Here is a 72,089-nt window from a genome sequence, read left to right as displayed (position 1 = left end):
CACTTGTATAGAGACGTGGTGTACTACCCTGTGTTCCGAGCACATTAAAAAATATATCGTCATCTTGACTACTATTGAGAAATAACACAACAAAAATAAAATAGGGAAATGTAATTTAATTTGAAGTTTTTTTCTTATTCTAAGCAAAAAAAAAAAAAAAAGTCTTAATGATAGCTGACAATGAGAAGAAAAAAGAGTGGAAAGGGAAGGGTGGGGTGGGGTGTACGCGCGCCACCATGTGCGGTTTTTTATATTTTTATTTTTATTTTTATATATTATTTTGTCTTTATCATTAAATAGAGTTAGTAGATAATTTTTTATTAAAATGTAAAGATTTAAAATTATTTTCATTAATTTTCTTTTATAAAATCCACTGCATCATATTTGAGAGAAAATAATCTTGACGAAAAGTTGAGGCGATGTTTCTTTGCAGTTTTCTGGTCTCAATCGCCTTTCCTGAAGTGTATTGACCTCTCAGTTTGCCTTTCAAAATCCATGCCTTTATTCAATAATAGGGTGGGAAATCATTCTCAGTTTCTCAACAGGAGTCTTTAATTAAAGTACACTACTATATAAAATCAATTAAGGGAGTAAAATACCTCTTATATTTCCTATTTTTTAAGACCTGATGGAGTGAGGACCGTACATATGTTACCTAAAAGGGTCCCAATTCGCCCTGTTAGCAGGACACCCCAAATGGGCAGATGGTGTGTGTTGCTTCCATCTCATTTCTTTTGGCGGTCTTGAAAGAGAAAGACTTTTCATTGACCATAAAAGCATTCAAACCACATAACTACAAATCCCTTTTCACACGTGGTGTGAAACCTCTTACTAACTATGTTGCTTCGATCGGCAGTTAAATTGATACGTGTTATTTAAAAAAATAAGGCATTCATACATTGTATGGTATGTAGCAATTACTTAATGAATTAATAAATTTGATAGAATAAATTGCAACTTATATTGAATGGTTTCACTTGTAATCATATCAATTGTGATAAAATTTAACATATGTGAGACTATATAGGTGATTAAGTTGAGATAGTTTTGTGTGATTAGTAGTATGTCGCTGAATTAACTCTTAAACCTTCACATGGTATCAGAGCCCTAACGTCGTATTACGCGATACAATCCCATCTCGAAAATAGGACATAACAATATACCCAAGTTTCAGTCATATAACATTAGTAGTTATGGACAATATCCAAAGTCTCTCATTGAATTATTCCACTCCTAATTGCACTAAGGCTTTTTGTGATAAAACTAACAAATGCCAAACTAACTGTGCATCTAGTTAAATTGGGATAACATCAGTGTGATTAGCAATGATCTACCAGCTTGACTTTGAGTTCTTGACATTAATCATCCCAATTCTTATACATAGATATTACCAGAGATAGACTATCAATCATGTAAACATATATATAAAAGAGTAATGTTGATAGAAATAGTAGTTTATTTTAGATCACTAAATCTAAGTTACCTATTAATAAAACTCTGTTTGTCAACTAAAACTTTTTGAAATTACTATTCTAACATTCTCAACAAAGCTAAACAAAATTAAAAGACATGACAATTTAGTAATTCCATAGCGAACAATACTTGGCTACTAAAATATGAGTAGACATTCTTACTCAAAACTCTTAGTGTTTTAATCACATAATTTTGTGTTTATGATCAGAACTGTTCATACTATGAATCACATTGTAAAGATCATTTATGCAAAAAAAATAAAAAAATAAAAAAATAAAAAAATAAAAAAATAAAACTAAGGTCATTTAGTCAATCTATTGTAGCAAATACATAGATGGTTCGTAATGCTTTTACTGATTCCGTTCATTTGTTTTTAAATAGTTTGATGACTAAACGCCTTAGTTGTAATTGATTTTTTGCAAAGATGTTCTTTATTGAGTGATTTATAATATGAACGATTCTGATTATAAACATTAAGTTCTATAAATTGACAACGAACAATTTTGAGAAAGAGTTTCTACTCATCTTTGAGTAGTCTAGTATTGTTCTTCCATAGCACTCAAATTTTCTGTTTTTTACACGAACCTCTCAGTTGGTAAACATAACATATCCTATTTAAAAAATAAAATATTGGAGATTTTTTTTTTTAAGCCCATGTCTCCCACTTCAAAACCGCCCCCTAACCCGCTTCTTCAAAGTCCCACGCCCATTTTTTTTTTTAAGAAGTGATATAAATATTTTTATAACAAATAGTACACAAATTTAATTACACACGTATAACGCATATGATTAGTAGTTTTTATAATAGGATTTGATCAAAATCAACATTTTGATACTAACTTTGCCATCAATCTATACTTGAAATACAAATTAATTATTGACCCAAGCCAAACTTCTTATAATTTTTTTGAGGTAATCCAGACAATTAATCACTATTTAAGGTTTGTAGACAATTTAAACATTTTCATCAATTTCGTTGACAAACATGCTAGCAAAAGTTTAGGGTAAATTTTAATATTTCATAATCTCAAAACAAATTTCTCCTTGTTTTGGCCTGTTTTCTCTGAAGGAGAGAGGTTGTGACAAAGAGAGTTGAGGAACTTCTTAGATGTGTATTTCTCATTTCATCGACCTTTAATTATTTATAGTAAACTAAAAAGGATTACTTGCCTTCTTGGGAGTACAATCATAAAGGGATAACATCTTCTAATATCCTAAATACAATCTACTTACACGACTACACAGTGTTACATTTTATGTCACAATACACACTATTTAATTACAGGGTGTTTAAAAAGGAAGATATCCCCATTTAAAAAAAAAGGATTAGTTGTGGGCCCACACCACATCGAATTTCAATGATCCGAACCGTCTCTTTTTTAAGTTAGTCCTCATAGATCATTCTTGCAAAATATTAGCCTAATTGGAAATATTTGGTACAACTAATTGAGTTCAAATAAATTAACGAACACTTTGTTCTATAAGAAACGATGAAATTTCATCCATGATAATTAAATAGGCAAATGGTTTGGATTAGTATGAATTTTTGTCAGGATGATCTATGAATCGAGATCTACAAAATAGACGATTCGGATCGTTGAAATTCGAAATGGACCCTACAACAAGTCTCCCAAAAATGGGATCCCTTTGGATAACGGCTTCTCTATAAGGAGGTATTTCCAATAAAAAAAGATACAAGACTAATTAAAGCAAAAATATATCAAGCGTTATTGAACAAGCAAATCTAATTCACAAGGAAACAAAACCTAGATCTTGTTTCCTTCAAATTAAAGCGTAATTTAAAAAAATAACCACGAGTTGATGACCCAATAATAAAGGACGGATTGCGAGGCTTCCTTCAAATTAAAAACTGGAGGTCTCGGGTTTGAAACCAGTGCCAGACTTATGGCTAGGATGAGGCTGAAATGCTTATGTGAGTTCTGGCACTTGGAAGATGTGGATAACCGTGGTTTGTTACTAGTTATCATCTTTAAAAAAAATATAAAACAAAAATGCTAATCTAACCATTTATTTTTACCATCCCTCCAATTAGATGAGACCCACACATGTTGATGAGTCTACCTTTATTAGAGAGATGATACAAATAATGATACAAATAGATGATAAGCATAACATTATTCATAATAAAAACTCTAACATTCTCAATTCCATAATACTTTCCTATTTTCTTATGCTTCTACAAAATATTAAATGGTCTTATTATGAGAATATAAGTTTTTTTGATGTAGGGTGGGAAATAAAATAAATATATAAGTATAAAAGGAAAATGATAGGTAGAGTCTATTATCTCCTTGTACCAGAAGATGGTGAACCTTATCTTATATCCTATCATATTCCTTTTATTTTCAATTAGGGTTAAACTCTGTTTACTACTCTCATGTTTCATGGTTTTCAACATTTAGTACATCAAGTTTTTTTCATCCCAGAGTCATACCTAAAGTGTTAATTTTGGAACAGTCTCATACATCCATTAGTCAAACTGTTAGTTCTCTCGTTAAATGATGATGTGGTGCGCAGGTGGACAATGTCTGGGCGCCACGTGTCATTAAAAATATTAAAATAATTAATTAAATAAAAGTTAAAAAAAACAAAAAACAAACAAAAAAAAAACATCCCCCTCCAACCCAGAAGAAGAAGAAAAAGAAGAAAAACCGAATATGCAACCCAGAAGAAGAAAGAGAAAGAAGGAGAAAAAGAAGGAGAAGAAGAAGAAGGAAGAAGAAGAAAGAAAAAAAACCGAATCTGCAACCCAAAAGAGAAACCTTCTGGGTACGCGTTCGCGGTCACGGGGCAGGGGGGAATGCAGGTGGGTCGCCGGGGGGGGGGGGGGAACGAACTGGGTTTGGGCTGTTTTTTTTTTTTTTTTTTTTTTTTCTTCTTCTTCTTCTTCTTCTCGGTTGCAGATTCGTTTTTTTTCCTTCTTATTCTTCTCCTTCTCCTTCTTTTGGGTTGCAGATTCGGTTTTTTTTTGTTTTTTGTTTTCTTCTTCTTCTTTTTCTGGGTTGAAGATTCGGTTTTTTTTTGTTTTCTTCTTCTTCTTGTCCTTCTTCCTTCTTCTTCTCCTGGGTTGAAGATTCGTTTTTTTTTTCCTTCTTCTTCTTCTTCTTCTTCTGGGTTGCATATTCGTTTTTCTTCTTCTTCTTCTTCTTCTTCTTCTAGGTTGCATATTCGTTTTTTTTTCCTTTTTCTTCTTCTGGGTTGGGGGGGAGGGATGGTTTATTTTTTTTGTTTTTTTGTTTTTTTTTTACTTTTGTTTAATTAATTAATTAAATATTTTTAATGACATGTGACGCCCAGTCATTGTCCACCTGGGTACCACGTCATCACTTAACAGGAGAACTAATAGTTTGACTAACGGATGTATGAGACAGTCCCAAAATTAACACTTTAGCTATGATTCTGGGATGAAAAAAAATTGATGTACTAAATGTTGAAAACCACGAAACATGAAGGTAGTAAACAGAGTTTAACCCTTTCAATTATATTCTCCATCATGCTCCAACTGCATCGGTTGGTTTTAGGGTTTATTTTATTTTATTTTATTTTCCTTTGTATTAAGATTTTAGTTCTCTCATCGTATTAAAAGATACTTGATCTTACCTATTACTTCTCTTTTATACCTATCTATTTATTTTAGGAAACTTTAACGAAAAGTTTCCGGTACTGTTCACAGCTTCCAGTACTATTCACTTTAACGAAAAACCACAATTTTACACTAAAAAGTCAATTATGATACTATTCACTTTACCCTTTATTTTGTCTCTATCGTTAAAACTCAAAGTTTTCAAATTCTTTTCATTAGTTTTTCTTTTATTTTATTTCCTAATTGCATAATTTTGACTATTACAAAATATGATCGATAACCTGGTCTCTCTTCACATTATATACTCCAAACACCACATCCTCGTATAATAGGATGATGATCCGTGGCCAGACAAACTTCATCGCCCCATGACATTGTTGTCATAGTTTGTCTCTAAGTAAGCAAATATCTTGTGTTTAGTGTTTACCAAAGAAAAAAAAAAGTAAGTAAATATCTTGTTTTTCCTTTGTCAAAACGGGCAATATTTTATTTTGCTATTCCTTTACCGGCGCCATTCGTGGCCACACAGTTTTGTGCGAAGCAAAAGTCAGGGGTTGACTTCTGTGGAAGCATCATGGATCAGGCTGCCCTGTTTCCTTGAAGCTGGCTATTTTGCGCTCATGTTCATAGTTTACTTGATGTAATTCGTCCTGACAACATAAAGTCAAAGTCACTCTTTATACATAAAAAAGAAAAGAAATATGTAGCTCCGAGAATCTTCGTCTTGGGGCCCACTTGTAGAAGAAAATTGCCACATACTCCTATTTTAAGTCCTAGTGTCAGGAATGTGGGACCCAAAAACAGAAAAACACATGTTGGGCAATGTCGTCAATATTGTATTGTGTGGCACACGTTTATGGCAATGGTATAAATAAGTAGGAGTTTCAACTTCCGGTAAGACCTAAAAAACCAGCACTGGATCCCTCACTCAAACTTCAGAAAAAGAAAGAGAGAAACCAGAGAGAAAGAGTAGAAAGAATTTGATCAGGAAAAATGGTTAGAACTCCTTGCCGTGATGAAAATGGAATGAAGAAAGGTACGTGGACACCTGAGGAAGACAGGAAGCTAATTGCTTATGTCACTAGGTATGGCTGCTGGAATTGGCGCCAACTTCCCAAATTTGCAGGTGAGACACTAAGTGATTGATTAAGTGGATGAACTTGTACTTAGAGATAATGATTCAATTGCGTTTTAGTTGTTGAAGTATTTAGCTAAAGCGTTAATTAGTTCTTAGCACTAATTAATCTTGTTTTGCTTGAATTAGGTCTGTCAAGGTGTGGGAAGAGTTGCAGACTGCGGTGGATGAATTATTTGAGGCCAAACATCAAGAGAGGAAACTACAGCAAAGAAGAAGAGGAAACTATCATCAAATTACACGAAAAATTGGGGAATAGGTATAAACCCTTCTTAATTTATGTACCCAATGAAGACCTAATTGTTTGAATAACTTGGATCACATAAAATCATATGTTTTTAAGCCGCTGGGGTTAGCCCAGGAGTGAGGGTGGGCGTAGAGTGAGAGGTAGGAGTTTGCTATGTTCAGGGTCCGAAACCCTTAATGTAACAAAAAAAAAAAAAAAAAGCCTTTTGTAATCCAGAATTCAGTAATTGCAGGATGGATCTAGTAGATCATTGCTTGTGTATTGGATTCAAACACCCTCCACCCACCCACCCCTACCCCCCCCCCCCCCCCCTCCCTCTCCTCCTCCTAATTAAGTTGAAAATAAAATCTAGTAATTTAGCTTACCATAAAAATATCCCGGATTCAACTTGTGTAATTGATCTAGTAATTTAGTTTAGATCATTCCTCTTCAACTTGTGTCCCGGATCCAATTCCCCGTCCTCTTAATTCAGCTTAGATCATTGCTTGTCATAAACAAAATCTAGAATTCAGTAATTATTTAAGTGCAAAATATCTCATGATGTATATATGAATCTTGTTTTCCTCGATTTGCAGATGGTCTGCTATAGCAGCTCAGCTACCAGGAAGAACGGACAATGAGATCAAAAATCACTGGCATACAAACCTCAAGAAACGCACGAATAAAAAACATTGCAACTCATCATTTTCATCATCAGCCACAAATACTGAAGAAACTCCCAGTTCCTCAAACCTGGAAGCAGCAGTGGATCAACCAATTAAGAAAGCTATTTTTCCAAATGCAGAAAGTACCACTGCCCTCCAAGTAATCCAAAAAAGTGATGATCGTGTTGATAACAGCTCCCAACTTTCGTCGTCTCCACAACCGTCATCAAGTGAAGTCTCGTCCATGAGTGCAGATGATAATTGGGTTAATTTTGTGGAAGACTTTAATCTTAGTTCCATGGAAGCATATGCAGACAATCAGTTCATCGATGATTTCTGGACCAAGCCATTTTTGGCTGATAATTCCTACATTCCAAGTGGGTTTTACACGCCCTTGATGGATTCCGAGTTTTTGTATCCACTATTTTGATGGAGATTTCTTATAATGTGAGATAGTCTTTTGTAATAAAAACCCAACACCGAACAATAGGTAGTTAAGTTGGGACAATATCGGTGGCTAGGAGTGGGTCAGTGGCCCTTCTATCTCTCTGAATATCTGACAGTCTTATCTAATCAAAATATCAATTTTATGCTTGGAGATACAATGTAATTCCAGCATTTTGTGTTTTTTTTTGTTAATTGTGTTTTAACTTTGTGATTATAAAAGTTCATAATGTAAACCCAGCAACATCCCTTTGATAAAGGATACTGTGTGTGTTCCCTATATATATATCTGAACAAGAACTCTTCTATTAAAAATTAAAACATGATGAAATTACATTTCTTTCTCCTATATCCAATTAGTACTAAACATGCTGGCGACTACCTTACTTGATGAATGGTACATTAACTGAATTATAACCAAGCTTGATAACCAAAAATAAACCATTATTCTCGTGGACAAATGTAAACGTATTTGTACTTGGTATATTTCTATAGACTACAAATCTGCGGTAAAAGACATGACACGAGTATGGAAAAGAATTGCGCGGCTTATGCCCAACTCAACACGATGTACAAGGGACTTAATTAGTAATGCTCACCTAAGGTCCTCATTTGAGGGCATGTGAGATCCTCTTAGATTAATTTGACAATGGATTAATCAATAACCTTATATTATTCATGTTACAACCTAACAAAATAATAATCTCAATATAAAAAATAAAAGGTCTCACTCGTGAACCCTTCCATCTTCTTCCTCTACCCGTCTCTCTCTCCTTCATCCCATCTCTCCCCCTCCCCCTTCCCCTGAGCATTTTTGTGTGAGCAGCAGTACAAATGGAATCTATGTTAACAATGGAAGTCTCTTTTGAAATGATTGATTGCAGATTTTAGATTTTATGGAAGAAGATTTGAAATAGAACTTGTAGCCTAGAATGACCCAGGGAAAGTACATAACCTTCCATTCGTTTCTAAGAGCAACTCCAGTGTGGGCTGGAGCCAGAGGGACATGCCAGGGAACAGGGCAGATAGCCGAGCAATCAAGGCTAGCATGTGCTGGTGAGGGAGCCCAAGCAGGCCTAGAGGGAGAGGCCCGTGGAGAGTTGCCAGCTCGAGAGCCCGGGGTGGGTGTGATGCAAGGCTAACGTCGCCCTGACGTCAGCCACGTTTTTTTTTTTTTGCTTCAGTCGGTGGGGCCCGTGTGCGCAGGCACGTCAATAGCCGTTGGAGGCCACATGGCCCATTGGCGTCCGATGGAGCTCAACGGCTATTGATTTTAAACCGTTGGATTTCCAACGGTAATAATAATCTCAAATCCTTATTTAATTGCAACCGTTGGATCTGAGATCAACGGTCCACGTTATTCACCTTTATAAATAAATAAAAAACAGTTTAAAAATCAGAAATCTTACTTTTGTGCCGCGTGGCACAATCTGGAGTGTGGAAATTCAATTTTTTTTAATCCAACGGCAGAGATTAATTAGTTGAATAAAAATTTTAAAAAAATGTAAAAAATTAATTAGGTGAATAAAAATTAAAAAAAAAATGTAAAAAATTAATAAAAATCAGAAAAAATAAATGAAAAATTTGTAAAAAAAATTGATTTAAGTTTTCTATAAATACATTCTCATTATCTTTTACCTTACACCACAATTTCATATTTTCTCAACTACTTTTCAGATAATGACACGTGGCGCAATGAAAACGATTAAAAATCTTATCCGAAATTACAAATAAAATTATTTTGTATTATTTTATAAATAAATAAAATACTAATATTTTATTACCTATTGTCAGGGCTATTGAAGTGCAACGGTTGAGATGTAAAAAACAATTACTGTTCATTAAGAGTAATTACTGTTCACTAGATGAATAACATAGTGTATTGCCTGAAGAGGTTCCCACGCTAGAAATGTGGTAAAGAGAAGGATCTGGATGGTGAAGAATTTGAAAAAAATGATGGAAGAACGATAGGGTGATTCTAGCTATGTAACCTATGCTGCAAATAATTATTAGAACAAAAGGCCAATTGATGGAAATGTTTTGCTAACTGTTAAAAATCCAATCATCTCCAAAGTGAAATGCATGATATGACATTAAATGTGATGTTACATATTTTTTCTCGGTAAAAAAATTCAGACGGAGAAGGGAGGGGGAGGGAGAGAGAGGGGATGGAGGGGAGAGAGACGGGTAGGAAAAGAAGATGAGAGAGTTTGACATGTAAACCATTTTTTCTTTTATGTATTTAATTCAAATTATTATTTTGTTAGTTTAACAAGAATAATATAAAGTTATTAATTAATTCATAATCAAATTAATCTAAAGATTTAAATAAAAGAAGACCTTCCAAGTCCATGCTCCAGATGTTATTTGAAAACCCATAATTTGCTAATTCTTGTAGGTTTAGTCATAGGTTTTAGCGTTAGGTTCCATGCTTTGTGGCCCCCACATAAATAGAAAATTAGAAATTTTCTCTCTACGTCCTTGTTAGGGCTGGTTTGGTATTGCTGTGCTTTGAAAAAAAGCTGCTGTGAGAATAAGCGGCTGTGCTGTGAGAATAAGCGGCTATGAAATAAATCAGCAGAGTGTTTGGTAAACTTTTTTGTAAAAGTGCTTTTGGAAAAAAAAAGCAGTCTAATAGTGGGTCTTTTCATTAAAGAAGCATTGTAGCTCCGTGTGCTTTGAAAAAAAGCCAGTTTTCCAAAGCTACAAATAGCAGCTTCAGTTTTTTCCTTTGATTTCAGCTTATTCTCACAGCAGCTTCCAAAATAAGCCATTTTTTTCCAGTTTACCAAACACCTAAAACCCTCACAGCTTTTTTTCATGAGTGCTTTTTTTTTAAGCACCTCACTCCCAAACTAGGTCTTAGTTGTTCGTTTTTATTTCTTCACCCTCTATATCCATCGGCATGGTCATTATCTTAGAAATTATTATTTTGACTATTACGTTAACTTATGTGCCGCCGCCATAATTGATTATTCAACATGATTAATTGCACAATATGTTGTATCCGTTATATATATATGCATGTGATTCACACAACACAATCTTAATTATTAGTTAAGCTTATTCATTAGAAAAAAAATAGGTATAATTAGAATCCCCTATAATTTTTTAACAATTTTTAGATCAAACATTTGTTTCTTTTTAAGATTTGATTAAGACGCTTTAACCAACAACCACGTCAGCATTTGTTATTTATTTAAATTATATATCTTTTTAAGTTAAAACTCTAATTATCGGTTTCCAAATATGTCCTTTTAAGAGTTTTTTTCTTTATTTTTTTTATGTGGCCTCTTTTTTAGGGGAATATTTTCTACTTGTTGATAGTTAGAAAAAAAAACTCTTAAAAGGAACCTATATACATACCAAAATGTACATTAAACAACGTACCAAAGCACAAGGCAAAGTGTACCTATATTATGCGCTCATGATTAAGCAATAGTTCGATTGCAACTACAAATTAAGATGGTTAGAAGATGAGTGGAAGACCTTTTTTTTTCATAAGAAAAACAAAATCATGCACGAGGGACATAAGTTATCATGGAGGTGGAAAAATTTTCTGGTGGGAAATATTTATGATTAATATATATTATGAAATTCAAATGCTTCTTATCTGTAGGGAGGATATGCATTATGCAATATTTGTTTTGATTCAAACTCTGAGATATAAGTTAGGCAAGAATTTAGGAGTCTGTGCATCAGTGTTTTGCTTTGATAAAATCTATGGCAGGTTTTGTAATTTAAGTACTATAAAATGGGCACATAAAAATCATGTGGCACCAAATTTGTAGGAAAATGTTTAATCAAATTTCTAAAGTGAACAAATGCTTAGTCTAAAAAATTAAAAAATCAGGTGCCTATATCAAAATGCCCCAAAAAAGTAACTAGCTAGAAGCTTGAAAATTATTCCCATGGTTTCTTTGAAATTCTTCTAGAGATCTATACTTCTTTTTTCAAAGCGAATTGTAGTGAAAACATTTTGTGTGTTGTGAGCAAGTCTGAGAGAGATTAATTAAGACTTAGGGTTTCAACAAACAAGGTTTTTCATGCACTCTAAAACACGATCAACAAATAGACCTAAGTACTATTATAAATCCTGTTCTCTGTGTGTCTTTTGGTTTGTGGTTTGTGGTTTGTTCTGGTGTTTTCTTTAAGTAGGTTGGTTTTATTGTTTGCATATATGGCAGTCTTTGACAAGACCAATACAGACATCTATACAAGATTAATAGAGTGTGAAACCGAATATTCATATAGTGTGAAGCCGCCTACTAAATTGTTGTTGTCTTCTATCGGGGAGACTTGTATATGTAATTAACGGAGAAAGAGTTCTTTTTCTGAATCTATTGCTTCTTAGTCAACCATTGATGACATCGCAACTTTACGTCATTTTCTGTGGAGATATATACTATCGTTTCACTGAATCATCATTTCATCACTACATGTGATGTCAGCTTCATCAAATTAATATCTACTCACTATTAGGTTCTATGATTAATCGTTTAATTAAGTGCGGATCCTCTATCCAAATTTGCGTGTGACATGATAAGATAAAGATGTGTGTCCACATGCGGTTATCTAAGTTAAAATATTAATTTGGTCGAGATCAAAACGATATGTGTGATCTCCTCTACTTGATTGTTTCTTTGTTGCGGGTACGATTTCCTGGTTGCGTGATGTGGCCTTGCCAAATTACTATAGATTGCCATCTGCCAATGCCATGGCCTCCTTTAAATATAGGGAACTTTAACGAAAAGCTCACGGTACTGTTCATTTTAACGAAAAACCACATTTTTACACTAAAAAGTCAATCCTGGTACTATTCACTTTACCCTTTATTTTGTCCTTATCATTAAAACTCAAAGTTTTCAAACATTTTTCATTAGTTTTCCTTTTAAATATATGCAAAAACATAAAATAGAATTGCTATACATAAAAAGAATAAGTTGGCTAATGCTAGGGAGATTAAAGTTGTAGATAAAATTTTACAAACTAAATTATGTATCACTAATAAAAATGAGCACGTTTGTCATTACTTAAATAATAATCCAATCATCAACTTCTATTTCATTTAGTTTACAAAATTTAGTCTACAAATTTAGTCTCTCTAACATTACTCTTGTAATATTTGTGGTCAAAGATAAAAAAAATGATAGGTTTACTACATTTTACATTTTAAGGTTTGATGTGATTTTCAAAAGGAAACTTTAACGAAAAGCACCCGGTACTATTCACTTTAACGAAAAACCACATTTTTACACTAAAAAGTCAATCCTAGTACTATTCACTTTACCCTTTATTTTGTCCTTATCATTAAAACTCAAATTTTTCAAGCCACTTTCATTAGTTTTTCTTTTGTTTGTGAACTTTAACGAAAAACATCTGGTACTGTTCACTTTTAAATGGGGTTTTATCACAAATGGTCTCTGAAATTAAGCCTCATCATCAAGATGATCCCTGAAATTGAAAATTAATCAATGTAGTTCCTGAAAATAGGTTTCGCAAATCAGTATGGTCATTATGTTAAAAATTCTGTTAAGTGCTGATATGACACATAAATAAGTTTTATAAGTCGTTTTTTTTTCTTCTCACAAATGGTCCTTGAAATTGACCTACGACATCAAAATGGTCTCTGAAATTGACCCACAACATTAAAATGGTCCTTAAAATTGAAAATCGATCAATGTAGTCCCCCAAGTAAGTGTCCTAAATCAATGTAGTCATTCTGTCAAAATTATGTTATGTGTTGGTGTGACACATAACTGGGTCACACAAGTCTAAGTAAATTTTAAAAAAATTACAAATAGGTGTAATAATTTAATAGATAATAAAAAGTTGTCAACCCAAAAACTCACTCCTGCAATCACCTCCAATCGTAGTCCACATTCCTCTACCTACATCGTTGTCTAATCTCTAAAAAAATATTTCAATACACCCATCTTTACACACTTCGACACACTTCACCGAATTGAACCTGGATCGGCATCACCTTTGGTGACGGCTTGGCTGATTGACAACGACTTCTAAGATATAACCGTTAACATTTAGGCAATCAAGATCCTCATAACCTTAATCTTGGAGAGCTTGTTCAGCGCTTCCTTGGTGGTCTGGTGACTCAAAGAATGGCGAGGTCTGCCTTATGATAATGAGGTTATAACCGAGGTGCATCTATTTTTGGTTGAAAACTATTTTCAAACCCCCTCTTAGGCCTTGGTTAGGCCTTGGTTAAACCTTATGCCTTTAAGAATTTATGGAAGGGATCTCTCTTCGGAGTAGGCCCTATTATAAGGAAAAAAAAAATCCATTGTGACGGAACGATTATATTGATTTGCGACACCTATTTTGAATGACTACATTCATCGATTTTCAATTTCAGAGACCATCTTGATGATGTGGGTCAATTTCAAGGACCATTTTGATGGTGTGGGTCAATTTCAGGGACCATTTGTGTTACATCCACCCTTACTTATAAAAAATAATTCTGTAATTATCCCAAAAATATTAATGGAACTATCAATTTAGTCCTTAGTTTTCTTACCCAAACAGTATCTGAAAATTGGATTATCTTCATTCTCAAGCTGCCACGTGGCAGCACCCCAACAATCCTCATTTTTTTTCTCTTTCTGTCCCCTACCCCGTGAACCTTCTTTCTTTCTTTCTCTCTCTCTCTCTCTCTCTCTCTTTCTCTCTCTCTCTCTCTCTCTCTCTCTCTCTCTCTCTCTCTTTCTTTCTCTCTCTCTCTCTCTCTTTCACCTCATCATTCTGTTGTCTCTCTCTTTCTCTCCGTTGCAGCTTGGACGACGATAAGGTTCTCTTTTTCTTTTGAAATCAAGGTAAGCCTTGGATCTTCCTCGCTCCATTTTAGTGTGATGCTTGGATGTGATTTTTGAGCGGTATCTCATTATTTCCAAGGTTGGAGAGCTAGATCGGCTCGGGGGAAGGCACACCCAGCTTCGGCGAGGCCGTGGGTGTCGAGGAACTTTTCGAACACCTCCAACCGTTTCACGACAAACGGAAAGTATAAAAACACTACTCTCGTCTTGTGCTTCATTTTGATACCTAGATCGGAGCCTAAGATGTACATTTGCAGTCGGCCGGAGCTGTAGAAGCTCCGACGTTCTCCTCCGTTCGCACCAAGCCCTTTAGGTCATTCCTCAACCCACGGGCCTTAAGCCCATTTTGTTTCAACCCAAAACCATTTCCCTTTCAGTTTTTACTTTTAATTTTTATTTAAAATTCCTTAAGACCTAAAAGGTCTTCGGGCCATTTCATTTAAGGCCCTTAACCTGTTGACTAAACCCTAAACCCTTTTAATTAGGCCCTCGGGCCGTGTAGGTCTTGGCCCGAGCCTAGATACCTCATAAACCCCTAAGAACCAGCCCACCTAATTATCTAAAACCCTAACCCTAAAGACCAAACCAACCCATTTGACCTAAATCCCTAAGGCCCAAACTGGACGCAATACCCATACCCTAAACGGTTGACTCTGACCGTTGACTTTAACTTTGACCATTGACTTTGACCGGTCAACGATCAACGTTGACTTTGTCGTTGACTTTTTGGGACTTTGTTCGGGACCTCTCCTAGGCTAATTTCGATGTCCTGGACCTGTTTTTGAAGTCCATTTTTCCAAATTCAATCATTTGAGTATAGTTTGACTAAATGTACTCTTTTATGTGAATATGTGTGATTATTAGCAGTGATTCTGTTATTCCTTTTTAGTACGGCTTTGCACCAACGGTGTACGGTGAGTGGACCCCTTCTAAAAATGCATGTTTTAACAGTAGAAATGCACACATGAAAAATATGATTTAATGATTACATTTTATGAAATGTTTTATGAGATAACATGTTTACTGAGGCTAGTTTGAATTATTACTATTTTTCCTATAACCCATGTTCTTATAGAATATCCGATGAATGATGATATGATATTTAGAACATGTTTCGAACACCTCTTTAAAGTATAGATGATATATGACTTTATACTATGAAGTTGCTTTTCAATATATATATGTTCAATGGTTTTGTACTTACCTAGTGGTCTTTTCCGTTACGGGACGTAGGGATAGATTCTGGTCCGTCGCGAGTGACGGTTTGGTGTTAGCATGGGGCCTGGAGTGTGTTTCCTTTGGCTATTTAGCACATGGACGGGGAGCTAGCATGGGGCCTGGGGGTTATCGAACAATTCACTAGTGATTATTATATATACAAGTTATGATTTGAGACATTGCATGGCATGTTAGGTTTCGGAAAACCTATGTTTATCATTATATATGTGTTTTCATAAAACCTGGAGGTTAGTATGTTGATAACTGTTTTATTATATATATATATATATATATCAACCTGGTCCACTCACGTTTGTTTTGCGCCCCTTTCAGGACCATATAACGAGGAATACGATCTGAGTTACGAGGAAATTCCCTACCAGTGATTTCGTGCTATATCTTATCTGTTTGGGCACCTATTGTAATAACACTTTTTATCTTAAATTCCGCTTGTACTCTGTATTAGACGTATGCTCTGAACATATGGTGTTATCTTAATATTTATTAACTAGCAGTTGAACTCTAGTATTGTGTTATTAGTCCCTATTGCCTATTTTAGCATATTTCTTAGCTTTTGCTTAAATTAAATGGCTTTCGTCACCCTTTGGGTGTCGGCCAGTAAGTGACCATCCCGATGTCCCGAGGACATCGGGGTCGGGGCGTGTCAATTTGTGATAAAAACCCGTGAATCTTGTGGGGCCCATTTATGTATCACATCAGCACTTAATGTAATTTTTAAAAGACTTGTGACAGAAGGACCACATTGATTTGCGACACTTATTTTCAGGGACTACATTGATTGATTTTCAATTTTAAGGACCATCTTGATGGTGATGGTCAATTTCAATGACCATTTGTGATAAAAACCCTTGTTAGATTGATTGTTTAATCCTTCATTAAATGAGTAGGAGCCTTATATGAGCGCTAACATACATGCAACATTTGCCCAATATTGACAAATAAAACTCATCAATTTACAGGAGGATTAGATATTCTTAGAGATAAAAAGTGTAAATTAATATATAATTTCAAAATTATAGAATGTACGCAATGTGAGAAAATTAGAATTTTATGGCCCATTTTGAAGTTTTGCTTAAACTTATAGAGTGTAAAATATAGTTAGCCCAAAATAATGATGTAGGTGAGGAGATTTTTTTTTGTGTGCAAAGAGAAGTACCATTAGCCTATAAAGTTCACTGTGAAAATAAACCTTATTGTTAAAAAGCCATCATGTTGCCAAGGAAGCACATTGTGGTTGTGGAGCCATGCATAATCATCAAAAAGTTCTTAAAAAATTCACCAAGAAAAGCACTTATAATCTTCAGTAAAATTAGCACACTTCTAACAATTAATGATAAAAAGATTGCTCTGTAGCTATTGTGACCTCTTCTTCCCGTTTCACATGAGGCTTTATGTCACCACATGTTCACTCTAATCATGTGTGTGTGTGTGTGTAAACTATAAATACTGCTAGAGTGTTATTTTGATCACCTAGGAAAATAAAAAAATAAAAAACTTGATTTCAGAGATGGCTAGCGAGAGAGGAGTCTACAGGATGGTGAGAGAGCCCTTCTGTGACAAAAATGGACAAAAGAAAGGAGCATGGAATCCTGAAGAAGACAATTAAAAGGAAAACTAAGGATGGTCATATGAACTGGCGTGCACTTCCCAAACTTGCTGGCAAGTACATAAAATAACATACTTAATTGTGTCTTCAAAGAATTTTCTTAAGCTTAATCTCATAAATCATAGGTTAGCTACAACGTTCTGGGCTTATTTGTGACTTCCTTTTTCATCCCCATTCAACTATTATGAGAGTATGTGTGACTAATTTGACTATAATTTCCAAAAATCGTCATTTAGCTTTGGGTTGGATCACATGCTTAGGGACCCTTCAAGCATGCTTGATATATCAGACAATTCGAGTGAGGTATAATGATCAAATATACTGGTTTGTTTTGCATATAGTTGTACCATAAATTGGGCATCAGTATTTAGGCTTCATTACTTAGCCCATGATTCATGTAAGAGAGGAGGAAACCCTTATTCTATAAAAGGGCTCCCTTACACTCACTTAAGGGACGAGCCTCGATGAGGAAAGAAGGGAAACAGACAGAGGGGAAACGGAAGAGCAAACAGAATAGCAAAGAGAGCAAACACTGCCTCTATAGCTTCCATGTATATTCAACATTCATTTACATAGTGAAACGGAATCAACACCAGTGTGGACGTAGCCTCAACTTGAGGTCAACCACAATATATCTTTGCGTTCTTGTGCGTTTGTGTAATTTACAGTCGGATTTATGTTGGTCCAAAATCGACCCGATTTTGTGCATCAACACATATAATCTCACTGCAAGTTTAGTAAGGTGTGGCAAAAGTTGCAAACTAAGATGGACGAATGAGCTTCAACCGGGTGTAAAATGGGAAACTACTCTCGAAGAAGAAGACAATTTGATCATCGAATTACATGAAGAAGTGGGAATAAGTATGATTGCTTCTTCATTAAGAATGCCATGCATACTTAACTTCTGGCGAATTTCTTTGTGGTACTCTTAGTAAGAATGCTATGGATTATTGAAGGAGATTTGTGTTTTCTGTGTTCTAAATGCCATGCAGACGGATGTATGTAGAATGAGATTATACATGTTCGCAACAGGTATAAGAATGAGATGTGACTGTTGGGAGATATCTCTTCAGATGGGGTGAGCCCAATTTTAGTCTCCAAGGTCCATCACTTTAATAACTTTCTATAAGGGACAAAGCCTTATAAAGTGAGGAAACCTTATGGTGGTGAGCAATGTGGGACAATGAAATTCTCTACTCAAAATTTCCAACAAATTATATATTCAAAGTAACTAAGTATATATAAGTTAACAAAGAAAAAGCCCATAACACTTTTATAACGATACTTATCTACAAGGAACATAAAATGTTAAGACAAAGGGAATAACATATTTAAGGGCTGATGTTATCAGTTCTAACACTATTAAAGAGATATATCTCTTTCAAGTTTTTAGGCTCACAAGTCGGGCTTAAACATTTGTGCACTAGAATTCCAGGCTTCTTGTTTGGCCATTATCAAGGGTCTTCCGATTGTATTGGCCTCTCTTCAAATTTACTTAGGCGCTATGTATGCTCTGCCGCCAAGCACATGTAACACATAAGACTTACACAATCATTTTCCTCTAAATCGTGGGACTTTTATTTCAGACATACAACTTAGGGGAACTTCAGGTATTTGATATACAAACCCTTGTAGTTCATCCAACAAGCGTTGCAAAATGGGCAAACCAAAAGCAAGTTTCTTTCCAGACCCTGTTTTGGCAACACCAAGGTCCTGTCATATAAACCAATTTACTGAGTACCAAACAAGAATGATCATTGCCAATTAAAGATAATGAAAATAGATATAAAATTAATCTAGATTCCACTGAATCCATCTCAACCACTCACAAGAGGTTCAAAATTATTCTAGATTCTACTGAATTCATCTCAACCACTCACATGAGTATCGAAGTGCCTTTTGCAAGTACATGGTACACCCCTTTATTGAGAGCAAACGAAGATGGCGTCTATAACTTCTCAACAGGGTCACAAGATTACTTGTTGGAGAAGTGAAGGATCTGAATTTTGTATCTGTGAGGAACACTCGTCATTCCATGTGATATTGCAATTCAGGTTTAGTTTACCAGATTGTAACTTAAAGTTGATGCAACGGGATATAAAAAGGAGAACTGAACAATAATATTTGGCTAGAAACAACTAGCAAAATTTAGAATTAACCAGGAAGAAAGAGAGATCACAAACTTGTGTGTGATTGATAGATAATAAACAAAAGATAGAAAGTTTTAACGAAAAGCCCACGTTACTGTTCACTTTAACGAAAAACCACATTTTTATATTAAAAAGTCAAACCTGGTAGTATTCACTTTACCCTTTATTTTGTTCTTATAATTAAAACTCAAAGTTTTCAAACCATTTTTATTAGTTTTCCTCAAAAGATAACCAAAACAGCGTTCTAAGTTTTAAGGATACTTTTGAAACTTGTTAATTGTTTGTTTTATTTCCTATTTGACCGTTAAGTCCTATCAGGGTTTGAGCAAGATGACCAAGCCCATCTCAATTAACAGGCTCTGCTTCTATTGTTCAAAGACCAGAGACATATTTCAGATTGGATTTTTTTTTAAAGAGAAATTATTTCCACAAAATTTGTTTACACATTCATATTCATTTTTGGCCGTCAAATTATAAATAAATAAATCAAAGAAAAAAAAAAGAGGCATAAATAAATAGATCAAGGTGCGTCAAAATTAAATATATAATTTGGATTAGAATGTTTAGGCATACTTGATCTAAGGCTTTACTTTTTTCTTTCGATTCAATGATAAAATGAATGACCTAGCAAACAGCAAGTAGAAAAAAATCACATTGTTATGAATTTTTCAATGCTATCTATATAAAGAGAGAAACTTGTATCCAACAAACTAACAGAGTGCATGCAACCCTCATAAAAACCAAATTGTATACCACGATAAGCTAATTTTTAAAATAAATATAATAGAAAACAGGTTAATTAACTAAGAAACTGTAAATGTTGTACTTGTATGTAGTCTGTTGTAGGTAAGTTATGGTCCCAAATCATATTCAATGCAATGCAATTATACAAATCCAAATCCAAATCTAATATTGTGTGCATGTCTACATACCATATTACTGTAGCTAGTAACTGGTAACAAGAAAACCATAAAGAAAAGGTGGAAGGCAGTTGTAGTCTTCTCTCCATTAGCAAATGCCTAGGACTATTATAGGAGAGACAATGTGCCACCTTCGCTGGCATGCGAGAAATTGTAAGTACGTGGCATTTAGTATTCAAAGCTATCTTGCTCTGGTACTTGCTGTTATTACCCGAAGAGGAGACAATGAGCCACCCTCACATTAAAGAAGTTTTGGATGCTTATCATTGTCACCTTCATAAGAAACCTCTCGGAATCCATGTGACTTTCCTTTACTTCTGTATTGTCACAGATAAAACCAAGAAATTACTGAACCAAGAGAAGCTTCTCTCAACCCGCAGTTTCTTCTGATGTTTATTTCTACGTGTGGTTGGCTACCCAGATCAACTTTTATAATCCGCGCTCCTACATGAATATTTCAACGTAAAAGTTAATGAGTGTGTGGTTGTAGTACTCCGAATTTCATTCAACAAAATTAAGACCAAGTCCAGTCGAGGCAAAACTAATTAAGCAATTAGTTTTTTTTACGCTACGAAGAATTACATAGTCAGGAGACATAAATCTACCCCGTAGAAAAGAAGAAAAAAAAATAAACAAGTAAAGAGTGGGAGCCTAAATTTAACCGGTTCTAAAAGACAATATATAATAAAGATACAAGGAAAATAGGGGTGACATGCAAGTTCTTTATGTTACAATAGAATATATCAGAATAGAAATACGAATATTGTAATTGATGGTATCGATAATTCCTTTCCTTTACAGGTTTCGTAGATTGACTGTGATTAGGGTTGTTCAACTATACACATTTCTTCCTAGTGAGAAGAATAATATTGAATCATTCACGAATTCTAACTTGGTAGCCTAGGTTGGAAAACAATGATAAGAAAATTCCAAAGAACGCCACCGAATCTGTTGACGCTCTGCACAAAAGAATTGCTGCCGTCGCGACCGCCCGAAGAAGAACCTGTTGCTCAGCCGGCTTCCATCGAACGATTCATACTGAATCAACCATCTCCTACCGAAAACCTAGAATCTAATTCTAGGCACCATATTGCCAAATTGAATTCATGGCCCGCCTTGTGTACCACCGTTGCTCTCGAAGTCCCAAGAATCTTATTCGAACAAAAATTTGTCATCATGGATGATGAGAAAAAATTCGTCGAAACGAAACCCGACGCTGTTGCACTGGTACCTCGAAGCCGTCATCACTGAACATGTGATCGTTGTGGACAACCTAGCCACTCCAATTCTCGTTGCTATGAGATTGTGGGCTATCCGGGATGGTAGGATCATAACTGGGATCACAAAAATGAAATTCTGATGTTGTTAAGGAACCTTCGAAAAATACCGATCTAGCCTCTGTTTTAGAAGACAGAACATGTAATATTGGTAAAACCTTACCGAATTCTGCACTTGTTTCGAGTAATACATGGATAATTGATTAAAGTGCTACATATCATATGACTTTCGATTCTGGATAGGTCCCCAAATTAAAACTATTTGGGTTAATATTTAACTTTGAGCTTAAAAGAGAGAAAACCCAAAAGAGTTCAATAAGAGGAGTTTCTGCCCGAAGCTTAAATGTCCACTTTGAGACAACATGATGGCTCCTCATTAAATGCAAAGAGTATGTGCTTACAAAGGAAATGACAATTGATGGAAATCCATCAACTCTCGGCCCAAAAGCACTTTATGAATGACATAGCATGTAAAATATTGATGGTTCCCTACCCTCCAATTGATTTCGGGTAAGAACATAAACAACACTTAATTCATCTATAAAAGGTGGAAGAGGGCCCAGAGACAAGGATACTCAACTAATCCAACAAACAAACAAACATACAACTTGTCTCTCAGCCAAGCAAACACCTAGAAAGTCGTGCTTTGTCCAGACTCCACACCCTTTTAACCTTAGATTTCCTTAGAAATACATCTTTTGTCTATGTAAAAGCTCTACTAACTTTTCCTAAATGATGTAGTATTGATCTCTCTTGTATAAACTCTTTTCTAATCATCCCCCTTTAATACTCAATCCTTTTGTAACTGCAAAGAGAAGAGACTGCAAGAGGTTTAACCTTGCCCGACAAGGTGAAATCTTGACCCATTTGTTTTGTCTTTCAATTAATAGATCTGGTGTCATAATGCATTCCCCAGTTTATATTCAAGTTGTTTCCAGTCTTTTGATAACTCAAAGCCTCATCAGTTCTCAGATCTGGTTCACTTAATGGTTTTATTGTCACAAGAAGATTGAAATGAGTTAAAACTGATGTCTTGATCAGATCTGGACCTTCACCCATTAAACATACAAGATAACTAAAAGTCCTTGATCTCAAGACATAGAAAAGAACTTAATGTAGACTTAACTCATCTACAACAATCCTTTGATAAACAAGAAGTCAGAAATAACTTGGGACGCAAGTAATCGGCTTAAAACACACTTGTTCTACATCTGCCATACAGAGATGGTAGTGGCACGCCTAAGCACTTAGTTGGTTTTGATTGCGAGCCTCAAGGCCTACATCTAAGGGCCCCACAAAGACACCTTTCAGAACTAACTTTATTCTCCTATTGCAGCATTGCGACAAGCAGGAGCACGACAATCAACCAAAGTGCCAACTCATCGAGGAACTGTGTGCTCGAGCCAGGAACGCACACCAGCCAGATTTCCTGCCCGAACAAAAACCTTCCACCAAAACTTATGTAACCACCGCCGACAGAACCCCTATCACGATTACTGGTGAGGTTTCAATTGCATTCGCTGATAACCATAATTTGAATTTTATTCAAGTTGTCATAACCCTGAATTATAATTTGTTATATGTTGTTTGTATAACCTTTGTCTTACATTGTATTGTGATTTTCTGGTCTGGATTATTTTGTGTTTAGGGGTTAGACGAGGGGAACGTTACTACCTGGATTTGGTGTTTGATAGCACAAGGTAGTTGACTCAAGCTCTTTCCCGTGTGATGCATCCAAGGGAGACAAGAAAAAAATCTAAAATTTGGCTATGGCGTCATGTCTGGGACAATGCTTCCTTTAGTTATGTGAATAAGTTATTTCAAATTTTGTACTTGAAGTTTGACGTGTTCAGTTTTCAATGTGGTACTTGTGAATTAGCTAAAAGCCACAGTATTCCGTATTCTCCACGTTCGAACAAAGTTCAACTGCTTTAGAGTAAACTGTCGATTTACTCCCTAACTTTCACTTAACTTTCGATTTCCTCTCTGAACTTTTCTATTGAAAAATTAAGGACTCAAACTAATATTTTTAGCCAATTTGCCCCCTATCATTAGTTTTTCATATATTCCATCCATATTTCTGTTAAGTGAGACCATGTATACAACATGTGAGGGTAGTTAAGTCATTTCACTCTTAAAAATGATTAAAAAACTAAAAAAAAATAAAAAAAATAAAACTTTCCGTCTATTTTTTCCCGCTAATTCCTATTCTCAATTTTATTTTTCTCTCTCATTCCTATGCATGAGAAATGACGTATGGTGTTATTGTCTTCATAAGTAGCTAAGTTAGTCTTTTTCTTGAAGCATGTACTATCATTTTTATTTTCTCTAATAAATTAATAATTTGACAAATGCTCATGGTGTTATTGTCTCCAAAGCAGTGCATTAATATAAGAAATATGTTCATAATACTCATAAAAAATGCTCAAGATAATTACATACTTTTCATAATGTCATAACAATCTCAATAAAATTCCACAAAATGATCCTTTAGAAGTTGGAAAACATAACACCCTAACCTTACTCAGCCATAAAAAATGAAAATAGGTTTAGCTACAAAATTCCAACCAAACAAGGAAGGCCATGGAAAGTGTAGTTGATCTCCACATGTAATGTGCGTTTCGAGCAGAATGTTTGTGCTCTTGTTTTGATAACTAAAACCTTATCCTTATTTTGCTTGTGTTTGGTTAAGTGGAATGCCTATATTTTGTAATGGAGATTCTATGGGTTATATACCTTATGGATGGTAAAATCTCTTATTTTTTCCAACTTCTTAAGGATCACTTTGTGGAATTGTATTGGATTATTATGACATTATGAAAAGTATGTAATTATCTTGAGCATTTTTATGAGTATTATGAACATGTTTCTTATATTAATACACTGCTTTGGAGACAATAACACCATGAGCATTTGTCAAATTATTAATTTGTTAGAGAAAATAAAAATGGTAGTACATGCTTCAAGAAAAATACTAACTTAGCTACTTATGAAGACAATAACACCATATGTCATTTCTCATGCATAGGAATGTGTGGGAAAAATAAAATTGAGGATAGGAATTAGTGGGGAAAAATAGAGGGAAAGTTTTGTTTTTTTTTATTTATTTTCAGTTTTTTAATCATTTTAAGAGTGAAATGACTTAACTACCCTCACATGTTGTGCACATGGTCTCACTTAACAGAAATATGGATGGAATATATGAAAAACTAACGGTAGGGGCCAAATCGGCTAAAAAAATTAGTTTGAGTCCTTAATTTTCCAATAAAAAAGTTCAGGGAGGAAATCAAAAGCTAATTGAAAGTTCATAGGGTAAATCGACATTTTACTCATTCCTTTATGATCATTCTAATGTATGGGATCTAAGCACACCCTGTGAAGTGCTCGCAGGTTTGTTACATTTATCGATAATTGTACCCGAGTGACATGAATTTGTCTTATGACTAAAGGTAAAATGAATGTATGGATACAACGACTCCATAAATTGATTTAGTGTCCTCATTGGAGTAGTCTACAAGACCCCCAAACCAATCGTCATTTGATAATACCCTGAAGAAAACTTCCTCCTTGTAGCTCGAGAGGTATCCTAAAGCTAATAAGAGCTGGACCTTACTAGTAAATTCAAACATTCAATGAGCAATTATGTGTCAACCCATAGGTTATCAGATTCATATCTAATACTTACGAATTAATTATCTTTTGTATCTATTCGTAACAATGGCAAGAAGTCTTTGCCCGTCCACGATGGATATTAGCAATGAACAAAGAGATGAAGTCCTTAAAGAAGAATGAGACTGTAAACACAAAGGACATCAGAGATCGTTGAATTACCACCAAATAAAAACATGTAGGGTGCCGATAGGTTTACACAATCAAATATAATTTTGATGGATAAATCGAAAGATACAAAGCAAGATTCGTGGTGAAGGGATACACTCAAACATATGAAATTGATTATGATGAGACATTTGCTTCAGTAGCAAAACTCAACGACGTTAGATTTCTTCTATCATTGGCAACAAATCTCGAATATTTACACCAACTTGATGTGAAGAATGTATTTCTGCATAGAGAATTAACTAAAGATATATACATGGAGCTCCTACATGGTTCAAACAAGTCGACCGAACATAGAATAAAGTATATTGATTGAAGAAATCATTGTATGGTCTTAAAGAAAGTAATTCTAATCATACTTTGTTCCCGAAGAAGAAGAAAGATAAGATTACGAACATATTCTCTATGTAGATGATATGATACTAATTGGTGATGATCCTAAGGAGTGACAAACGTTGCAAAGGTATTTGGCACGCAAATTTGGGATGAAGATCTTGGCCCATTGAAGTACTTTTTAGGTTTAATATGTCAACTTGTCATCCAGTTGATATGTGACATATGTCATTGGAAGAAGGGTTGAAGTTGTGGTTTGATCTGGATCAACCACCACGTGATAAGAAGAGACATCAACTGTCAGTAAGAACATTGATGTATTTGGCTCATACGCTGCTAGACTTGGCGTTTGCTTTGAGTGTCGTAAGTCAGTTTATGCATAACCTTAGAAAGCAACATAAGGATTCATTGATGTAAATTTTACGATGTATGAAGTTAGCTCCAGGAAAAGGGATATTGTTCTCAAAGAATGGTCATTTGAAGGTTTTAGCGTATATTGATGCCAATTGGGCAGGATCAATTGATGATAGCTTTAACATCAAGTTACTTTACGTTTTTAAAGGTAATTTGGGGACATGGAGAAGCAAGAAAGTAAATGTTGTTGCTCACTCAATTGCCAAAGAAAAGTATAGGGGAGTTGTTTTGGGAACTACTGAAATGCTTTGGTTACGAAATATCTTGAGGGATTTAGGATATGGTCTGAAAGAAGCCATAAAGTTGTATTGTGACACTAAAGCCGCATGTGAAATTGCAACTAATCTTGTTTATCATGGTCGAACAAAACATGTGAGAGTAGACTTGTTCATTATCAATGAAAAGCAGGACAGGAAAATTATTGAAATACCAAGAGTCAATCTAAAGATCAGCTTGCATATGTCTTAACAAGAGAATATCAAATAGAATATTTGTAAGACTTGTGAGCAAGTTGGACATATTTGATATCTATACATTAACTTGGGGAAGGGGGGGGGGGGGGGGTTACAATATATTAGAATACGAATGTAAATATTGTAATATATTGAGGATTCCAATCTTTAAAGGTTTTCTTACAATTAAAGTTGTACAACTATAAATATTTTCTCCTAATAAAAAGAATAATATTGAAACATTCACTAACTCTAACTTTTTATGACCAGATACTATCTGATAGTTCATCACTTGGCATTCCATGCGTATATCATTATTTCCAGCTCAATGAATTTGGCACAGTAGAAGTGGAAAATACTTCCAGAACAGGAAAGAAAAAGTCTTGTCGTGTAGCAGGTGACCACCAAATGGCATTATTCTGCCATGGTTCATGCATGGATCCAGAGGATGTGAATGAGACCCAGTACTCTCTCCCTGTCTATTCTAAAACACTGCTGCAGTTAATCACTTCGATCCATCTCTTCCAAAGACAAAACGGAATTCTAAAGTACTTCCAATATCATCATTTCGTATTATGACAGCTAGACAACATATTATATAACATCAATTAACTTCTTTTTTTTTTGGGGGTGGGGGGGGGGGGGGGGGGGGTGTGGGGTGGTTTAATTTGTTTTAGTTATTTATCAGTGGCATTGAATCGGTCAAACTTGGAACGTGGTCCTTTGATCTACCGATTATATGTCAGATAACCAACTACTTCATTGTCAGAATTCACCACACAGCTTAATGGATCATAGTTTACTACTCAGAAGAAAAAAAACTAAGAGTATCTAAATGAGCTCTTAAAAATTTAGGGAGAAGTAAAGAAAATCAACTCCTTATTTAACTAGAGATATAAATAAGTCGAGACAAACGAGTACCAAAGTGCTCTTCTTTGAGCTTAAGATCAGCTTGAGTGCAAATAAAGCTAGTTGTGCTCAAGCTCTGTTAGAAGGATTTTTTTTTAACTTGAAATTAGCTTTGCTCGACTTGTACGTGGATTTGGTTGGAGCTTATGGTTGCTAGCTCATATCGTTTTTGAAACAAGCTTGAACATAAGTTTGGTCCGATTTAATGAAATTTGAATTTACTAATGAGATACGTACATACGTTGATTGAGAGATTTGTAATCAATATGAAGAAAGGATAATGAAGTGATGAACATGAATAATACTTTAGATTTAAGTAAGTTATTATTATTGTAGGCATAATTTACTGAACAATTATGGAGGCTAGAGAGAGAGGGAAGATGCGGCATAGAGAGAGAAAGAGAGAGATGTGTAATTGTGGGTGAGTTCTATTCCACCCCATTGCGCCTTTATTTATAGTAGTAGGATAGGTAAAATCGTTACCCTTTTAGGATTACAACTCTTAATAGGTAATCAACTCCTAATAGGAATATAAGAGATATTCCTAGATTCACTCAGATTTACACAATCACATTCCTAATGTAATAAGACTGCAACACTCCCCCTTGAGTGTGTAAACACTCAAGTAAATGGCGCATCAGATCTTCAACGATGAAGTAAGTACAGTTGATGAAGTCGTCAACACAATAAGTGAATGCGAGTCTCAAATTAACGGAAGGTGAGAGAAAACCCAAGGTGGGAGAAAACCCATATACTAAGGAGAAAAGTGAGAAATTGCATTAAGTCAAAACTATACATCTTCTGGACGCAACTAGAAGAGCTCACAAGGGTATGATCAGCCCATGATGGGTGCCTCGTTAAAACATAGTTAGGTAGCAAAAACCCAGTGGGAAAATGCTCCTAATCGTAGGGAAAATATTACATTAAGATCAAGTGAGTATACTTCTGGATACTCCTACTGAGTTTGACAGAACTTCCAAATGAGAACTACAAGCATTGCATATAAATAGTTAGACATACCAATTTCTCAGACAAGCTTCTGAAAGGTTGACTTCGGCAGTGACGTCGTGTAGAGGTCGACAAGGTTGTCTGGGATCAACTTGCATGACTTCAATCTCCCGATGCTTTGTTGATGCAGATGTAGACACAATATGCCTTGGCGTTGACTTTGTTGATGTATCATGGTTTGGTCGGGTGGATACATGCGGCATAGTCTTCATGGATCGTTGTTGGGACTCAACGATGGATGAAAACACAGTAAGTACTTCGAATATACTCAACAAGAACTCCTAACCATGTCTCACTTGTGGCATAGTGAAGTGAGGTGAGTCTTGGAACAATTCGAAGATTTTGCAACTAAGGTCGTATCGTGGACGTCTAAGATATTACGATATCCCTAATGGTAAAGACATAACCATTCGAGGATTTTGCCTTGTACGGGTTTGATAAGTAACCATCGTCAGCATACCAAACAAGGCAAACATCATTCCGAGGAACAAGGGGTTGGATCCGCTCGAGATGTGATGGGATTTGACCTCGTAGTGCCTTCAGGGTACCTCTTTAATACCAATTCAGTGGTTGCGTATAGGCACGATGCTGCATCTCAACAGCGAAAGAAATGTCCTATCTAATACAATGAGTTAAGTACAACGAAACACAAAGTTGAACTTAGATATGGAATTTCAAATTCCATAACCTCTTCAAGGGTCTCATTTGCATATAACGTATAGACAATCATAGGTACACTCAAAGGTAACACATTTAGGGTGTAGTTCGACTGGTAGACCAAGGTACCATCAGAACAACACTTGAACTTCAGGTCAAGGCATAAACGAGTTTTCCTAAGATCCTTCATCTCAAATTCCATCTTTAGGTGCAAGGCAATTTTCTCAAGCTCTTCTAGAGTCTTAGTGAGAGTCGTGTCAACGACATAAACTGTAACTTTAGCAATTAGGAATAAGACTTCATAGTTTAACATGCAAAGGCATAATTCATATCCCTGATTGATAAAATAATCACTTACACGGGTATACCACATCCGTCGGATTGTAAGTGAACGCCTCAAACAAGTTACGAGGATGTTCCGTGGTTTGGAACTATTTGAACCAGTCCATGTTATTCTTCGAGAACTTACATGTAAATCTCCGTATCAATATCCACATGGAGAAACACTAACCACATTTCATAATACTGCTATTGATCACAGAATGTTTTGAGAGAAACCTTACACAGTAAGGTGTGCATCATATCACACTATTTCATTAATCTCATAGCGTTTCTTTTCCCACTTGTAACACAACAAGGTTACATTGGGCAGTGTAGGAACTACGGGTCCAAAACACACTTTGGTAAGGAATTTGACTTGGATTGTAATTTCGTTTATCCAATCAGTTCTACGTTGTCACTTAATTAACGGAACATAGTTCAATATCATCGATTTTCATTTATGTCGGTAGCTACCGTATAAGTGAAAACATCATTGATGGTAATCTCATTTCAATTCCATTTTCTAATTCAAACTAGTATATTGGACTAAGAACTTCAAGTCTCGGAAGTAATCCGGATTAATCTCATGAGATGGAAATGATTTGAGACAACGATCAAGTATGGATTCATTGTTGTGACGTGTCTTCCGTCTCTAGGGAAGTGAATCCTACGAATTGAGTGATATGTCATGCTCCAGGCCTAGACATATTGATTAGTTATCCGCGAGTGTACTGGACCATCCAACAACGGCAGCACACCCTACAGGGATGTTGACTCCACGTCCGTTAAGTACGTTTATCTTTGCAGGCATGTTTGCAGCTGGTATATGATCTCGTCACTTTAGCTAGATCAGAGGAATGCATCTGGAGCAACATTCTGAAAGCTAGAATTTATCACACATGCTTATTATATTTGTGTGGTATGGGGATTGAGATGAGACATAGTGGGAAACGTCCACGCAAATTCACGTCGTTCTCCAGAAACGTTGACGTTCTTATCTCCCCTAATGGCGGGAAGATTGTCTCATTAAAGTAACAAGCCACAAATGAGTGGTAAAGAGATCGCATGCACTGGATTGAATAGAGCTAGTGTGAAAGAGAATCATAATCGACAAAGATTCACATCCTTCTTTGAGGACCCATAATCATACGTTGCGGCGCGGCGCAACTTGGCACATGGAATGCACACCCAAATGCGTAAATACGAAAATCGTTAGGTTCGTACCTAGTGACCAACAGTAACGTTAAATAGGTTGGGTGGCAATGGGCTCAAGACGGACCAACATAGCAGCGTACAAGTTTTCATAGCCTAGGCAGAAACCAAAAACTTGGTACGTTCAGCAAAATTCGGGCGACCATATAAATTGCGCTTTATGATAACTAGGTGAGGCTATTTGGGGTGAACATAGGAATTCAATATTCCATTATAAACCTAAAATACATACAATACTTTATTGAAAATCGTCGATATAAACTCTCTGGCATTATTCAGTCTCCCGGACTTTAAGGGATAAGTAAGGTGGTGAGCCCTTAATCGGCCAGAAGGTTTAGCAGCAATGTGTGTGGGCAATTATGTGACCAGTTTGTCAACTCATCAACCAAAACCATAAGTATTTATATGGTCCGCATTTTGGTTGGATTAGTCTACATATATTCCCTTGAATCCACTATGAAAAGAAAGTCGTTTCTTATCTTTGCTATGAATGATTTAAAAAATCAAATTTCCAAACGAGCTGGTTTTGGCAAAATGTGCTTGTAGGCACAAGATCCTTACTTAGGGTAAAGAGATGCATCATAGCATCATTGTTCGACCTAAGTGTCCCAAAAGGTCATGCCAAAACAAGTAAACTGCTTGAATCACCTGGCTCCAAGCCGGCTACATGTGGTGTGTTTCCAGTTGGGAGACAACCAATTAACCCCAAATCAAAGATACTTCACTCTATTTTCTTAAGTGATTTCATTGATGATCATTATTCTCTCAAATATCCTTTAAAACTCGACGACAAGGAGAATTTACGGTCCCTTAAAAGGTAATCCAGTACCATTCATACAACGAGGAGCGTGCCAATGCTCTTTAGCAGGTTAGATAGACCTGAACTCGTTGTTAGATATGTGATTTAGGAGTAAAGTCAGTGTGTGTAGTATCGCATTCATCCAGATAACTAACTTTCCCACATTCCTACCTAATCACATGTTTAATTAAATTGGGTCACATGTATTAAGAAACATGATTCAATTAACTTATATTCAAGGACAATATCAATAAGATTATCCATAAGTAAAACAAACACCAAATGTGAATCCAAGAACATGAAAAAATGCTCACAAAGTAAATGGTTTACTAAGGGGATTCGGCTAACAAGGCCATCCATGTCAAAATTCTGCTCTTCTAACGATGTTTGGTGGAGCAAAATTAGTCTCACAGATTGACTACTAGAATGGTACTCCTTAACAACATTGGTAGGGGCACGAACAGATGCATAACCAATGATCTATTCCATTAAGATGGAAGTAGATTCTGCAGGGTTAAGGTTTGGGAATACTATCCCTTATTCTTGAAGTTTTAGGTCTTAGTTGCCAAGGATCATGCTTCGGGCATAATGCCACACCTTGGCAGGCCCTGATTCTACCATATGTTGTAAAAACAAACTCGAAATTGGATTGTGAGAGAGACAGACTCAAATTGGGTTCAGTAAGCTCTAGCTGAAGTTGGAGGGGTTTGTTCGGTAAGTCTCTACTGAAGCAGAGCAATACTGTTCAGTGCATCCCTACCGAAGTAGGGCACCACCATTCGGTAGGCTTTAACCGAACTTGGTTGAGCCATTCGGTAGACTCCAGCCGAACTAGGTCTATACCGTTCGATAGACTCCAGTCGAAGATGGGTTTATACCTTTCTCTCATGTTTATAGTAGTAATAAGATATGAGAATTTGGTAAACTTCCGCATTCTATATTGTTACTTCATGAGCGAGTTAGAAACATGGAATGACGAGAAAAAGTATTCTCTAGTCAAAATTCGATCGGATTGATAAACTTTAGAATTGTACTTATTCATGGACGTAATCATGGTGTGCTTCAGGTAATGTCTTGTACCCCACATGAAGTGGTATCTATTAGAAACGTCCAAATAAGGGAAATCAAACTTGCGATGGTTCGACAATCCATTGATTTGGAGGGAACAAGATTGTGATTAGTGTTATGGGAATGAACCATCCATAAGCATCAAAGTTAGAACATTCGAGTTCTAAGACATGGTTTTCATGAAAAACATCTAATTTTCATGGGTGTATTGTTTTATGAAAACTTCGGGTTTCAAAGGCACTAAATTTGAAACTACAGGTTCAATTTAGTTTATGAACATTTCATTCATAAAAGAGAGGTTCTTGCAAGAACACATAATGCAATATGATGAATTAAGTGTAGTGGATTTGAGTTGCTTCAGGAACTCAAGTGTGAATCCTTTGGGACCACGAAAGTGAGTTAACGGTTCAAAGAAGAGAAATAAATTATTGAATTAATGATGTCCAAAAGTGATATTCAGGTCAACAATTTTGGATTAATTATTAGATTAATGTGATGCATGTCACTTTTAATTAATTCAATAGATCGAGACCAAATGGGGTCGATCATGGAAGAAAAATAATGACAAACGGGTCATATTAGCTTCAGTTGGTGATGAACCAAGTGATAATTAAATTATAGCTTAATTAGCGTTAACCAAAAACGTCCAAAAAATATTTGGGTATGGTTAAGAAGCAGGGGATGCCAAAATATGGCATTGGGTAAAAAAAAAAACACATCCCAGCATGTAATTGCTTACTGTAATGGGTCACGGCCTTTCAACAACAATTGCAAGCCTTTAGGCTCTATTATATGGCTACACAGCAACCCAACTTGACTACAAGTCAACGGGCCAAGGAAGGAGGTCAATGCCCAGCAGCGATGGGCTTGCTGGTTTTGGGCAGTCGCGCGAGAGGAAGCCCAACTTTCATTGGCTTCTTGGTTGACGCAATGCAAGTCCAACAAGCAAATGCTTGTTGGCTAATTGGGTCGAGTGGGCGGACAAGCCCAGCATAGACTGGCTTGGTCTAGCGTGGGCTGGACCAGGAGAAAACCTTAGGTCGTGGCTCAGCGCGGGCTGGTATGTTGCTTTATAAGTCTGCATGCCCAGCAACATTCTAAGGCCCTAGGCCGAAGTAGTTCCCATAAATTTTAAATTCTTTTTCGAAATTTATAGGGTTTGAAAAACCCTAATTGCTTCTAATTTTTTTTCGATTCTTTACCTCACATATTCCACATAGAAAAAATTGTGTAATGCATGAAACATATATATTTTTACAAATATATGAAACATATACAATAAATATATCGGAAGGTAAATATAAATGTAGGGGGTTCATGCATCATAGGAAATGTTTTCATGCTTCACGGTTATTTCAAATATCGTACTTTATTTTAAGCGTACCTAATTGGTAGAAAACAATAAAAGCCTTTGAACTTGTAGAAGATCCTTATCGGAAAGCTGGAATTGCATCTCCTATACGTTGTATCACGTTCAACATAGAAAAATTAAATTGAATCAATAGCATGTCGATCAATTCAAAATAATAAATTAATCATAAAAAGAATGATTAAAACGTAATACTCCCCTAATTGAAGATCAAACTCTCTTTAGCGCAGCTGCGCAACGTCAATAACGTGCTGATAACGTGTTGTAGGCATAATTTACTGAACAATTATGGAGGCCAGAGAGAGAGGGAAGGTGAGGCATAGAGAGAGAAAGAGAGAGATGTGTAATTATGAGTGTGTTTTATTCCACCCTATTGGGCATTTATTTATAGTAGTAGGATAGGTAAAATCCTTACCCTTTTAAAATTACAACTCTTAATAAGTAATCAACTCCTAATAGGAATATAAAAGATATTCGTAGATTCACTATGATTTACACAATCACATTCCTAATATAATAGGATTGCAACAAATATAATAGTTGAACTTAGTTTGGTATTACATCTTTTATTTTAATTATAAGATTAAAATGCCGTAACACTCATGGGTCAAACTTAAAGAACAAACCAAACTTGAGCTAAACTCGAGTTAATTCATTAAATAAAAATAAAAATAATAAAAAACCACCAATGGTCAAGCTCCACTCACTTTTCGGACAAGTCTATTTTGAGCTCAACTTATTTCTTTCACTACTAAGCCCGAGCCCTAATTAGTCAAACACAAACCGATTATGAGTCAAACTCAAAGTGTATCAAGTCATGGATAGCCCAATATCCAACTTATGAGCATTCACTCTTGCACTTGAAGTATCATGTTCAAATCCTCCTTCCGTAGTTTAATATAGATGTTCTATCAAAAAATCTAAGAAGAGAGAAAGGAGAGTAGTCTAATATTCTAGTGAATAGGGTGTTGAGTTTTTACCTATGAACTAACCTACTGTCACACGCGTATGCATGTGGTAATTGGCATTTTTTAATTCAAAAATTAAGTTTTATTTCTGTTTTAGATCTAACGAGAAAATATGCCCGCGCGTTGCTGCGGGAACATGTTGTTTCAGGTGTAATTGGATGAATAAAACACATTTAAGTTGAATAAATTCAACACAATTATGAGCAAACAATCTTTTTTATATACATTCAAGTGAGCTGGCATATAAACACATTGTACAATGAGTGGGAAGAAACTGAACGTCTTTGATTAGAAAGAGATGGTTTCCAAAAAAGTTCTCAAGTAATATACTCTCCTTAGCATGACCTCTCAATCCCCTCTTTTATCTTCCTAGAATCGTACAACAACCCATAAATATGGTGCCCCTTTAAAATCCAAGAATACATTAAAAATTCAACAATACAGTTACAAAATCTCTATAAATGAACATACCTCAAAAAGCCAACGGCCCAAGTGACACTGCATGCACTCACATATACTGCATACACATACGCTCATGCACACTGAAGAATGAACGCATTATATTCAGTTAGCACCATTCAACTTTAAAAGCAGTGAGACCTTCCAAAGGCACAGCCTAATATCCCTCACCCTAATATCCCACCTGCAAAATCTGAACACTGACCTTTCCCTAGCTAGCTAGAAATTTTTATCACCCTCCAATCCCATTTCAGTCCAAGTCCATTACAAAAATGGGACAACAAACTCATAACAAAAATACAATGTAAAAACCATCCCAAATCAGCAAGAATAAAGCGAAAAGAAAAAAACACATCATATACCTTTAACACAGCAGCTTGAAAAAACCCCAACAAAAAATTACAAACTCTGAAAGGCATCGTTTCTTTACTGAAAGAAAAAAAACGTATCACCCATCCGCAACAACAAATCAACCAAACACAGAAAACTCAATTAAAACAGCATTTAGAAGCACTATAAACCCAAATTATCATCGTGATCAATTGTTTGTTTATGATAACTATCTATTTTTGAAGCTCTCACTAATCAGTCCTTGGTTGTAGACTAAGAAAGACACGATGGGCACACACAATTAGAAGCTCTAGGCAAACTTGAATTCAGGAGACGGTTTCTGATATTGCTCTCACTAATCAGTCCTTGGTTGTAGACCAAGAAAGACACTATGGGCACACACAATTAGAAGCTCTAGGCAAACTTGAATTCAGGAGACGGTTTCTGATATTAAATTACGCCGGAGGGTGTGCAAAAGTTGGACTGTGGTTTATTTGGTTCTACTTCTGAATTGCTTCTTGATTAAACTGTTTACTTAGCTGCTTTTAGGTGTCTTTTTCACATGCTTTTTTCTCTCAAAATTTATAGAAATATGAAAATGATCATCACAAATTTCAAAACCTGCATTAACCGAAATTAAAAGGAAATAGACACCATGAGTGCTTGCAAGATGAGAGAAGGGAAACAAAAAGGAAATGGTGCATTTGAACAGAATGATGACAATTTAAAACTTTAATATGAAAATGCATAATTTTCATGTGTTAAATGAATGAGTTATTTTAGGATTACAATGGCAAGCTTTCGGATTTTGAACTTGCGAAGGGTGATATGTTTCGACATGAGTCGTGGGAACCTATGGTTATGCAGCCCCAGAGTATGTGATGATTGGTGAGTGTGTGCGTGTGTGTTTTGTAACCATCAGTTCATCATATATCAATATAGCACACTCCAATTCAACCTATCCAATTCAAAGTAGCACATCTCTAATTCAACATATCCAATTCAAATTAGCACATATCCAAATTCCAATTCAATAAGCCACATATCCAAATCAATTCAAACTAAATACCTAACATTCAATCACATATCCAATTCAAACTACATGGCTAATATTCAATAACATGTCCAATCTTTTAGCACATTTACAAAACAGATTTAGAACACTATAAAGTCTACTGAGCTAACATAAAAATCCAACACAAAGACAAAGCAGCATACCAGTTCTCTATCTTGTATGCTCTTTTCAGCTGGATCTTCTTAACTCGTTTGAAAACTTGTCCTATGTGCTCTGTTGCACCCTGCAAATTTGTTAACTCAACTTAATAAGTAACACGCTAATTCTTTTTTAGCCAAAACTAAGCCGAAAATTGTCAATCCCATAAAAAAGCTGCACCTTTTTCACTGTATTTTTCTAGACTTTAATCACAGAGAATCAGTCAAAGCAAGGGAAATTATGTTGATGTTTCATCTAATCGCCAAATACTGAATAAGGTTCTCAAGGTTTTTCATTGAAAATTTGACACAGTTTAAAGGCATTACTCTAAAAATGTTTTGCAAGTATAAAACGTGACCAAGTTGATATCAATCACAAATCCAAATGAATGTTAAATAATGAAGCAAAACACTAAAACGAACAGGGTTTAAGAGGTTTAAAAACTGTGTGTTAAACCTAATCATGAAAGAGAGAATGATGAGGAAAAAAATGAAAAAATACGTAAAAACTAAGGAGAAGCAGAAAAAAAAAAGGCAAATACATTTATTTTCCACGTGAGGTTTTTGGGTCGATGGAATTTTTGTGTACAGAACAATGGGATCAATTAAATTCTGGTTCCTGTATTTTAAGACCAATCCCACCTCAAAAAATAAGAGAAAATTTGTATTGATACCACAATGATAAAAATGGATAAGTTCTATACGTGGATGGTTACAGAGTTATGGGCTAACCTGGTTCACGAAGAAAAATAAGAAAAACTTAAATATTGACAAAAAAGATGAAGTTTTTTTATGCTATAAGTGACCATATCAGTATATATTGAATAAAGGTTTTTTTTAAGAAATGCAAAAGGAAAAAATGTTGAAAAAGAAATTTAAAGTTGATAGTGATCAATGTTATACCTTGAAGACCGCGAACAGACGCAGTTCTTTCAGATTAATTACAATTTGGCTGTAGGAAGCTGAAACAGATTCAAATTGTAAACATTTTGCACCAAGGATTGGATACGGAGAGACAAATACTGTTTCCAATGAATAAAAGTGAGTGCAAATATAATTGTTTCACATACAATAAGGTAGGGAAAACGACGGTCGACATATTGGGATCTGATGATCATATGTTAAGAACAATCGATAACGGTGATTAATACTAAATTGTAGCTGCTAGTGGTTGAGATTGAAACAGATAGGTAAAACATACTGATGCTAAATTTGATTTTAAAGGTTGGTAACAATCATGGAACGATGTTGTATATGATTATAGCCCATGACAAAGTTACTTTTATAATTATTTATTGGCTAACATTGCATTCATGGTATAGTTAAAGGCTCTATACGTTTTTAGCACCAATTAAATTTGGTTCCAATGTGTATAGAATGAAAGTAAAATGTTGGGGTTAACATTGAATAGTTTAAAGATTAAAATTGAACAGTATAAATATTAAATTGGTTACAACAGTTTAAAACCAAAGATATTGCTTGAGAATACATTAGGCGATCAAATTATCCAACGAAATATTATAAACTGAGGACAATGGGTTGTACAAAAGTGAAAGAGAAGAGGATAAAAACGAAAAAAATAGAAAAAAAAGGCAGGCAGCAACAAAAGTAACAGAAAACTAACAACGCAAAATACTTGATACGTCGAAAACTAAATGTCTAAACGGATTATATACCTTCAATAAACACCGGTGCTTCTTGAAAGTGAAGAAGAACGATAAGAGAAGTACCTACTTCATCCGGGTTTTGATTTCAGATTTCTGGGATTTGTTGTAAATCCTCCTCTTTTCGGCCTGCCGATCTCTCTTCACGGCAGAGTCAGGCTTCTTCGTGGCGACCTCACAAACAATGGAATGTCAAACCGGCCTCTGATGTGGGCTCACAGCCACATACCCTGAAAATAGTCAAGAACCTGCCCCAAAAATTAAAAACAGACGAAGACAACATGATTGAAGTACACAGATCGGAATTAGAAGTGATCTAATTTTGGGAAAACCATATAGAAGTTACCTGATGCACTGAGGAATCATTTTTGACCAGCTTCGACACGACCTTCATGCTTATATGAGAGAAAGCTGAAGTTATAATCCTCCAATGGTGCCCTGCAACCGCAGTTTCATAACTCAAGCCCACATGTGAATAGCCAATGCTTTTCTTCTGTATGTAGAACCAAATTGCACTGCATATTCCTATGAAACAACTTGTGGCTGGTTTGTCCAAGATCTCAAAAACCAATGGCCTACCCATCTGTGCCAACCCTTATTTCTCAAGGATGTTTTGAACTCAACCTATACTATCCCAAAACCACAACTTCCACAACTGTAGTAAGCTGCAGAAAAAATCAAGACCACTTTCGCACTACCAAACATGGGTTTAGAATTACCCAGATCAAATACCTTTAATAAAATGTGATGATTCACAACACCCACCACCCAAAATGTGCACAAAACACCAACCCTAGAAATAGGAAGGGAACTTTGGGATTCAATCCAAAATCACCTCTCTAACGAATTTAATAAGTTCAGGGATTAGGTTCCTGAAAGATAATTAGATAAGAGTAATTAAGAGTTTTGCAGACATGGAACTTACTTATTCACAATTGTATAGGGAGTGATAAAGGTCGAAAAAGACTGATTAGAACCATAAAATGTATGAAAATAATAAGGGAAAATGTCATATTGGGGAAATTTGTTAAGAATTGTCGTCAATGAAATCAATCTGGATTCAGAGAACAATCTAAAATTAGGGTTTTTATTTTCAAGTCAGATAGAGAGTGACAGAAATAAACCGAGATCAACACATGAATGGACTTAAATTTGTAATTGCGTAAAACCCCAAATCAGTGAAATACCTGAGTAGTGAGAGTGAGACGAAGGCAGATGTTATGCTGTGAAGAAGATATATGGAGGGAAGCAGATGACTGAACCAATTGAATCCTCAATGTTTTCTGGGAAACGCAACTGGAATGTCGAGAGATGGATTGCCCCGATGGGCAGGGCATTTCTCTTAGTCAGACAGCATTCCATGTCCAATGTTGAGACAGATAGACAGATGCTGGATGGTCAAACAATGAATTCGTTGGAGATAGTTGGAGTAAGGTACACCCATTATGTAGAATGTATGTTTGCCTAATTTGTATTGCTCCCCCTACAGTTGAGAATTTAAGATGCAGAGCAAATAAATGAAGACGTAGTTTTTAAGTTGACGTTTTCATTTTTCAGTACAAAGCCTAGGAATACAAAATTTTCGAGGAATTTAATTGCCCTTCTATGCCATGGAGGTGTGCCGAAAGATTATTTCATGGAGTTACTGATGAAAGATCTTGAAAATACTCGTGGTGTTTTCTGCAATAGGCATGCAGCAACCAAAGATAATCTGATATTTATTTCGTAACTTACAAAAAGATGCATACTTTTGCTATACCATTAAAAACCAGGCTGGTGACCCATAATCTCTTAGCAGCAAAGAAGAAAAAACAAAAACTAAGATATTGTATGCACATGTCAACTGCCTTAGATAAAGCAATGACATAGACTTGAATACAAAACCTGCAAAATTGGGCAATTAGAAAAATTAATTCTTTTGATTATGAATATTCAATTAGATTCATTTTAAATAAGAACCAAACAAAAAATGCACATAAAAGCAAGTTATGAAGATTTAGAGAGCAAAGAGGAAATGAAATAGACCTTGCATGAGTAGTAGTACTGCAGTTTGTAGAAGGTGCCCAGTCCTTAGTCTCTTCAATTAGATTAATTTTAAATAGGACCCACTGCTGCTGTTTTTTCGAAGTGGGACAATCGGCTCCTAACGTTTCCCCAATATAAAACTCTTAAAATATGATTATATATCAGCATTCACAAACAAAGTCAGAGAAAACATGATGATTACTGAGCTAGTATTGAATAATGGGTATAAATTTGAAACTTTTGGATGCTCAGCCTTGTTTCCAGATGAAATTAAGCATCCCAAAAAACCAAAACGAATCAACTTCACATAAAAGTTTGTATTACCCACCTCAAATCGGCCGGACTGCCACTATGGTATTGAACTTCTTAGTCTGGCCACGAAGGGACTCTACCAGCAGAGCATGTGGCTTGTCCTCAACTGGAAGATCAGAAATCTCAGCACGATTTAAGTTTGGATCCCTTATTTTATTAATGGGAAGGCGACCAACATTGTTCAGAGAAATTCTCTGCCCCTCGACTGCAATCCGAAGGGCATAGACTTCAGATATAACATTGGTATCTACAGCTTCACCATAAGTGTAGCAAAGTGAAAGCAACTATTACTATTGTTAATTATCAATCCGTTTGGCCAATTCATTGAATACACCACACCAAAAATTTCACAATTCATTGAATTTACATACAATTGAGAGAAGTACAAAAACAAAGTTTAATCACAATATCACCATAAGAATTCCACCATGAAAAATCTAGAGACCAAAATCCTTGTTAACAGAGTTTAATCACATTACGAGACATACACTTTTAGTTCCAAAACAAATTTTCCTAAGCAAATTAAACGCAGAAGAAAGGGGATAAAAGAATTATCCAGAAAATACAGGAATAAAGTTATTAATTGTTTCAGCAGTGTCACCAATCTTAAAAGCACCAGCTTGAATTCCTCCAACAGTAGCTGAGCCAATGACAACCTGCAAAAGATACGATAATTAAAGTTAGCATCGCCAGTTCATTTTCCCAGGTTAGTGAAATTAAGATGACTTTGCATAAATCGTGTAACCTTGTTGGTTGCCCGTGCATATGCAATCAATTGCTTAGTGTCTGACTCAGGTACACCTTCAGCAATGATTGCCACAACTCTAATGGTAGGTTACTTCAAAGCAGCCATGGAAGAAGCAGCAGCACTGCAGATATATCAACATACATTCATCGTTAGGTGCAACCATAGAAGCTTTGCACTCCAAAACACTACTCATAGAATAATCATTGACCTTCTGTATGAAGCAAAGTTGATAAAGACATCAGCAATAGGATGTGCGGCGTATGATGCTTCAATGCTGCACCAATGAACAGTGTTTTGCACCACATTTCAGTTATCAACCTAAAGGTTAGACAATCTCGAAACAACAGATCACAAATAGTAATCTGACTAATAACATGATTTGAATATATTGGATATGGAAAATTAAGATTAACCAAGCATACATGCATTTAGATAACTATACAAAACTTGGCTTGCAGCCACGAAAGACGAAATCTAGGAAGAGGATGAGAGAATGGCGACTTACTTTGAGTGCACCGGTATGGCGATTTCCTCGACGGCAAAATAGCTTTTGAAATCCCTCAGAACCGGGGTTAATGAATCCAGCAACTGATGGTGTCCGCACACGCACAACACCCTACCTAGAGAAGGGAGACGACGGCGACTGGAGGATAGGATGGAGGCGAGACCGTCGTTCTCACAGGGTCTGCGATACCGTCGTTCTCGCAGGGTCTGCGAGACGGAAGAGGGAATGAGGGTTTGAGAAGGAAATGGAAAATGCCAGCTTTACCATCGTTCTACCCTTCCCATGATTATCAACACGTTTGCATCAAGATTAGCGGCAGAGAGAGCTTGGCAGAGCACCTACCTAAATATCTCTCACTCAGTCTAAACCCGTAGCTCCCATCTCTCTCCAATCTGTCAGGCTCTATGTCTCCCTCCTCTGTAGTCGCTCTATCCCCCTATCTCCGCTCGCCAGAGGCACACCCAGCTGTCTCCGAGTCAAAAATGGGAGCGATTGTCTCTCTCCAATTTGTCAGGCGTGATGTCCCCCTCCCCTCTCTCTTGCCGAGTCAAACGTGAAATGCAGCCAACGGCTGAAAATAGGTTTTTAAGCCTGAGTGGCAATTTTGTAAATTAAATGAAAGGTGGTTAAAAGCATCCGAGTGGCAATCTTGTAAATAAACTGAAATGTGGTGCAAAACACCGTTCATTGGTACAGTGCAATTGAAAAGCCTTCTTTAGACTAAAGTAATTACGTATTTTTTAATAAAAATTTCAAAAACAAACGAAAAATAGTTAACCACCCACAACATGGGTTTGAAGATTCATTTAACACAATAAAATTACCATTTTGTCCTTATTTTGTTTGGGTAATTGCTCATTATTCTTCTCTGTTAAAGTGAGAGCATTGTAGGAATATTCAAATTTTCATTATTTTTCTTTGTATATAGATTAAAAAAAATAAAAATAAAAACTGTAGCGTAATAATACTAGGATTTTTTTTTTATCATTGTGAAATGAAAGAATTGAACTCAAAACTATAAAACTATAATTATTTAAAGAAAATTGTTATTAACATTTTAAAATTTTCATTGTGCCTTCAAACTTTATATTTTTTTTAGAAAAAAAAAATACATTTGTGAGGTGTGCATAATAAAAATTTTGAAGTGTTACTCAAAAGTCAAATTTACAGAAGATAACACGAACTTTTCTTATAAAATTTATCTTATTCGATATCACAACAAGCATTCCACATGGTTATAAACATTATTAAAATGGTTCAATGACAGGGTAATAATATAATTTTCTTTTCATATTAACAAAACCAAGAAACCAAGTCCAAATATTTCGAGTCTTTTTTAATGTTTTTGTTTGTGTTTTTTCCTTTGAGGTCTAGCGCAACGACCATGCTCCCAAGCACAAACAATGATTATGATTCGTTTGTGTCATAATCTAGTATTTTAGTCTTCAAAAATGCTTATACAAATCTCATACAAGAAGTCAAGACTGTAATTTATCTAATAACACAAATATTTTAGTCGGTAGCATAATATTAATTTGATTATATTCAATGTCGATTCTAATAATTTCCGGGAAATTCAATCCACAAATATTTTTATTTATTTTTATTTTGAGGTATGATGTAGTGAGTAATATTTATTCATTGGTACATATTGGATACATCCCTCCCGGTGGTCCAATTTTCTCCCGTGTAGTTGACATCATCTTCCAGGTACAGAAACAGAGATCTCCAAAACTTGGTCCAGATATCTTTGATTAAGAAATCTCATTAGAGGGGGACCATCAATGGGCTCCCATCCATCCATGAGATCACATGATTAAGTTTTTTTACTGCCACTAATTATGCTTCAATAACCACATAATCTCAAAACAAAAATGAACACAAAACTGTTTAAACTTAACAAACCACCATCAATTTATACTTTTTACTTTCCAAAAGCCAGGTCAGGGGCAAATGATGCATGGTTAGGATGTACTAACATCACGAGTTCATAATCAATTTATTTCTCCAATATACATCTCCTTCATTGGAGTATAACTCTTAATTATTTGTCCTGAAGATGTAAATGAGATGTAAATGTAGTTTTTTTTTTTTTTTTTTTTTTTTTTTTAACATTTCAAATTTGGATCTCTTCATTAAGGACGTTCTTAAGATATGTCGTTATGTTCTTACAGTTTTCCATGTTCGAATAACATAGTTGTGGATATATCGTTATGTTCTGACACTTGTTGATATGCAAACAACATAGTTGTGAATATGGTCGATAAACTTAAATGCGTATGTAGTGGATGAACTTCACTGCATATGCACTCTTTATAAATACCAGAAACTAACAAAGCTAAACCAAAACATAGAGAACTGAAAGACAAATTAATTCAAACCCTACAATTCAAAGTTATTATTATCTATGTCTTGTCTTCGTTTGATTCCTAAAGAAAACAAAAGGAGAAATAGCTTCAAAAAATACAAGAGAACAAAAAGAAACAAGACCCCTCCATTCTTTGTCAATTTCTTCTCCAACCCAATATAATGTAACGGACAGTGTTTCTGTTTGGCTTGGCTCAGGAGATAAAAACTTCATCTCTCTCTCATCGGTTTTTTCTCATCTTTTTTCTATTTGTTTTCTCGCTCATTTTCTCTTTTTTGTTTATTGGAGCAGCTAAAAGCTAGTGTCCCTCTCAAAGAAGAGAGCATCTCAGCAGCGCTTGTGACTTTGGAAATGCTTGTGAGAAATCTGGAGCCTGTGATCTTTACAGTATTCACTATTTTTTCTCCTCTTCAAGTCCCTCTCCAGTCTCAACGTGCTAATGCTTGTGACTGTGGTTTTTCCACTTTCTGCAGAGCTTGAAAAAGTATGGTCTAGCACATTGGCTGGTGTGACGAACGAGCTGCACACCCTCTCTAGCACTGAATCGAACCCATCAACCACAATGTCCTGCATTGCACTATAGCATTGCAACATGTTTTCCTGCACAAAGTTTGAAGAAGAAAAAAACATGATTTTTTGCATGTGAAGATGAATACTTTCATATAAAAGTGAACACCATTTCTTTTGTTACACGAAGATGTCATCATTTGTTACATGCAAATTACAGTCCGACATTTGCAAATAACTAACTAAAATAAAAACAAATGAAAATTTTGATACACATGGCAAACTCTGGTTTATTTGCAAAGAGAAGTGACTCTTTACATACATGAAGCAAAGTATTTTCCTACGAAAATTACCTCATAATGGTAAATATAAAGAATATTTTTCATTTTTACCTTATTTACATATGAACAGTTGGATAGTGCTTTTTTAAAGCAGGGGAATTGCATAGGGAGTAACTCGTCAGAAGCAGAGAGGACAGCAGAGGCAGCAATTATTGATGGCTTGAACACCAAAAGCTCAATATCTGCAAACAACATAATGATTTGGTATAAACTGTTCATTAAGTCCTTAACAGAAATTGAATTTATTTCCATGTCAAAATTTATCTTGTGGAAGTAAAGTACCCTTTTGAGATTTGAAGATGATTTGGGTGGCTCTAGCTTTGAGAGCATGTAGCAATGGCGGGTCTTCTAGTTTGAACAAAGAAATGACAAATGACATAAATGAGAAGGGTGTAATGGAACGCATTCTCCATTTTAGAGCTCCCAAAATCAGTAATTCCATCCTTTGAATCGTTTGTGTGTCGAAAATGATGCCTCCATCACCCTATAAAATACCAAAACACACTTATCAAACTAACACCATTTTTAAATTAGCATACGTGAATGCGGACACATTGACTATAATTCCGTCACCTGAGTTTGAATCTCCCTCCCAACAATTTAGGTTAGCTTAAAGTGGAATATGAGAATAAAAAAACACCATTTAAGTGAAAATTACGGATTAATCACCAAATTAATTAAAATGTTTATTTTCATTTACCTGAACATCAAGGAGAGAGAATTCTGATTTCTTCATCTTGGAAGCTAAAGAAATGCAGGACATTGCAAGAAGCTTTATGAGCCATGGCTTTGGTTGCTGTTATACCAAACATGATTGAGATCTTATAAAAAATTTGAACCCAGTAAACAATTTCTATATACTATTTTGTTGGCACCAATTGTTGATTAATAATTAATCCAATTTTGGGTTTTTAAAAGAAAGAATAGTGGTTCCAAATTGTTAATCTTTGAAGAAGCAAAACACCATGTTGTCCGTTTCTTTACCAGCACTCCTTGGCAGGACAAGAACCGATCGAGATAATTTACAGCAAGGTACAGTAAAAGGTCATCAGAGTTGCAACAAAGCTGCAATGACATAAAAATAAATAAATAAATAAAGTAAGGATAAAATAGAGTTTCTGGGGTTTTTTATTTTTTTTTTATTTTACAAGATGAAACTTCAAACTGCTATAATACCTGTGAGATGGAAGCTATGGCTTCCCTTCGAATGGAGATGTCAAAGTTGCGGGCTTTCAGGCTTTGCAAGTAAGTATCTGATGGCATGTGATCAGATTCAATGGCAAACAAGGAAGTGATTGTTTCAGGCTGGAAGTCATGGGAAATTGTAAGTGGGTTTTCGAGGTCGAAATCCATGGGTGAGTCTGGTTAAGTTTTCAGTGAGTTTGAGGACAGAGCACGCAAGGCATTGTAGAAAGGGAAGAAGCAGCAAAGTGGTGGGATAAAGAAAAGGCGGAGAATTTGAGTGTTTTATTTTTGGGTTGTTAAAAGAAAAGGAAGTGGAGTGAGAGAATGAGTGTGTGAGTGAAGACTTGGACTTCACTCCTTTACAGCTCTCTATGACTCTCACTCTATCTTATAGTGTTTTGCCATTTGCATTGACATGTTGGGAAAGAAAAATTGGGATGCGAGACGGTTATGATCACATGGGTTGGAGCTCACTGGAGTTTGCAATGTACCACAACAACCACATGATAAGTAAAAACTGGGTTTTTTTTTTTTTTTTTTTTTTTGGTGGTGCTAACCACATACTCATTTTATCTCTCATATACTTCTCAATTTCTGGCCGTCTGATCAAATGAATTTAAGAGAATCAATGGACAAAAAATTAATAAGGGTGTGTGCGGAAGTAAAAATATGTGTGTGAATAGCGCTACCATTTTTTTGCCAATACTTGTGCACTCTACGAGTGCATTTTATTGTCCACACGATTGCTATTAACATATTTTAATCGTATAGTCAGAATTGGAATAATTTATTTTCTTAATTATTAGTTAAAAATCAATTCTTGAAAAGATTAATCAATTTGGCGACCATTTTTATCATTCATACAAGCAAATGGACTATTTCTCATGAGAAATTTTTTTTTTTTTGGTTGAAATCTTGAGAAAGTTAATTGTTACAAAATTATTGATTTGTTTTATATGGATCACTAATGTTAATTTGATTTTTTTTTCCAGAAATAATCTTTTAAATGATGTTTAAAAAATTAAATGTTTAGAATTATGACATTTGCAATATTATAACACATCAACCAGAATTAGATAGACGAGTAGATATACTCACAAGTGAATGCAAGTAGTTCCCTTTTCTTTTTCTTGTTATGGTTTAATTTTCTTTAACCTTTTTGTTATTCGAGCCAATCCAACCTTCCACTCAAGTTTATGCATTTTGAAAATGTGAGTAATTTCTTTTGTTTATGTATACTAAAACAAACAATCTGATATATGGATTGAGATTCAAACTGATTGAGATGCTTGATATCTGTTTGTTTTAGTTTAATGGATGTTCTCGAAAGAACTAATTGTCCATAACTCATCTACAAATTGATAAAGATACTTTTATCTAAAGATCATTTCAAGAACCTTATTGCTGAAATTATTTAATTCATTTCCTCCTGCATTGTGCAAAAACATAACTGCAAAAGATGACAACAATGGGAAATTAATAATTAAAATTGTGTGTAAATGGTAAGTGTAGACATATAGTTGGCATTTACTACTACTTTATGATAATCCTATGAACAACAATTGTTAGAATCTCGTTTAACTTTATCCATAACATGCAAGGTTGTGTTTATACGAAAATGCCACAAGCAACCAAGTAAGGTATGCACACATATCTTGATCGACGGGGAGAATGAGGAGAGTTAATCCATCAGAAAATCAAAAGAGCTGATCCAAGTATGATTAACACATTCGTGAATGGTTTCTAAGCATCAAAAGCCCCGAAATCATTATCCTTTTTTGAACAATAATTCATTTCTATTTCTTCCATGTTATTATAATCTAAACAAGATATCCTGATAAAAATAATATAATATTATATGAGTGTATCGTTCAAATTTACCCTATTGATAGACAGAAAGGCAAACTTGGAAGAAGGAAGAATAATGTTTATAAAATTTTGTATCATCTCAGCTAGCTCGTTGAATCCTAGAAACGAAACAAGTGGGTCTTAAGTTCACCACCCACACCACAATTCTTGGTATAAATTATTCAACAAAAGAAACAACAAGGTGTGAAACGTTGCCGCTTTACACCAAACTATGTAACCACTCCAGTGAGAAGTCTTTAAGATCGATCCATTTCCTCTCCCATATTTTCTATAAATTAATTAAATGGCCCCAAATACAAACAATACAATTCAGTCTTTTCATGTCCGTGGCAGAGTGACAGCTCGAGCATATGTCCTGAATTGAATGTCTCCATTCTTCCTTACAAGCAGAAGAGACTAGTGAAGGGACAAAAATTTAGCACTTATATGTAGTTGTATCAATTTTTTCAATACTACATAATATTGAATGACTGAAATTAAACATAAAAGATCGAAATAACATACATGATGATCACAAAGTGAAAATAATAACATATAAGTTATATAACATTGTGGGATTTGATTAAACTGAAGTCAATGAATAATATGTCATAAGTTGACAAAACTAATTAAAGTTCTATGATATTAGATATACATATCCACACAATAATTATCATTAAGTAGTCATTTATGAAAACTTGAGGTTAGCTTTGGCAATGAAAACAGGTATACTTTTCTCTTTTGTATATGTGCATATATAGGCATATGCATCTAAACCATATAATGTAGCTAGTGCATATGCATCTAAACCATATAATGTAGCTAGTGCACATATATGCATATGCATCTAAACCATAATGTGTCTAGTATTCTCTTTTAAAACAGTTTTAACGCAAAATGTCAAATTGTCATGCTATAAATTTAAACTGCATATTTAATGCATCTAATAAACAAAGAGTTTGTTTGGTAAGTGTTTTTAAATGACTGAAAGTGCTTTTAGAAAAAATATTTTTGGATTTCAAAAGCACTTAAGGTGCTTCCTGCAAAAAACACCAATTATGTGCTTCTTGCATGAAGCACTTCAAGTGTTTTTTCCAAGATTAACTTGCATTTTTACTAATGATTGGTTTCAAAAATATTTTCTCTAAAAATTCTTTCAGTCATTTAAAAATATTTCTCAAACAAGTGCATCTAGCAAAATTATGCAGTATACATTAATGCACATATCCTAATCAAGTCTGTACATATAATATATTTACTTATTTATTCACATAAACCACATGCATGTCGATATATGTGCTTGCTTGATATTTCTTAACAATACCAAATAATTAATTAGTATACTTTTTTTTGTCGAACTTGTTAGCATAATTAGAGTTAGCTTAAGGTGAGAGTAAATACTAAAATATTGATTTTATTCACTATTTTTTTTTTTACTGTATGACAGACACAATGGACCATTGATCATTAAGAACTTTCTAAATAAAAGTCTGGCTTTATATAATTAAGGTGTTATGTCTCCTACAGCAGAAGCCGAAATCGTGGTCCTCTTTACTGCATGTGATGGACTGTAGCTTAAAGTACTCTATTCCCCGATAAATCATCAACCAAAACCCTAATAAGAGTCTCTCAAAAGCCACACATTCATATATACGACTGGTCTTGTTGAGTGAAAAGGGCCCCCACATTCTCAAATGCACCGACTTTTGAAATTATTCACCAATCCAAATTAATACTTTGACCCATCACTTTTGATCCTGAAATCCACATGGAGCTACCTCTAGTTAGGGATGGTAACGGTTCGGTTTAGAGACGGAAATGTTATATTCATCCCCATAACCGTAAAAATTAACTATATTCATAACCGCAAATTAACCATTGGGGATTATCCATAATCATATCCACCAGTTAACAGATTTTCAATCGGTTATCAGTTATATTCATCTTCGTCAAAAAATTAAAAAAAATTATATTCATCCAATTGATGCACTATAAATTTTAGTAGATACTAATTCCATTATTAAATAGCAACATCCAATTACAAAAAACATAACAATATATTTGAAACTATTTATGATAAGCCAATATGATAAATTGGTCCAATAAAAAAAAAGATGACAAAAGCAAATACGAAATGAAGACAAAACAAATTGATTCAATGAATTAATTTCTTGACAGTGAGACTCTTGAAGAGAGATGAATATGATAAACTTGGAACATTTGATAATTGATATATAAAATGATTCAATGAATTAATTTAGTTGAGTATAACAATAAGAGTATTGAATTAATGAGGTTGTTGGTATGCCCCATGCATGATGTTTGGTGCATAATAAAGATAGTATACGGTTTGATGCATGCATAATGAATTAGTATAGGGAGGGTTCGATAAATTGAATAAAATTATATTATATATCAAATATATATATATATATATACACACACACAATATATTTGGGTCGGATTCGGGGATGGATATGGATTGGGAACCCCTATAACCATATCTAAAACCATAAGCGAATAAAGTTCACGGTTTTTCCCCATATTCATACCATACCCGAATTTTCATATCCAAATCCAATCCATTCAGGCGGTTATCCACGGTTATCGGGTTTAATGGTTGGAATTGCCAGGCCTACCTCTAGTTCCTTTCAATATATAATTAACGAAAAAGTCATCAAATTAAAGTGATAAATTTAATTAAATAACCTCAACTATATATTGCATATAGAGAATATTAACGAAAAAGTCATCAGTTTGAATTAGGTCTTGACATTGTTGAAGATCACCAATACCTCATATAGTCTTGGAATCGTATATAATTAATAAAATTTGAAAATGACCAAATCAAAATAAAGATTGTTTGGCATGTGTCATTAGCAATGTGCCAACCAGATCAAAATAAAGATTGTTTGGCATGTGCCATTCTAGGATAAGTGGAAAGAGTAAATGAATAGGGTAATGTTAGTGAGGCTAAATTTTGTAAATTAAATGACATTAAAGTTGATGCTTAGACTATTACTTAAGTGTTGATTAACGTATTGATTTATTATTGGTGACATATTATTTGGTTTGCAAATTTGATCTATAAATTTGGTCTACCTAGTATTACTAAAAAATAATAGAAAAAGAAACAATGTGTGTGCCCGGAAAACTAGCATCGCACTGGATGGGTATCATATGCATGGAATAGATTCATTTTCAAGATGCCTTGATGGTAAAAGGTTGATTTATTTTTTAAGTGTTAATTAGCATACTTATTTCTTATTAGTAACACATTATTTGGTTTGCAAATGAACAATAGAAAAAGAAACAATGTGTCATTCAAAGAGAGATTTTCTAATATGCCTGAAAAACAAGCACATATAACGTCCCATGTTGCGAGCACGATAAAAATTCTCTACTATTTTAAGAAGATGCAACCCAGCTGCATTATTAGTACATAATAATAGATTGTCATCATGTCACGCAATTGTTTTACGGAACGTCCTTTGAAAATTTTCTTTTCGTTACAAGTATCTTTGAAATTTGATTACCCTGTTTTCCTCTGGTCATCTTCCTTGGATTTGGGTCATCGACCATTGCCTTTATGTACTTGTATTAGTTTTTTATAGCGGTGAAATAGATTGTTGCCTAATCTCTATAAATTGTTGATAATTAGTAATAATTTGCTACCTAATCGCTATAAAATATCGACATAATAAACAGTAGGACGTCCATATGTGGAGAAATTTTCATTGTGATGGGAATATGGATGGTACACCACATGTTTTTATATAAGTGATGGGAAATTGTATTTTTTAAGTTATTAACTTTTTAGCATACATATTTCATTATTAATATAATGACACGTGATGTACCATTTCGTGTTCCAATCACACTGAAAAATCTCTCCCTATGTCTTAACTAACTGCCTTCATGTTAAAGTTCCAATGTACTATTGTACCATTTTAAAAGTTACCACGTAATAGCTCATGTAAGTATTTCAATTGACTAAAATAAAAATGCTCAAGAACTAAAATGCTCGATGAAGTAGTATTTAACTTCATCTACTTCGACCGTGACGTAGAAAACGACCATAGTTGCACCAGTACACTTGTAAGGCACGACCACATTTTTGCCAAATTTTGTTCAATATCTACGATATAATAAACAAAATTGAGAATTAAATATAGAAAAATGCTAAGCAACTAACTATCAATGTTTCTTCATGAACTATTTGTTATCTCAATTTTCACTGCAACATTATAAAATATTGTGCAAAAAATATAGGACGATTGAGAGTTTATAGAGAATTCCACCTTTGAGAGAATCTCTTTGCAGTACTAAAAAAATTATAATGCAATAACATCAACCATAGAGATTGTGCCTACAATAGTAAATTTCAACTTCTGAGAATCCAAGTTATCGTATACCACCGTTAGATTGCATGAAAAAAGGATCTCAACTTCACATGATCTACAGATACCATCCACATTTCAACTTCTGAGTAATGACCTTACCATAGGATTCTACTTGTGATCCATTCCGCAAGTCATTCATAAGTAATTGTAAACTAAAATCGATCTTAATTTCGTGTTAGTTGGGGGAGACAAAAAGTTTGGGATACCAGAAGAAGCCAAATAACTTTTAATTTTGTGTTTGTTTTATCACTTGAATCGAAATGCCTCCCTAATTGCCTTGAAGAACGTTCCTTTTTTTTTTTTTTTTGGGTTGCTTCAAGCTTGCTCCATCTCGAAACCCTACTTTTAATCATTGATACGGGTACCTTATATATATGTTTTCTTTTCTTCCTGCTTTGTTTTACTTTCTTTGTTGGGTGTCTTCATCTTTGACGAAAACAATGGATTCTCTTTAGTTCTCAACAATATTGGTGCAAGAGAAAGCAAAAGAAAACGCAAAGAAGTATTCTTTCTTACTCTTTGGAAGACCAAATATACATAGAATATATAAGGTCCCTTTTAGTACTTTTCAAAGCCACATATGTTGAAGCATATGTCACACTAGACACTTAATTAAAACAACTTAATTGAATTGAAAGGTTTACCATCAAGGGTTTTTCTTTTGAATAATAAATCATTTATACTGATTGAATCGAGACTTTTTGCATAAAAGCTTATTGAATTGTACAAATTAAAATAAGAGCAATATCAATGTTGATTAAGTAGTGACCGTGGACTGTCCAAATAAGCTTGAAAGAAAGATTGATAGATTATTATTAAGTGTGTTGTTAATGGAGGAGTTTTGTAAAAAGAACGAGAGTGGTAGAGATTGAACAGGTGAAGAATGCACGCTTGGAGTGATATTGAGAAGGCAGAGAGAGAGAGAGAGAGAGAGAGATGGAAGCACATGATGAGTGTATGTTTCACGCCATACCCCCATGCAGAAAACATCATCATTAATATTTTTTTTTTTTGCGTTTGCAAATTCATGGTGGAGACAGGCAAGGTGGACCTTGTTCTACTTTGGGACAAAAGTGAAAACCTAGCTATACTCAATTATTTATCTTCTTCGGAGAATTCATTGGCAGTATACTGCATGCGAACCTATACCACAAAAACAGCTCGGAAGAGATAAAAGACTCTTTTATCTCACACTTACACAGACATATATAGCATTTAAAGGGAAATATTAAGAAAAATAGGCGTGCATTTTTTTTGAGCAAATTAAACACCATAGATTACAGTTAATCGAAATTCAATGGTAGATTTTAAATGAAATGTCAATCATTGAATTTTTGACATAACGATACCTATGTTGTATACGTACATCCTTAGTTGCCCCACTAGAATTCAATCCATATGGTCCATACTTCATAGTGACCAAGAGAAGAACACTCTTGTTAATATATACTCTTTCCTTTATTATCTATTTTCTACATGCTAACAGCTATAGTCAATACAAGTTCGTACTCATAGCCTAAGGACTGGCTTAATTAGCTTCTGGATCAGTGCACCAAAAGCTTTTCCCTACGGTGCTCGCCTGTAGACTGGGGAAAAAATCATGATGAAGTAGCAGTACTAGGGATATGTGTGTGTGTGTGTGTGTGTAGCATATGGTAAGAATTGCCTTATAACCATGTGATAAAAGAAACTGGAAGCAAAAGCAGAGATTGTCGATAAGATTATGATTAGTTGTATTTATGCTTTTGAGTGATGATACAGAGACCATCTATTTGAACTGTATTTTGTAGAGCACATAATATAACGGTTGATGGTATAATTTTAACCATGATCTCCCTAACATTTTCTTATATGTTTACCGTTTTGTAAGGGGAGTATATGAGTGGGTGAAAGAGGGACAGAGGGAGAGAGAGGATGTCAAAACTTGGGTGCAATAAGCTATTAAACTAGGAAAAAGGGAGAGCATGCAAGCCCATCATTTGAAGTGGAAGTTGAAGACAATTGATCATTTCTCTACTTTATTGTCAAAGACTCGGGGTTGGTTTGCAATTGAGGAAAAAAAAAAAAAGGTTGTGCTGAATTGTCTATTTGGTGTTTGACTTTTGGTTTATGTGAATCATGAAATAGTGATAGCGATCAAACATTGCCACTTGTTACCAAATTAATTCAACAATTTCTATTTTTCATAAATACTCCTAGTATGTTGAACAAGTCACAAAGGTGTAGCAATATTGGTCACAACACAACTCAAAATTCACAAGATAATAAGACATGATGTGTATATGATTAAGTACATCAATGTTCAATATAATATTATAAAAGTTATGGTATATATTGGTATTATAACTTTCCTCAACTTTCTCCTAAATAATATGAGTTATTGTATGGGAGGTGCTTTTCACTTACTCTTTTTAGCTTCAAAGTTCTAAAACAATCCTTTTAATTTTTGGTCATCAAATTGAATAAATCAAACGAAAACAACAATCATGATTAAACAAGGATGTGTGAAAGGCTAAAAGTGGTGTGTTTTTATCATTTCACTTATTGTATTAGTAGTATAATTTTACTTTTGTATCATTTTACATGTTGATCAACACGCTGGTGAGACAATCCATGCACCTATATAAAGGGATAAACCCTAAACACGACTCATTGCTAATAAGATGAAAATCCCAATTCTCATATAGAAAGTTTAGGCAAAGCCCAATAGCGAACCCACAGCTTGTTAGTGGAAGATCACAATGGCCCAACAGTACAATTCAGAAGCTTTGTTATATTTCTATACCCTCCCAATCTTGGGTTAGTCAGCCCATCAATGTTGTTCTTTTTGTAAAATGCAAATGAATAATCTTGGGTTAGTCAGCCCATAAATATTATTTGTATATATTTTTTCCTTCAAGGTAGCTAGAAAAATCTTGATCATGAACATGTGGTAATGTGGCGCCCTTCTACCATGCGCCTTATCCACTAGTGGGCTGTGGTCGTTACAAAACCATATTTCCCACAAAAAATGAAGCAGCTAACAGTTGATCTCCAAGCAATCCCCTTACAATGGCTTCCTCTACTCTATGTCCTGCTACCACTTCCCAGGTAATTAAAACCAAAACCCAACTCTCTTATTGCTTAATTAAGTATTGATTAGTACTACTACTAATTAATCTCTTGTACGTGAACTGCCTGATGTGGGGTTGGAGGGTTAAAGCTAGAGTTAATGAGAAATAATCTTTTGTTATGTGTTTGATTGTTTTTTCAGCTGTGTTCCAGCAAGAGTGCAATGTTCTCATCAGAAAAGGGCTTTGCTGTGAAGAGCAAGAGGACACAGATGATGGGAAAGGGAAAGGGAATGAGAGTCACTTGCCAGGCAGGCAGTATTGCTGCTGATAGAGTGCCAGACATGGAGAAGAGGAAGCTTATGAATCTGCTTCTTCTGGGTGCTATCTCACTCCCCAGTGGCTTCATGTTGGTTCCCTATGCCACTTTCTTTGCTCCACCTGGGTGAGTTTTCTTCCTTCCCACATTACCCCTTTCCATATTTACAGGTTATTAGGAAATGACCTCCGCAAGCTCATTTTCTCTTTCTGCACACTTCGAATTATTTTGTCACTTAATTCTGTTTTAGTTTATACAATTCAAATACTGAAAATAAACATGTGTACTTGGGGAGACAAAAAAGGTGTGCAAAAATCACTCTCCTTTTTTTAACCTTTTTCATCTTGTACACATATGTAATGTGTGCTGATTGGTGGTGATATTTAGTGCTTAATATTGTAATTAGATTACTTACTATCTTGTATATCATAGTGAAGTGTTGAACTCAGCTTAGGATAAATTATTCACTTGAAAAGTTTTATTGATTTTTGTCTACCCCTTTCCATATTTACAGGTTATTAGGAAATGACCTCCGCAAGCTCATTTTCTCTTTCTGCACACTTCGAATTATTTTGTCACTTAATTCTGTTTTAGTTTATACAATTCAAATACTGAAAATAAACATGTGTACTTGGGGAGACAAAAAAGGTGTGCAAAAATCACTCTCCTTTTTTTTAACCTTTTTCATCTTGTACACATATGTAATGTGTGCTGATTGGTGGTGATATTTAGTGCTTAATATTGTAATTAGATTACTTACTATCTTGTATATCATAGTGAAGTGTTGAACTCAGCTTAGGATAAATTATTCACTTGAAAAGTTTTATTGATTTTTGTCTTGATTTATTTTTCATAAGCTAGCATGTAGTCCAATATCTCGGTGGATAAGGTGTTGGGTTTTATGCGTATCGGATTCGATACTCATCCCAACTCCGCCTATGTCTTACATGGCCGGTCCCAAGCCCGGATAAAGGAGGAGGGGGAGGGCGTCAGGTAGTCGACAGCCGGCACTCCATGATCACGTCGAATCCTTATGAAAATGAATCCAGAACAAAATCGCGCTAAAGCTAGGGCGTCACCCGTAAGTGGCGCGCTGTGTGGCCCGAGCACAGTGATAAGTGAGCAAGGGTCGCTGTATCTCCATCGGCACCCGGATGCAGTGTTAAATGAGCAAGGGGGCCATAAAAACTTCTTTTCGAACGACTCCACTCAAAGTTGTTTGGGAGCATATGCTCCTATCAACTTTACCCGGGACACACAAAAGAAGTACTTTGATCCTATTAGACGAGGGAGGGTGAAGAAGCTAGGACAGAAGGGTAGAGTTCAAGAGAGCAAAATGCGTTTAGGAACGTGGAATATAGAAACCTTAACGGGAAAATCTATGGAAGTAGTGGAAGTTATGGTGAGGAGAAGGATAAATATTATGTGCCTACAAGAAACTAAGTGGGTTGGTAGTAAGGCAAAGGATCTAGAAAACTCAGGGTTTAAACTTTGGTATTCGGGCACAAATAGAACGAGAAACGGTGTTGGCATCATCGTGGACAAGACCTTGGTACAAGATGTTGTAGATGTCAAGAGGGTAGGAGATAGAATCATGGCAATCAAGATTGTAATAGGACAAGAACTTATCAATGTGATTAGTGCGTACGCACCTCAAGTAGGGTTGGATACGAGTTTGAAGGAGAAATTTTGGGAAGATCTTGGAGACTTGGTGCAAGGAATTGCTCAGACGGAGAAGTTATTTATAGGAGGAGATTTAAATGGACACGTGGGCAGGGAGACAGGCAACTATGGAGGTTTTCATGGTGGCCATGGTTTTGGGGAGAGAAACGAGGATGGGGAAGCTATCTTGGATTTTGCAATGGCATATGATCTCTTCTTAGCCAACACCTTCTTTAAGAAGAGAGAAGAACATGTGATCACCTACAAGAGTGGGTCGTCAAAAACACAAATAGATTTTCTTCTAATGAGGAAAGGGGATCGTATAACTTGTAAGGATTGCAAAGTTATACCAGGAGAGAGCGTGGCTAATCAACATCGCTTGTTGGTGATGGATGTACATATCAAAAGAGTAAGACAAAAGAACAAGACTTGGAAGTGCCCAAGGACTAGATGGTGGAATCTAAAAGAAGAAAAACAAGCCATTTTCAAAGAGAAGGTAATCACCCAATGTGTGTGGGATAGAGAGGGGGAAGCTAGCCAAATGTGGGATTCCATGGCTAGTTGTATCCGAAAAGTAGCAAAAGAGGTATTAGGAGAGTCCAAGGGCTTTGCCCCACACCAAAAGGAATCTTGGTGGTGGAATGAGGAGGTACAAACGAAGGTGAAGGCTAAGAAGGAATGTTGTAAAGCCTTATACAAGGAGAGGACCGATGAAAATGGTGAAAGGTATAGAAAAGCGAAGCAAGAGGCGAAGAAAGCTGTCAGAGAAGCTAAGTTAGCGGCTTACGACGATATGTATAAACGACTAGATACCAAAGAAGGAGAGTTGGATATCTATAAACTATCTAGAGCAAGGGAAAAGAAGACAAGGGACCTAAACCAAGTGAGGTGCATCAAGGATGAGGATGGAAAGGTTCTTGCTACAGAGAACGCGGTTAAAGACAGATGGAGAGGTTATTTTCATAATCTTTTCAATGAAGGACATGAAATGAGTGCTTCTTTAGGGGAGTTGAGTAACTCAGAAGAGTGTAGAAACTACTCTTTTTATCGTCGAATCCGGAAGGAAGAAGTGGTTGTAGCTTTGAAGAAGATGAAGCATAAAAAAGCAATAGGCCCAGACGATATACCAATCGAAGTGTGGAAACTTTTGGGAGAGACAGGTATAACATGGCTCACTGACCTTTTCAATAGGATTTTGAAAACGAAGAAGATGCCAAATGAGTGGCGAACGAGCACTTTGGTGCCTATCTACAAGAATAAGGGCGACGTACAAAATTGCATGAACTATAGGGGTATTAAGCTAATGAGTCATACAATGAAGCTCTGGGAGAGAGTCATTGAGCATAGATTGAGGCAAGAGACACGGGTTTCGGACAACCAATTCGGGTTCATGCCAGGGCGCTCAACCATGGAGGCAATTTATCTCTTACGAAGATTGATGGAAAGATATAGAGATGGGAAAAAGGATTTACACATGGTCTTTATAGATTTGGAAAAAGCGTATGATAGGGTCCCAAGAGACATTCTTTGGAGGATTTTAGAGAAGAAAGGAGTACGAGTAGCATATATCCAAGCTATAAAGGATATGTATGAAGGAGCAAAGACTGCCGTAAGAACTCATGAAGGACAAACCGAAAGCTTTCCCATAACTGTAGGATTACATCAAGGCTCATCCTTAAGTCCTTACCTTTTTGCGTTGGTAATGGATGAGTTAACAAGACATATTCAAGATGATATTCCTTGGTGTATGCTTTTCGCAGACGATATAGTGTTGATAGATGAAACTCAGGAAGGGGTAAATGCAAAGCTTAACCTTTGGAGAGAAGTGTTGGAATCTAAAGGTCTTCGCCTAAGCCGATCAAAGACAGAATATATGGAGTGCAAGTTCAGTGCAAATGGAGGCCAAAACGAGTTAGGGGTGAGGATCGGAGATCAAGAAATACCAAAGAGCGACCGTTTTCGTTACCTATGATCTATCTTGCAAAAGAACGGAGAATTAGATGGAGATCTCAACCATAGAATACAAGCTGGATGGATGAAGTGGAAGAGTGCATCCGGCGTGTTGTGTGACCGCCGTATGCCACTGAAGCTCAAGGGAAAATTTTATAGAACAGCAATAAAGCCGGCGATGCTGTATGGCACAGAATGTTGGGCGGTGAAACATCAACACGTACACAAAATGGGTGTAGCGGAGATGAGGATGCTTCGTTGGATGTGTGGGCACACGAGAAAGGATAAGATTAGGAATGAGGATATCCGGGGTAAAGTAGGAGTAGCCGAAATTGAAGGAAAGATGAGAGAAAATCGGTTACGGTGGTTTGGACATGTGCAAAGAAGGCCTACTGACGCTCCGATTAGAAGATGCGACTATGGTACAGAGGTTCAGGGCCGAAGGGGTAGAGGAAGACCTAGGAAAACTTTGGAAGAGACTCTAAGAAAAGACTTAGAGTACTTGGATCTAACGAAAGACATGACACAGGATCGAGCACAATGGCGTTCTAAGATTCATATAGCCGATCCCACTCAGTGACTTGGATTCTCCAAGTCTCCAACCGAGAAGTTTTCCTCACTCGGGAAATTAAGGGAACACTACCCCAATCTACATGCTCCACTCAGAAAGCTTCAACATACAAGCTTCAACAAAAGAAAATTCAAAGAACTTAGCGAAGAAGGCTTTGGTGTATTTAACACAATACGTTGAAATGAAGGAAAGCTTATTTATTGATATCCCCGATAAGCTACAAATATGTACATATACATGAGTCAAAATAAACAAACAAGAGGGAGCCTTCACAAAGGTTGCTTAGGAGAAGTCTCAGCAGTCGGTAGAGCCCCAGAAAGAGAAGGCACCGAAGGGGGATCATTTGGAGCCTCAGTACTGGACAGAACCCTAGAAGGAGGAGGCATCAGAGGTTGATCATTTGGAGCTTCATTACGCGGTACAGCCCCAGAAGACGAAGGCAATAAATGCCTTTGGAACAAACCCACAAATCTCTGATGATCAAGTAAAACCTGACCATCAGTTTCCTTCATCTGGTCAAGCTTCCTCTTCATGTTTGTAGCATAGTCATGTGCGAGCCGGTGCAACTGTTTATTCTCATGCTTGAGCCCTCTAATCTCCTGTTTGAGACTCATCACTTCAGTCGCCAATGATTCAACTTGGCGGGTTCGAGCAAATAGGCGTTGGGCCATATTAGACACAGAACCTGCACACTGAACACTGAGAGCCAGCGAATCCTTAACAGCTAACTCATCAGACCGTTTGGAAAGTAGTCTGTTATCTTTGGGAGTGAGAAGGTTCCTGGCCACCACCGCAGCGGTCATATCATTCTTCATCACGGAATCCCCAACGGTAAGAGGACCAGTAGGGGAGACGAAGGATGGGCGCCATATGTTGTCTGGAGAAGGCGGGGCTGCCTCTTCAACAAGGTTCAAGTCAAAACGACGGTCGAAGGGGCCAGACATTTTCAAAGGTGTTGAAGAGAGAAGAGGTCGGACAAATCAAGATCTTAGAAGTGCAAGAATGAAGCTTCTACTGGTGGAGATTCAAGTGTGCTTTGGAACTTAATGCCAGCCCCTATAAAAATCTGCACTCGACGGAGCTTCAGAAATCGAAGAGGCGCCTGCTCAGAAATCGAAGAGGCGTTTGCTTTCTCAAAAGCTGGGCTGCTTAGAGATCACGAGGGTTGATCTCAGAAATCGAAGAGGCGTTTGCTTTCTCAAAAGTTGGGCTGCTCAAAGACCACGAAGGCCGATCTCAGAAATCGAAGAGGCGCTCGCTTTCTCAAAAGCTGGGCTCCCCAGAGACCACGAGGGCCGATCTCAGAAATCGAAGAGGCACCTACTTTTCCAGCCTTGTCAGCACCTGTCACACGCACACTCAGCTTTGCGGAAATTATGGGCATTCTGTCGAAGACTTCTGGGGAAGTAGAAAACACATGAATCTTACTGTTCAATCACCCACTTCCCACACGCAACAATAGCTCATGGGTACCACAGATAACTTTGCCAAAGTTCTCTGCCAAAGTTGAGCACGTGAAGCTTGCAGCTCCCACTACATCGCTCTGACCAAGAAGGGTAAAAGAATAGCAAAGAAACAGCACTAACAAAGTTTATACCCATAAATTTTGAAGGTCTAGCTACCATATTATTACCCACAAGGGTAAAGGAACAGTACCACTGCTGGATAATTGGAAAGTCCCTGTGTGTCAACCTCTGTGCTTCGTGGCAAGGTAGACTAGCAAACATGCCCAACCTTACTCACATTCGAGAAAACATTCCCAATAAGATTGCTTGCTCCAAAATCGAAGAGGCACCGTCCTCCGAATCTCGAGAGCCAGACTCCCAACATGACTACTTTATTAAAAATCGAAGAGAGGGTAAAGGAACAGTACCATTGCTGGATAATTGGAAAGTCCCTGTGTGTCAACCTCTGTGCTTCGTGGCAAGGTAGACTAGCAAACATGCCCAACCTTTACTCACATTCGAGAAAACACTCCCAACAAGATTGCTTGCTCCAAAATCGAAGAGGCACCGCCCTCCGAATCTCGAGAGCTAGACTCCCAACATGATTACTTTCTCAAAAATCGAAGAGACACTGCTCCCCGAATCTTCGAGAGCCAGACCCCCAGCATGATTGCTTTCTCAAAAATCGATGAGGCATCGTTCTCCGAATCAATCGAAGAGGCGCTCGCTTTCTCAAAAGCTGGGCTGCTCAGAGACCACGAGGGCCGATCTCAGAAATCGAAGAGGCACCTACTTTTCTAGCCTTGTCAGCACCTGTCACACGCACACTCAGCTTTGCAGAAATTATGGGCATTCTGTCGAAGACTTCTGGTGAAGTAGAAAGCACATGAATCTTACTGTTCAATTACCCACTTCCCACACGCAACAATAGCTCATGGGTACCACAGATAACTTTGCCAAAGTTCTCTGCCAAAGTTGAGTACGTGAAGCTTGCAGCTCCCACTACATCGCTCTGACCAAGAAAGGTAAAAGAATAGCAAAGAAACAGCACTAACAAAGTTTAGACACATAAATTTTGAAGGTCTAGCTACCATATTATTACCCACAAGGGTAAAGGAACAGTACCACTACTGGATAATTGGAAAGTCCCTGTGTGTCAACCTTTGTGCTTCGTGGCAAGGTAGACTAGCAGACATGCCCAACCTTTACTCACATTCGAGAAAACACTCCCAACAAGATTGCTTGCTCCAAAATCGAAGAGGCACCGTCCTCCGAATCTCGAGAGCCAGACTCCCAACATGACTACTTTCTCAAAATCGAAGAGAGGGTAAAGGAACAGTACCATTGCTGGATAATTGGAAAGTCCCTGTGTGTCAACCTTTGTGCTTCGTGGCAAGGTAGACTAGCAAACATGTCCAACCTTTACTCACATTCGAGACAACACTCCCAACAAGATTGCTTGCTCCAAAATCGAAGAGGCACCGCCCTCCGAATCTCGAGAGCCAGACTCCCAACATGATTACTTCCTCAAAAATCGAAGAGACACTGCTCTCCGAATCTCGAGAGCCAGACCCCCAGCATGATTGCTTTCTCAAAAATCGAAGAGGCATCGTTCTCCGAATCTCGAGAGCCAGATACCACAGACCACTTTTTCAAAGTGCTCTGACAGAGTTAAAACATGTGAAACTGACAGCTCCCACTACCGTGCTATGACCAAGCAGGGTAAAGGAATAGCATTACTACTTGTTGTTAGGGAGACTCCTATATATGTCGACCTCCATCCCCAACGGACAGGCAGACCTGCAAAAATGCTCAACCCTTCATCATATCTGAGAGGGCACTCCCAACGAAGCCTTTCGAAATATTCAGCTTTCTTTCCCCCCGATAATACCTCTGCAAACAAGCTATACTAGAGCAAGAATATCTCATATCATCAGGGTTAAAAGCAAGAGTATCCCATATCATGCTTTTTCCCTGTCTTTTCCTTTGGCCTTGTTTTTACCTGCAAGACAAGGAGAAAGAGAGCAATCAGTCAGCACTTGGAATCAAGCTTCCAGCCAGGAACTGACTGCCTGGAACCCTTTACCTGATTACTTACCTGGCATTGCTCTCGAGTACTCATCTTCAACATCTTATGTTTCCAGGGAAGATTCCGCATCTGCTTGAGGAACAGATAGGGCAAGTGCGAAGGATACAAGGAAGCATGTGGAGACAAGCGTAACAGCACACGTGCCGATACATCCATTACTCTGTCAAAAGCAAAAGTATCCCATATCAGCAGGGTGGAACGTACTCTAGATTTGATGGACTTGTTTTGACCCTCAAATTCTTCAGTCGGCCTTATACTCTGGAGGAAACCAGAAAACCCTCCAGCTCAGTTCAAGAATAAGCCTGTGGAAAGTTACTTCTTCAAAAGCAAAAGTATCTCATATCATCTCTTCTCATTTTTCTTCTCTTTATCCTTCATGTTGTTGCAAGATGGGGAGAAGGTGAACAATCAGTCGGAGCTCTGATTGCTTACCTTGTCTGTCACCTCTTTCAGCAGACCCCCTAGCTCGGCGACTTGGGGGACTCCTACTACATGGTTTGTATCGCGCTTGACCAAGCCTGAAACTACAAGTAAGCTTCAAGTGAAATTGATACATTACCTTGTGCATCTCCACCAGTTAAAGATACCACCCCTGGATGGAGGAAAAGTACTTCCAGAGAAGATGCCACATCTACCTATGAGACAGATAAGGCAAGTCAAGACGACACCACACTCCGATATTTAGAAGTTTCGTGATTACGAGATCATTCTCCCACAATATTTCCTAATGTCATTTGTACTAAATCATTCACTTGTACTCACTAAAGGAGAGCTTGAACCTATGTACTTGTGTAAACCCTTCACAATTAATGAGAACTCTTCTATTCCGTGGACGTAGCCAATCTGGGTGAACCACGTACATCTTGTGTTTGCTTTCCTATCTCTATCCATTTATATACTTATCCACACTAATGACCGGAGCAATCTAGCGAAGATCACAAAAAGCGACCGTTTTCGCTACCTAGGATCTATCTTGCAAGAGAACGGAGAATTAGATGGAGATCTCAACCATAGAATACGAGCTGGATGGATGAAGTGTAAGAGTGCATCCGGCGTGTTGTGTGACCGTCGTAGGCCACTGAAGCTCAAGGGAAAATTTTATAAGACGGCAATAAGGCCAGCGATGTTGTATGGCACAGAATGTTGGGCGGTGAAGCATCAACACGTACACAAAATGGGTGTAGCGGAGATGAGGATGCTTCGTGGGATGTGTGGGCACACGAGAAAGGATAAGATTGAGAATGAGGATATCCGAGGTAAAGTAGGAGTAGCCGAAATTGTAGGAAAGATGAGAGAAAATCGGCTCCGGTGATTTGGACATGTGCAAAGAAGGCCGACTGACGCTCCGGTTCGAAGATGTGACTACGGGACAGAGGTTCAGGGCCGAAGGGGTAGAGGAAGACCTAGGAAAACTTTGGAAGAGACTCTAAGAAAAGACTTAGAGTACTTGGATCTAACAGAGGACATGACACAAAACCGAGCGCAATGGCGTTCTAGGATTCATATAGCCGACCCCACTTAGTGGGAAAAGGCTTTGTTGTTGTTGTTGTTGTGGATTCGATACTCATCCCATAATTATTGTAATACTTTCAAACTCTTCCCCTTCTCCTTAATAATAATAAATTAAAAAGAAAATTCATAAGCTGTTAATCTCATTGGTCCTCTGATATCGAATGAGCTCTGCTTAACTGCTAGAAGTCTAATTTTTGTTGAAGTGTTTTACATCCATTAAGAAGTTTGTACCAAATAGAAAACAATAATGCTATTTATTTACTATTTAGATACACAAAACTAACGTCATTTTCTAAGACACTCTCTAAATAGCATTACTCGAGAGTACCCCCTTTCTCCTCACGCTGAATTTTTTCTTCACCACTAAAGGGTTCAACAAGAACTCTTGATCTCTAATATTGAGTGTTTGTCGGGATGTGAGTGAACAGTCATGTTGTATCCCAACTGCCATCATACTCACAATGATATTTTGGCATCTATTTATCCATAATTCTTTGACATGGTTATTTTGATTGATTGGAAAAACATTATAGCTCCGGTGCCGGCTCTGGTGGTCAAGTTGCCAAGGATGCTCTTGGAAACGACGTGCTTGCAGCTGAATGGCTTAAGACTCATGGCCCTGGTGACAGGACTCTCACACAAGGATTGAAGGTACTGATACATGTTACAGATGAAGCTCAATATCTTAAGACTATCATATCCTTATTGTAATTTGTATGAAAAGTTCAAGTCTGACTTCCAATTCAAGTAGCAGAATTATGGGACCATGAATTAATGATACTTTTATTTTGTGATCAACCATTCCCAAAATCAGATTGAGAAATTTGGGATGTATATCTTTGGAAGGTAAATTAATTTTGATTGTTTGCTGTGCTTGTCAGGGTGATCCTACATACCTTGTTGTGGAGAAAGATAAAACTCTTGCCACATATGCAATCAATGCCGTCTGCACTCACCTTGGCTGTGTCGTGCCATTTAACAGGGCGGAGAACAAGTTCATATGCCCCTGCCATGGATCCCAGTACAATGACCAAGGAAGGGTTGTCAGAGGACCTGCGCCTTTGGTGAGTTTATTTACACTTTTATCGACTCTTGCTAGTTCAAATTCTTCTTGATGATATATTAACCAAGTATGTGCCAAGTTTGGTAGCATAAGGTTGTAACTAAGGTGTTAAACTGATTGGTTTTATGATGAAGGCTAACCGATCATACAAAATTGCCATGTCCACAACAGTTTTCATACTGCAATTTGCATATATATATATATATATGCCGCATGCTGCATATGATAAAAGTTTGTTTCTTTACCTTCTTTCCGTTGGAACAGTCTCTGGCGTTGGCTCATTGTGATATTGATGATGGGAAGGTCGTGTTTGTTCCATGGGTTGAAACCGATTTCAGAACCGGCGAAGATCCATGGTGGGCTTAAATTCATAAAGCAAATCCTATGAAAATATGTAATTTGAAATGTTTCGCTATATCGTTGCTTCGTTCATAAACAACTTGTATCATAAGGTTCATGTTGGTTGAATTTGAAGCATATATGTACATATATGTGTTTGTGTGTGTACAAGGAGGACCTAATTATTTGCCATCTTCTGATCTTCTCTTTATGTATAATACTGGCTTTTGCCAAGTCTATTGGATTGTACTGTCTTGTAGTTGAAGGGTTCCTCTGCGCTGTTCCATTGGGATGGGATTAGGCCTAGCAAACGGGTCGTGTCTGTCGTGTTCGTGTCGTTTTCGTGTAACACCTGTTATCTTAACGGGTCGTGTCGTGTCACACCTGTTATGACCCGTTAAGAAAAATATTTTTTTTTTAAATTTGCACATACCACATATTGCCACATAAATATTACTTCAAAACATTAAAACATCTGTCATTTAAGTACTATAACTACACTTGAAAATAAGAGCCTAATAAAAAAATAATACATACACTACTAATCTATTACAAATATTAAATGTGCAAGGATATGCAAAATGAAAGAGTTTTTGTTTTTAAGGTTGTAAGTCTTTCTCAAAAGATTAAATCTCAGCCAATCCAAATGGTCATCAATTTTTTTTAATTTAATTTAATATATATAATTATATTATATAATTACTATAGTTTTTAGGGGTATAAAATTGTTAAATTAATATATATAATTATTATAGTTGATTCATACTTTTATTAAGTATATAACATAAGATTTTGTGATATCCACATCCACTAGTGTAAATATTTTAAATTGAAGATCGAATTCATTCTTTGTATTCATATATGGTCAAGGACTGTAGCTGTAAAAAATCATCAAAATCGGAGTTAAAATAACCATTAAATAGTGATTTTTCGTTTATAATCGTCGAAAAGTTTTGTCCCGTTACTTGATCTCTGAATGTTTGTTTTTTGTGATTTTTTGCTTATGTGATATCGAAGCATATACAAACAAGTTTAACTGTTGGGATCGTTGGAATTAGTTTCGGAGAATTCGTATCCCATCAAAACAATAGATTGACTAACACTTAGGCCTCGTTTGGCACGCCGTATAAAGCATCGGATAGGATAAATAATACGGGAGCACTTGTTTGGTGCACTATCGTACTAAATAAGCACCCGCTTAAATTTTATACGGTTGACATCGTACTATTAAAACACCACAAAAGCTCGGGATAATTAGTCGGGGCGCTATCCCCTCCATCTTCACGACCGCCACACCAAACCAACTGCGTCCGTGCTGCAGATGTCCTGCTCCTGAACTTCTTCAAGCATCGGATCCACATGCTGGTAGTCTAGATCCAGATATGGATCCATTTCTACGACCTGAGTTCAGATCCGGATTCTCCATAGCCTTTAGGTTCGAGAGCAACCTCGCCATCCTCCCTGCTCACCTTGGTCTCTCGGTCCTGGAGCTTGCTCGCAGACCTCGCAGGGGCTAGATGCAGGGTGATGAGAGTCGCAGTTGACGCAGAGGAAGACGGAGTCGAAGCGACAAAATAGAGTTGTCGTCGCCGGGGAAGAAGAATAAGGGAGAGAGAGGGAGGGAGTTTGGGGGTGCCGCGGAGAGAAGCGGGGAAGAATTATTTGGGATGCTTTTGCAGCTGGGGAAGAAGAAGGAAGAGAGAGGGAGGGAGTTTGATGGGTGCAGAGAGATTTGCGGAAAAAAAAAAAAAAGATGATTTCACTTTTTTTTTAAAAGTTTTATTCCTCTTATCTGCTATAATACCAATTTTAAGTTTTATTCATCTTATCTGGTATAATACCAAACACAGTATAAATAATACGATCATTAATCCGATACTGCACCAAACGCTCGACTAATTTAGTCAGTACTATCCGGTGGCTATTTATCCTATCCGACAGAAATAGTCAGTACAGTCCGAGCTGCCAAACGAGGCCTTAGAGTTTATTTATACTTTCATTAAGTATAACATAAGATTTTGTGTTATCCACTTGTGTAAATATTTTAAATTGAAGATCGAATTCATTCTTTGTATTCATATAAGGTCAAGGAGTGTAGCTGTAAAAAATCATCAAAATCGGAGTTAAAATAACCGTTAAATCATGATTTTTTGTTTATAACCGTCGAAAAGTTTTGTCCCGTTACTTGATCTCTAAATGTTTGTTTTTTGTGATATATTTGCTGATGTGATCTCGAAGCATATACAAACAAGTTTGACGGTTGTGATCGTTGAAATTTGTTTCGGAGAATTCGTATCCCATCAAAACAATAGATTGACTAACACTTAGAGTTTATTTATACTTTCATTAAGTATAACATAAGATTTTGTGGTATCCACTTGTGTAAATATTTTAAATTGAAGATCGAATTCATTCATTGTATTCATATAGGGTCAAGGAGTGTAGCTGTAAAAAATCATCAAAATCGGAGTTAAAATAACCGTTAAATCATGATTTTTCGTTTATAACCGTCCAAAAGCTTTATCCCGTTACTTGATCTCTAAATGTTTGTTTTTTGTGATTTTTTGCTGATGTGATCTCGAAGCATATACAAACAAGTTTGATGGTTGGGATCGTTGAAATTAGTTTCGGAGAATTTGTATCCCATCAAAACAATAGATTGACTAACACTTAGAGTTTATTTATACTTTCATTAAGTATAACATAAGATTTTGTGGTATCCATTTGTGTAAATATTTTAAATTGAAGATCGAATTCATTCATTGTATTCATATAGGGTCAAAGAGTGTAGCTGTAAAAAATCATCAAAATCGGAGTTAAAATAACCGTTAAATCATGATTTTTCGTTTATAACCATCGAAAAGATTTGTCACGTTACTTGATTTTTGAATGTTTGTTTTTTGTGATTTTTTGGTGATGTGATCTCGAAGCATATACAAACAAGTTTGACGGTTGTGATCGTTGAAATTTGTTTCGGAGAATTCGTATCCCGTCAAGTTTAATGGTGTATGTGTGTGTATATATATATATATTAAGTAGATATAAATCTATTTATTTTGTATGTATAATTGACTGGTACACAGAGTAGTACATCACGTGTCATTATAAAAATTGTGGGAAATATCATGTGTAATAAAAAGTTAATAACTTAAAAAAAAATATTCTCACCACTGCACTTCTATTAATTTTCATTTTTCCCTCTCTTTTTTGTTTCCTTTTCAACTTTTCATATAATTTTCACTTTTCCCTCCACCCTATCCATCAATCTTTCCCTAATTCCCTCTCTTTTTTGTTTCCTTTTCAACTTTTCTTATCATTTTCATTTTCCCTCCTTTTTTTCTTCAAAAAGGGCGGCATTGCAGGAATGGAATGGATCAATTATGGAATCAAAATTCAAATCAATGGATGCATACATATTAATTAATAATTTTTATAATTTTTATAATTCAAAATTTAATCTATATATTATTATAGTTAATTTAATATATATATATATATATAGATATTTATTATAGTTTTTAGGGGTATAAAAATTGTTAAATTAATATATATAATTATTACAATATTTTTTTAGGGTTATAAAATTATAAAATTAATATTCTGCTTATCGTGTATCGTGTTACCCACGTGTATACTTGAATCAACCTGTTATCTTAACAGGTGCTTATCAGGTTACCCAATAACGATCCGATTCGTTATCGTGTCGACCCGAACACCTGTTAATTTCGTGTCGTGTCGTGTCGGGTTATTGGGTCGTGTCAGGAATTGTCAGGCCTAGATGGGATAGTTTAGTTGCGTCCCTGGTCCCTAACTGTTATAGACTCAAACTTTATGTATTTTAGATTTTTGATTGAAGTCCCTCTCCTGCTATCTAATTGATATAATAATAAAATAGATGCAATAATACCAAAAAAGACAAAACCGTTTTTTGTTTTTTGTATTTTTTTTTTTTGCTTTCATTTAAACTACCAATTTAATTATTCAAAATTGCTTATGGGTTTTGATAAAAAAATAATAATAATAATTTTTCATGGGTGCATTCTAGATTATAAAAAAAAAAGGCGATTTTATTTTTAATTTTTATAAAATGAGTACATTTATATAATAAAATTTGGCTACATTTTATATATAAAAAATTGGTACATTTACATAAAAACGTGGGTACATTTTATATTAAAAAAAAAAACAAAGGCACATTTTAGATTAAAAAAAAAAGATTTTACATTAAAAAACGGGTACCTTCGACATAAAAAAAATGGTACTTACAAAAAATAGGGATGCATTTTACATATAACAAAGTGGTACATTTGTAAAAAAAATGGGTACATTATAAATAAATTATGTGTAACATCCCACATCGCCCAATGGGGTGGATCCTGTAAGCCTCATATATATATTCCCATCTATTTGGTATCAAAGCCAATCCCTGGCTTGAAGTGTGTCGACGAAGACGTCGGGCCCCTAAGGGGGGTGGATTGTAACATCCCACATCGTCCAGAGAAGTGGATCCTGTAAGCCTTATATGTATATTCTCATCTTTACCTAGCACAAGGCCTTTTGAGAGCTCACTGGCATCGGAGTCGAGCTAGGGCCAGAGCATTCCTAGAATAGGTGATCCATTGGGAAGTTCTCGTGTGAGTTCTCAGAAACAAAACCGTGAGGGTGTGTGTTAAAACCCACCCCCATTCTATTTAAAAATGTTTTTTTTAAGTTCTTAATTGGTGAGCCAAGGGGCCCACCCCTCTTATTTTTGTATCCCCGTGAACCCCCATTCCTCCTTTCTTCTTCTTTTTCGTGTTCTGTCTCTCCCCGTAGCTCTCTCTCCCTCTCTCCCTCAACCTCCCGCATCCCTCTCTCCCTAAAACTCTCGTCTCTCTCCCTCCCCCTGGACTCGCGAGGACCTTAGCACCATCAGGAGAGACTCCCCACGAACCCGGGACTCCCCCTGCCCGCGAGACCGACGGCACGGAGCAAAGCTCCGGCGAGTTTTTCTTCCATTTTCCCGTTGGGTAGGTTTCAAATCTCTCACTCTCGTACCTAGTTTGTGGTTTGGTTGTGATTTAGAAGCTTGAACCTTACCTTTTTACGTAGGTTGTGCTTCGGAAACGTTTTGGGGTGAGCACACCCGTTTTCCGGCGAACCCGTGGACTTTGGGAGCTTTTTTCCGGTCACCTCCGACCGAGTTACGGTGTTTGGAAGGTAGAAATCTCTTCCTCTCTCTTTGTTCTTCATTTTCGTACTTAGATCGGAGCTCGAAGCTCTAGTT

At 36.1% G+C, this 72,089-nt stretch overlaps 3 protein-coding genes, 3 long non-coding RNA genes and 1 pseudogene across 9 annotated transcripts in view; 3 read left to right on the top strand and 4 right to left on the bottom strand.

Moving 5' to 3' along the window:
* The first annotated feature begins 5,974 nt into the window (after nucleotides 1–5,974).
* LOC126583405 (transcription factor MYB4-like) lies at nucleotides 5,975–7,742 on the top strand. The gene is made up of 3 exons (XM_050247748.1): nucleotides 5,975–6,203; nucleotides 6,342–6,471; nucleotides 7,035–7,742. The coding sequence occupies exons 1-3, from the start codon at nucleotides 6,071–6,073 to the stop codon at nucleotides 7,531–7,533; spliced, it is 762 nt and encodes a 253-aa protein (XP_050103705.1). The 5' UTR covers nucleotides 5,975–6,070; the 3' UTR covers nucleotides 7,534–7,742.
* A 10,747-nt stretch (nucleotides 7,743–18,489) lies between these two features.
* On the bottom strand, nucleotides 18,490–20,700 carry LOC126583407 (uncharacterized). The gene is made up of 3 exons (XR_007609741.1): nucleotides 20,305–20,700; nucleotides 19,103–19,234; nucleotides 18,490–18,935 (listed from the first exon to the last, which is right to left on the bottom strand). It is a non-coding gene; the product is annotated as an uncharacterized LOC126583407 (long non-coding RNA).
* Nucleotides 20,701–38,647: 17,947 nt separating this feature from the next.
* Nucleotides 38,648–39,918, bottom strand: LOC126583406 (30S ribosomal protein S20, chloroplastic-like; annotated as a pseudogene).
* Nucleotides 39,919–39,972: 54 nt separating this feature from the next.
* LOC126583402 (uncharacterized) lies at nucleotides 39,973–42,746 on the bottom strand. Of its 3 annotated transcripts, none has more exons than XR_007609737.1 (6): nucleotides 42,172–42,746; nucleotides 41,875–41,940; nucleotides 41,664–41,787; nucleotides 40,935–41,574; nucleotides 40,607–40,748; nucleotides 39,973–40,261 (listed from the first exon to the last, which is right to left on the bottom strand). It is a non-coding gene; the product is annotated as an uncharacterized LOC126583402 (long non-coding RNA). The 3 variants fall into 3 exon arrangements; XR_007609736.1 differs by lacking the exon at nucleotides 39,973–40,261 and adding an exon at nucleotides 40,380–40,465; XR_007609735.1 differs by lacking the exon at nucleotides 39,973–40,261 and having other exon boundaries at nucleotides 40,474–40,724.
* Nucleotides 42,747–44,541: 1,795 nt separating this feature from the next.
* Nucleotides 44,542–46,994, bottom strand: LOC126583392 (putative cyclin-D6-1). Of its 2 annotated transcripts, XM_050247740.1 has the most exons (6): nucleotides 46,564–46,991; nucleotides 46,372–46,452; nucleotides 46,088–46,183; nucleotides 45,670–45,871; nucleotides 45,439–45,569; nucleotides 44,542–45,139 (listed from the first exon to the last, which is right to left on the bottom strand). In XM_050247740.1, exons 1-6 carry the CDS (start codon nucleotides 46,738–46,740, stop codon nucleotides 44,867–44,869), a joined length of 960 nt encoding a protein of 319 aa, XP_050103697.1. In that variant the 5' UTR covers nucleotides 46,741–46,991; the 3' UTR covers nucleotides 44,542–44,866. The 2 variants fall into 2 exon arrangements, with proteins under 2 accessions (XP_050103697.1, XP_050103698.1); XM_050247741.1 differs by lacking the exon at nucleotides 46,372–46,452 and having other exon boundaries at nucleotides 46,564–46,994.
* An 8,752-nt stretch (nucleotides 46,995–55,746) lies between these two features.
* Nucleotides 55,747–67,082, top strand: LOC126583394 (cytochrome b6-f complex iron-sulfur subunit, chloroplastic-like). The gene is made up of 5 exons (XM_050247744.1): nucleotides 55,747–55,913; nucleotides 56,077–56,318; nucleotides 65,955–66,072; nucleotides 66,303–66,485; nucleotides 66,749–67,082. Exons 1-5 carry the CDS (start codon nucleotides 55,875–55,877, stop codon nucleotides 66,848–66,850), a joined length of 684 nt encoding a protein of 227 aa, XP_050103701.1. The 5' UTR covers nucleotides 55,747–55,874; the 3' UTR covers nucleotides 66,851–67,082.
* A 4,539-nt stretch (nucleotides 67,083–71,621) lies between these two features.
* LOC126583403 (uncharacterized) overlaps nucleotides 71,622–72,089 on the top strand; it is a 1,948-nt gene continuing 1,480 nt past the window's right edge. Inside the window, exons 1-2 of the long non-coding RNA XR_007609738.1 lie at nucleotides 71,622–71,832; nucleotides 71,915–72,022. This is a non-coding gene — a long non-coding RNA (uncharacterized LOC126583403). The remainder of the gene's footprint in view (nucleotides 71,833–71,914; nucleotides 72,023–72,089) is intronic.

This window comes from Malus sylvestris, chromosome 9 (assembly GCF_916048215.2).
Source record: "Malus sylvestris chromosome 9, drMalSylv7.2, whole genome shotgun sequence".
Lineage (NCBI taxonomy): Eukaryota > Viridiplantae > Streptophyta > Magnoliopsida > Rosales > Rosaceae > Malus > Malus sylvestris.
This window is presented reverse-complemented; position numbering and strand designations above follow the sequence as displayed.

What these genes read in the sequence shown, in the direction of transcription:
- LOC126583405 (XM_050247748.1), top strand. Translation starts at nt 6,071, where the DNA reads ATGGTTAGAACTCCTTGCCGTGATGAAAATGGAATGAAGAAAGGTACG. An exon ending in CCAACTTCCCAAATTTGCAG is followed by an intron (nt 6,204 to 6,341) that starts GTGAGACACTAA and finishes TGCTTGAATTAG; the next exon opens with GTCTGTCAAGGTGTGGGAAG. An exon ending in CACGAAAAATTGGGGAATAG is followed by an intron (nt 6,472 to 7,034) that starts GTATAAACCCTT and finishes CTCGATTTGCAG; the next exon opens with ATGGTCTGCTATAGCAGCTC.
- LOC126583392 (XM_050247740.1), bottom strand. Translation starts at nt 46,740, where the DNA reads ATGGATTTCGACCTCGAAAACCCACTTACAATTTCCCATGACTTCCAG. An exon ending in TGTCCTGCCAAGGAGTGCTG is followed by an intron (nt 46,184 to 46,371) that starts GTAAAGAAACGG and finishes TTGGTATAACAG; the next exon opens with CAACCAAAGCCATGGCTCAT. An exon ending in CATCTTCAAATCTCAAAAGG is followed by an intron (nt 45,570 to 45,669) that starts GTACTTTACTTC and finishes TGTTGTTTGCAG; the next exon opens with ATATTGAGCTTTTGGTGTTC.
- LOC126583394 (XM_050247744.1), top strand. Translation starts at nt 55,875, where the DNA reads ATGGCTTCCTCTACTCTATGTCCTGCTACCACTTCCCAG. An exon ending in GTCCTGCTACCACTTCCCAG is followed by an intron (nt 55,914 to 56,076) that starts GTAATTAAAACC and finishes TTGTTTTTTCAG; the next exon opens with CTGTGTTCCAGCAAGAGTGC. An exon ending in CTCTCACACAAGGATTGAAG is followed by an intron (nt 66,073 to 66,302) that starts GTACTGATACAT and finishes TGTGCTTGTCAG; the next exon opens with GGTGATCCTACATACCTTGT.